At 51.2% G+C, this 53085-nt stretch overlaps 1 protein-coding gene across 1 annotated transcript; it reads right to left on the minus strand.

Moving 5' to 3' along the window:
- Positions 1-16621: 16621 nt before the first annotated feature.
- Positions 16622-35828, minus strand: DPEP1 (dipeptidase 1). The gene is made up of 10 exons (XM_089667419.1): positions 35574-35828; positions 30870-30996; positions 30507-30639; positions 27559-27709; positions 26072-26141; positions 24602-24778; positions 22669-22753; positions 21712-21787; positions 18711-18846; positions 16622-17011 (listed from the first exon to the last, which is right to left on the minus strand). Exons 1-10 carry the CDS (start codon positions 35675-35677, stop codon positions 16841-16843), a joined length of 1230 nt encoding a protein of 409 aa, XP_089523545.1. The 5' UTR covers positions 35678-35828; the 3' UTR covers positions 16622-16840.
- Positions 35829-53085: the final 17257 nt, after the last annotated feature.

Genomic DNA, 53085 nt, shown 5'->3' on the forward strand with positions numbered 1-53085 from the left:
CCTCTTTCTTTCCCTTCCTCCCTCCCTCTTTCTTTCTCCCTCCCTCCCTCCCTTCCTCCCTCCCTCCCTTCCTCCCTCCCTCTTTCTTTCCCTCCCTCCCTCCCTCCCTTCCTCCCTCCCTCCCTCCCTCCCTTCCTCCCTCCCTCCCTCCCTTCCTCCCTCCCTCTTTCTTTCCCTCCCTCCCTCCCACCCTCCCTCCCTCCCTCCCTCCCTCCCTCCCTCCCTCCCTCCCTCCCTCCCTCCCTCTCTCCCTCCCTCCCTCTCTCCCTCCCTCCCTCTCTCCTCCCTCCCTCTCTCCCTCCCTCTTTCTTTCCCTCCCTCCCTCTCTCCCTCCCTCTTTCTTTCCCTCCCTCCCTCCCTCCCTCCCTCCCTCCCTCCCTCTTTCTTTCCCTCCCTCTTTCTTTCCCTCCCTCCCTCCCTCTTTCTTTCCCTCCCACCCTCCCTCCCTCTTTCTTTCCCTCCCTCCCACCCTCCCTCTTTCTTTCCCTCCCTCCCACCCTCCCTCTTTCTTTCCCTCCCTCCCTCCCTCCCTCTTTCTTTCCCTCCCACCCTCCCTCCCTCTTTCTTTCCCTCCCACCCTCCCTCCCTCTTTCTTTCCCTCCCTCCCACCCTCCCTCTTTCTTTCCCTCCCTCCCTCCCTCCCTCTTTCTTTCCCTCCCTCCCTCTTTCTTTCCCTCCCTCCCTCTTTCTTTCCCTCCCTCCCTCCCTCTTTCTTTCCCTCCCTCCCTCCCTCCCTCTTTCTTTCCCTCCCTCCCTCCCTCCCTCTTTCTTTCCCTCCCTCCCTCCCTCCCTCTTTCTTTAACTCCCTCTTTCTAAAATAATGACAGTGCCGTCATCCATCAGCAGAAATGTAAGGGAGATGTACGCTCATCCGTGTGCGCTTCGTATCACTATAATCACGGGTGTCAAACTGGCGGCCCTCCAGCTGCTGCCAAACTACAAGTCCCATGAGGCACTGCAAGATTAACAGTTACAAGCATGACTCCCAAAGGCAGAGGCATGATGGGACTTGTAGTTCCTCAAACAGCTGGAGGGCCGCAGGTTGGACACCCCTGACTTTAATGATGCAAGAATGTGGCTCGGTCACCATGCGCTGGTTCTCACAGTCCTGTAGATGGTCGCCATGCACTGGTTCTCTCCCAGTCGTGCAGATGGTCGCCATGCGCTGGTTCTCTCCCAGTCCTGCAGATGGTCGCCATGCGCTGGTTCTCTCCCAGTCCTGCAGATGGTCGCCATGCGCTGGTTCTCTCCCAGTCCTGCAGATGGTCGCCATGCGCTGGTTCTCTCCCAGTCCTGCAGATGGTCGCCATGCGCTGGTTCTCTCCCAGTCCTGCAGATGGTCGCCATGCGCTGGTTCTCTCCCAGTCCTGCAGATGGTCGCCATGCGCTGGTTCTCTCCCAGTCCTGCAGATGGTCGCCATGCGCTAGTTCTCTCCCAGTCCTGCAGATGGTCGCCATGCGCTAGTTCTCTCCCAGTCCTGCAGATGGTCGCCATGTGCTGGTTCTCTCACAGTCCTGTAGATATCATGAGTGCTGCCCTTTGCCAGAATTGACTCGGTATGTTTTTCTCAGGTGATGGAGGACTCCATGGGCTCCGCCATGACACTGACCACCCCACAGGAACAGGTAGACAGTCTCATCGTGCAGATTGCAGAGGAGAATGGGCTGGAGGTGATGGATCAGCTGAACCAGCTCCCGCAAGGAGCCACCTCGGTAGGAGAGAGCTCCACCCGCACTCAGGAGGACCAGCTGTCCCGCAGGTGAGGAACCGTATCGCCATTTACAGCAACGCTCTGTGCTATGGGGTCCCGTCTGTGCTATGGGGGAGTCCCGCCTGTGTTTGTCTGCTTCTTTGGCAATGCCCCATGTATGCCACGTTTTGTATCAGTGTGCGGTCGATGTTATGGATGTGCTATTTATTATTATTTTAATTTTATTTCAGTTACTTATATAGCGCCACCAATTTACGCAGCACTTCACACATATATTGTACATTCCCATCAGTCCCCGCCCCCGAGGAGCGTACAATCTAAGGTCTCTAACTTACATTCATACATACACATACTAGGGACAATTTAGGCAGGATCCAATTCACCTCCCAGCATGTCTTTGGCTCGTGGGAGGAAACCGGAGTACCCGGAGGAAACCCGCACAGGGAGAACATGCAAACTTCAGGCAGGTGGTGCTGTGGTTGGGATTCAGAACCAGCAACCCGAGTACTGCCAGGCGGAAGTGCTAACCATTTATCCACTGTGCTGCCCATACAGCAGTGTACTGTCTATGTCAGGGGTCCTCAAACAGGGGGCCAGTTCACGGACCTTCACACTGTTGGGGGGCCGGACTATAGTTTGAAAACAATATGAACAAATTCCTGTGCACACCGCACACATCTCATCTGTAGTGCAAAAAAACAGGAAAAAACAATACAATATTTAAAATGCGCGGGACACCACTATGCGCGGGACACCGCAGTGCACGGGACACCACTATGCGCGGGACACCGCAGTGCACGGGACACCACTATGCGCGGGACACCGCAGTGCACGGGACACCACTATGCGCGGGACACCGCAGTGCACGGGACACCACTATGCGCGGGACACCGCAGTGCACGGGACACCACTATGCACGGGACACCGCAGTGCACGGGACACCGCAGTGCACGGGACACCACTATGCACGGGACACCGCAGTGCACGGGACACCGCAGTGCACGGGACACCACTATGCACGGGACACCGCAGTGCACGGGACACCGCAGTGCACGGGACACCGCAGTGCACGGGACACCACTATGCACGGGACACCGCAGTGCACGGGACACCACTATGCACGGGACACCGCAGTGCACGGGATGGGCCCAGGCAGCAGAAGAAAGGAGAAGAGAACCTGGACAGGTTGTCTAAGTCGGGGGTCAGCAACCCGTCGATCGCAGGCAGGTAAGAGGTAGATTGCCTAACTCCCTTGCTGACCCCCCCCCCCCCCCCCCCAAAACCTGGACAGGCGCAGGGGGCGGCATTTACCATTCAGCAGCAGATGGAGAACCTGGACAGTCGGGGTGTCAGGGCCGGCATTTACTGGAACTGATCCCTTGTACTTTCCTCCTGCAGCAGCTGAATGCCAGCGGGGGGGAGAGGAGAAACTGGCTTTCAGGGGATCAGTTGCAGTAAATGATGCCCCCCCCCCCCCCCCCGACCTTCCAGGTTCTCCATCTCCTGCTGAATGATAAATGCCGCCACCTGATCCTGTTAAGGTACTGGGGGGGGCAGCAAGGGAGGAATGCGAACTACCTTTCACCTGCCTGCGATCGACGGGTCTCCCACCCCCGATTTAGAGAACCTTCTGCTGCCTGGACTCCCCCATGTGCGCCCCTAGTTCCCCCCCCCCCCCCCCCCCCCTCACCAGCTCTTCAGATTCAGAATACTTTGCATTCCTCCAGGAAATTGAATAATTTCCCTTTGGGAATAGTAATCTACTGATCACCTGCCTGCCATCGACGGATCGTCCGCACCCGACTTAGAGAACCTGTTCAGGTTCTTCTTTCTTCTGCTGCCTAGACTCCCCTATGTGCGCCCCTGGTCCACCCCCCCCCAATTCCCCCCCCAGCGCTTCAGATTCAGAATATTTTGTTATTCCCAAAGGGAAATGATTCCATTTCCGGGAGGAATTCGATCTACCGGTCACCTGCCTGCGATCGATGGGTTGCTGACCTCCGGCTTGGATTTATTTAGAATATACTGTACATTTGTGCTTCTCGTACACATTCCGGCTTTAGTAGGTTTGATGTTCGGAAGCAGAATTGCGTGTCCTTGGAATGGTGTGTGAGCTTCTGTCGCAGATCCCGGCTGTGTGATGGCAGATCCCGGCTGTGTGATGGCAGATCCCGGCTGTGTGACCGCAGATCCCGGCTGTGTGATGGCAGATCCCGGCTGTGTGATGGCAGATCCCGGCTGTGTGATGGCAGATCCCGGCTGTGTGATGGCAGATCCCGGCTGTGTGATGGCAGATCCCGGCTGTGTGACCGCAGATCCCGGCTGTGTGATGGCAGATCCCGGCTGTGTGTTCGCAGATCCCGGCTGTGTGATGGCAGATCCCGGCTGTGTGATGGCAGATCCCGGCTGTGTGATGGCAGATCCCGGCTGTGTGATGGCAGATCCCGGCTGTGTGATGGCAGATCCCGGCTGTGTGATGGCAGATCCCGGCTGTGTGATGGCAGATCCCGGCTGTGTGATGGCAGATCCCGGCTGTGTGATGGCAGATCCCGGCTGTGTGATGGCAGATCCCGGCTGAGTGATGGCAGATCCCGGCTGAGTGATGGCAGATCCCGGCTGAGTGATGGCAGATCCCGGCTGAGTGATGGCAGATCCCGGCTGAGTGATGGCAGATCCCGGCTGAGTGATGGCAGATCCCGGCTGAGTGATGGCAGATCCCGGCTGAGTGATGGCAGATCCCGGCTGTGTGACGGCAGATCCCGGCTGTGTGACGGCAGATCCCGGCTGTGTGACGGCAGATCCCGGCTGAGTGACGGCAGATCCCGGCTGAGTGACGGCAGATCCCGGCTGAGTGACGGCAGATCCCGGCTGTGTGACGGCAGATCCCGGCTGTGTGACGGCAGATCCCGGCTGTGTGACGGCAGATCCCGGCTGTGTGATGGCAGATCCCGGCTGTGTGATGGCAGATCCCGGCTGTGTGATGGCAGATCCCGGCTGTGTGATGGCAGATCCCGGCTGTGTGATGGCAGATCCCGGCTGTGTGATGGCAGATCCCGGCTGAGTGATGGCAGATCCCGGCTGAGTGATGGCAGATCCCGGCTGAGTGATGGCAGATCCCGGCTGTGTGATGGCAGATCCCGGCTGTGTGATGGCAGATCCCGGCTGTGTGATGGCAGATCCCGGCTGTGTGATGGCAGATCCCGGCTGTGTGATGGCAGATCCCGGCTGTGTGATGGCAGATACTGTTCCTAACTTGGATCCTTTTTGTCTTTCAGACTGGCGGCACTGAGGAACTAACGTCCTGCTTATTCTGCGCCCCCCCTCTCCTGGGCTGGAACGTTCCGGAGTTTTGGGGTACACTGGGGTCACTTTATCACACTGTGGCCTTCACCGATCATTTTGGGAGGATAGCGGCCCCCGGATTACACTGCTGCTTCTCTCCAGATTCTCTGTTTCTTCCAGAGCTTGAAGCTGCTCCGTTTATTGATTCGGATGTCTTGGCGTATGATATAAAGCCTCGGCATTCACAGGAAGGGGAAATGTCATCTCTGAGGGTTTATAGATTCCATATCCTTCCTCCCCAAACAAGACACTATTCTCTGTATGCCTTTCTGCTGGAACTACCCAGAATGCCTCTGGCAGCAGACAAGGGCGTTACAGCATACATGATATTACTCTGTCCATGATCCTATCAGAGTGAAGTCGGCCGTTATCACGTCAAGTGAAAGTCCCTCCAAGGCGAACGGTTACGTTTTGAGCAGATGAAGGCGATTTGAATCCTCAATGGTTCATTATGGAGACTCCCGTTCCCGAGTTCTGCACCTTCTTGGCTCTACCCTCCCGCTGCAGCTGATCAAGTTTTTTTTTTTTTTTTCTCCTGGATTCTCTGTTTTATTTGGTGGTTCTCTATGGCGCCTGTTCACACCGGATCGCGCAAACAGGCACCATAGAGAACAACTAATTTTTTAAGTTTGAGCTTTTTTGGAGCTTCAAGCTACAAAACACTCAAGTGGAGTCTCAGTCCTCCTGTTGCACTCTACCCACCTGCTGCAGCTGATCACATTTCTTTTTTTTCTACTGGATTCTCTGTTTTAGTTGATGGTATGAAGAGTGCAGCAGGAGGACTGAGACTGCTATGGTTTAGGCTGCATTCACACTTGAGTGTTTTGTAGCTTGAAGCACCAAAAAAAGTTCAAACTTAAAAAACATCAACTGTTCTCTATGGTTCCTGTTCACACCTGATTGAGCAAACAGGCACCATGGATAACAAATGTGATGAGCTGCAGCGGGAGGGTAGAGCCAAGAAGGTGCAGAACTCGGGAACGGGAGTCTCCATAATGACCCACTGAGGAGTCAAACCGCCTTCATCTGCTCAAAACGTAACCGTTCGCCTTAGAGGGACTTTCACTTGACGTGATAAAGGGGTGAATGTCGCCTTAAATGGTTGTCATGGGAGACGAGGATTATATCCCGCTTGGATTTGGGGGTTCAATCTGCAAGAATCATTGTCACGTGTTGGTATTGGGCGGAGGGAACATCTCTGGTGAAAATTGAATGGATGCGTTTTCACAAGACGGTCTTCTATGTTTACTTTCCATTTTCGGGTTCATTCACACCACATCGTGTTCAGAATTAATTGCACCCCAACACATAAATCCGTTATAAAGTTCAAGCGCCTTTCGTATTTTACTGCATATTTTAAAATAGCCCAAGACTGATTTTTTTGGGGTTTTTTTTTGTTTTTTTTGTGCATTGAGAGTCATTGGGGCTGATTTACTAAACACAAATAGACTGTGCACTCTGCAAGTGCAGCCGCTCCTGAGCAGAGGCGTTCCTGGGGTTGGTGTCACCCGGTGCGGTAACATGTGGTGTCACTCCTCCAGAGAGGAAGTAGCGGTGCCGGTGTAGCGGTAACATGAGTACCCTGGGAAGATATGTACCCCCTGAAGCGACTGCGCAGGTGCCGGTTTCAGGTGAAGAAGCCGATCTCCGACTTCAGCACAGAGCCGGCGATTGGCTTCTTCGGCCTGAAACCGGCACATGGGCAGTTGCTTCAGGGGGTACATATCTTCCCGGGATACTCATGTTACCGCTACACCGGGGCGGGGGCAGCTGTCACTGTGCCGGAATCCTCCTCCTGCACCCCCTGTGATGGTGTCACCCGCTGCGGCCCGCACCCCCTGTGATGGTGTCACCCGGTGCGGCCCGCACCCCCTGTGATGGTGTCACCCGGTGCGGCCCGCACCCCCTGTGATGGTGTCACCCGGTGCGGCCCGCACCCCCTGTGATGGTGTCACCCGGTGCGGCCCGCACCCCCTGTGATGGTGTCACCCGGTGCGGCCCGCACCCCCCTAGGGACACCACTGCTCCAGCGCTTAGTAAGTAAGGGGAAGCTCTGCTGACTTCCATCATCCAATCATGTACGAGCAAAAATGCGGTTTTTCTTTTTTTCCTTGCATGTGATTGGGTGTTCTTTGTAAAGCGACGCTTCACCTCATCTACTAAGCTCCGGAGCAGCTGCACTCGCAAAGTGCGCAGTCTGTTTGCCTTTATAATCGACCCCACTGACCGCTCCTCCAGAAGGAATGGCTTGCCTACATACAGCCTTAATGTTGAAGCAGTGCATTATGGTGCCACGGAACCCCGAGCGCCTCCCAGCTCCTCCGTCTGCAGGGTGTCATGTTCCCACAACTCCTGTTTTTGTTTACCATCTTCACCGCGGCTTCCAGAAAGAAGACATAAAATCCTCCTCTCTAGTAAGAAGACACATTCTCTGTTCTAACCATGCCTAGTACAATGAAAGGGGAAAGCTGATTGGCTGCCAGGGGCACGACAGACGGTTCATGAGGCTTGTAAACCATTGCCATGTGTACTGGTCAGGTGATGTGGAGTCTTTTCTATTGGTCACTGCCAGCAGTAATAGCCGTCAGCGGTAATCATTGTGTTCTGTCGGTGGGGAAGGCTCCCTGCTGGCGGAACACCATAGTGCTGCTGGAGGGATTCCCCGAGCAACACTGACTGAATCAAGCGATTTTCTTTCCTGCAACTCGTGGCTGCAGGAAAGAAAATTGCTTAAAGCAGGGGTGGGCAACTGTGGCCCTCCAGCTATTGTAGAACTACAAGTCCCAAAACTGACAGTTACAAGCATGACTCCCAAAGGCAGAGGCATGATGGGACTTGTAGTTCACCAACAGCTGGAGGGCCACATTGCCCACCCCTGACTTAGGCTACGTTCACACTAGCCTTGTGTGCAGGCAGCAGAGAGGCGTTTGGGAAGCGTTTTTACCGCTTCCCAAACTCCTCTGCCAACTCTGCACATTACAGCACATGGTGCTGTTCTAACAGGAGCGTTTGCGTCGCGTCGCGTTGCGTCGCGGCAAAACGGACGCCTCTGGTCGAGTCAGGAGGCTTTGAAGCCTCCTATTCTCGTCTATGGTGCCGCTCCGCAAACGCCCGGCCGGCGTTTGCGGTGCGGTTGCGACGCGGTTGCGGGGCGTTTGCGGAGCGGTAACACCACTCAAATGCATTATAGGCGTTTGTGGGGCGTTATTAACGCTAGGCAAACGCCTAGCAACCGCCGCTAAACCGCGCATGCGGCGTTTGCGGAGCGTTTGCCGAGCGTTAAAAACGCTCCGCAAACACCGGACCAACGCTTGCCAAACGCTATACGGGCGTTTGGCAAGCGTTGGCAAAACAGCCTAGTGTGAACGAGCCCTTAGAGTATAGCCTGTGAACACCTACGCTGACTGACCTGTGTAACTAAGGGGCATACACTTACCTGCTTTCATCCCGCTTCAGTCTGGTCACATGATCCCGTGTCAACCAGCGGAGGCTGCAGGGGAGAGGAGGGACCAATGACAACAGATGGGCCATAGGAGCCTATGGGTGACATTACCGCTCCAGGCTTTACTGTCATTGTCAAGGGCTCTCTGCTCTCCCCCGCAGCCGCCGCTGACACAGGATCACGTGAACAGACCACAGCGAGCTGAAAATGAGTATATACAGGCGTACCTCGGTCTACGAATTTAATGCGTTCTCCGGGACGTTTCGTAGTACGAAAAATTCGTAAACCGAAACGCGGTTTCCCATAGGAATGCATTGAAAACCAATTAATCCGTTCCGGAGGTCAGAAAAAGTAAACAAAAAGTCTCTGTCACTATAGGTCAGTGCCGGGTTTTAAATTAATTTTTTTTTTTTTTTCACTATAGCTCAGAGAATCAGCTGTCACTCCCCCCCAGATAAAAGAAACAGTTTCCTTTTAGTTTGAGTTAAAAGAAACAAAGTTTCCTTTTAGTTTATTTCCCGAGTTAAAAGAAACAAAGTTTCCTTTAGCTCCGGGGAAAGTGACAGCTAATTCTGTGAGCTGTAGTGAAAAAAAAAAAAAAAAAGCTGGTAATTCCATTTAAAAATCAGCGCCGACATACACAAAAAAATTAGCAAAACAATCGTAAACCGAGGCGTTATTTTCAATGGATTTTAATTCATAAACCGAATTACGCCTTTCTTACACAGGTTTGTTAGCATAGGTGTTGGGGGGGGGGGGGGGGGAGGGTGTTGGGGGGGGGGGGGGGGGCATTTTTTTAAAACCTAGTGTGGTTTATCCTGGACTCCTAGTTTGTATGAAAATACCTAATTCTATCAAATTTGGGGCGGAGCTGTATGTATCAGAAGCATCGTCTCTTTCGAAGTCATTACGCTCCCAGGGAGAATGGTTCAGTGTTCTCCCCGTCTGGAACGTGCGCTCCCTTTACACTCATATATCGGGCCTGGGGCCAAATTGGGGAACCTGACCTGGCTGGCATGCGATCCGTGTTTATAATGTACTCCGAGGAAATGTGACGTTATGTAATGTGCGGGAAACTTCACCGCAGCCAGATTGTAAAGTGTTATTGTAGCGAGGAGCGGTCCTCCCTTTTCCCTGGAAGTGCGCCGTGTCCTTGGAAAGGATGTTGTGTCCTTAACACTCAGCTTAACCAGAGACAAGTCAGTTCTGTAGAAAATTCCGTCACTCCTTCCCTTCGGATGGCTTGTTCTTTCCGCGGTTACAGACAAGCCGGTGGTAAGACTGATGGCTCTGTTAGGTGGGGATCCCTGTAGGCCCATTCACACTATCCCGTCGCATGGACGCACTTTACATGCAGCGTGGTTCCATTTGGGATTTTAAAGCTGAATTGCAGGTATTCGGCAACTTTTCATGCTGAGTGGAGTCCAGTTTGGGTGCATGTAACCTCCTGGACTGAAATGTGACAGGTTTATTGCACTCAGAAGGATACGCTCCTGCTGTGTGAGAGGAGAGAAACAGCAGCTATGCACCCCCCCTCCCCCTCTGCTGCCCATTTACAGAAGCCTTTGTGTTTTGAGAATGAGTTTGCGTAATACAAGGGCTTCTGTGAATGGGAAGAGGAGGGGGCGTAGCGGTTCCAGCGACTCTGCTCCTGAGAGTTCCATAAGTTACCTTCCCTGAGCACAATAAACCTGTCAGATGTGGACAATAGAGAGAAGTCTAAGGAGGCGCCTCGCAGATCTAACTCATGGCTGCCTGCAGGTTTTACAAAGTAGCTGAATCTGTAAAGTATTTCTAAAAACTATTTTTTTTAAATTAAAAAACAAATATTATACTTACCTGCTCTGTGCAACGATATTACACAGAGCAGTCCCTTACCTCTTCTAGGGCGGTCCCCTGCCCTTCCTGCGTGTGCCTCCCTAGCAAGCCCTGTACTATGGGGGCACCCATGCAGGCTCGCTCCCAAGCCGGGCTGTGTGCGTCCATAGACACACACAGCACAGCTCGGACACACCCTCTGCGCCCTCCTCACAGGATTTGTCTGACAGCAGGCTGCCACTGCGATCAGCGTCTCCTGTGGGACCAGGAAGTGGAGGAGCGATGCTGCAGACAAGACCGTGCTGGAGCAGCGACAGGAGCCAGGGAAGTGTTTAGGGATTGGGGGGGGGGGGGGGGGGGAGACAGTGGGGCGTTTTTTTTTTTTTTTTTTTAAACCTTAAGCCTGGGTTCACATATATTGGGGGGGGGGAGGGAGGCAGGAAGTGAAGGAAAACTCCCCAATGGGGACGTAGAGATCCTAGGCCCTCCCAGTTTTTGCAATACGTTTGCACATCGGAGTGATTTTCTGTCCTGGTGACCCCAGTCGCTGGTGCAGGAAGTACCGATCGTTTCCGACTCCTTTGCACTCTATGAGTCCGGGTTCACATACATGCGGTGCGGTATATCGCATGTGAGTCACACAGGAACCGCACCGCATTCCCTGCAGATCACATGTGATTTGTGTGCGGTGCGATCGGAGTCGTACATTGTGTATGGCTCTAATCACACCAACAAGGTGCAGGTCCCTTTTTTGGGTCCGCACCAGAATCGGATCGCACGGGTATTCACACCTCTGTGACCCGATTCTGCACATGGCACCGCGTTCTGCGCACAGATTTCGGGGTGTTGTTAACATTTACACCCACAGCGGTTCGCATGAACGAGGTGCGATTCTGCGGAAGTCGCACAGAAAACGCTGCACCGCATCAGTGTGAACCCGGGCTAAAGTGCTTATAAAGGTTCCTTTTTTTGTAATGGTTTTGTACGGAGCAGCCCGATCCTCCTCTTCTTGGGCCCCCCGCTGGTGCTTCTGGCCCCTCCCCCCTGCTGAGCGCCTTCGGAGCAAGCTGCTTGCTCTGGGGCACTTGTGCATGCTCACTCCCGAGCCGCCTCTGTGTATCTATGGGGCACACACAATGTGGCCCAGTCCCTCCCCCTCCTCACTGGCTGTGATTGAGAGCAGCCATTGGCTGTGTCAATGAGGGAAGAGAGACCCGGGGGAGCCGAGGCTCTCATGCCCATCGCTGGATCAAAAAAAAAACAGATTTAGAAGCACTTTCATTTGGATTGGCGCCCCCAATGCACGTAGGCAGCGCAGTATGATGCAGCTCATTGACCCGTAGTGATATCAGTTTTTCCGTGCGTTGTGACGCGCTGCCGGCTCGTCGTGTGTATGGGCCGCCGTAATGTACGACAACGCATGGTGTAAACGCACGCGCCTTCTGGCAGCGCACGGTGTGAATACGGCCTGCAGATTATTGTCGCAATATTGTGATTGTAAGTTTTGTCGTCTTTCTGCTTTCACCTCCTGCGGCTGACGGGTTGCGTGTCGCTTTGATGTGCCTCTAGCATGTTGGCCGGCAGCGGCAGAATCGCTGTAATAGAGCACCAATGAGGCCTTCGGGAAATGCGGCGACTTCGGGAAATGGGGCGACTTTGGGAAATGCGACGACTTCAGGAAATGGGGCGACGACTTCAGGAAATGGGGCGACTTCTGGAAATGTGACCACTGAACTCAAGACAAGTTGGCCAAATGTTATCGGGGGGGCTGGCTAAGTCGGGGCTTTCTAACGTCGGGATTTAAAGCAGAACTCTGGCCAAGCAATTATTTGTTTTACATAGTATGGGGGAGGGTACAACAGGCTGTGGTGACTTCCTCTATTGGGGGGAAACAGGAAGTGAAGGAAAACTCCCCAATGGGGACACTGAAGTCCTAGGCCCTCCCACTTTCTGCAATACATTTTGATTTTCTGTCCTGGTGACCCCAGTCGCTAGCGCAGGAAGTACCAATCGTTTCTGACTCCTTTGCACTCTATGAGCCCGTGTTCACATACGTGTGGTGCGGTATATCGCATGTGAGTCACACAGGAACCGCACCGCATTCCTGTGCAGATCACGTGATTTGTGGGCGGTGCGATCGGAGTCGTACGTTTTTGTATGGCTCTAATCGCACCAAAAATGCGCAGGACCCTTTTTTTGGGGTCTGCACTAGAATCGGATCACACGGGTATCCACACCTCTGCGATTCTGCACATCGCACCGCGTTTGGCTGACTGATTTCGTGGTGTTAACATTCACACCTGCAGCGGTTCGCATGCGATTGTGATGCTGTGCAGAAAACGCTGCGAATTCCGCACCGCACCAGTGTGCACCGGGGCTCAAAAACAAAAGAGTAATGTTTGGGCCGGAGTTCTTCTTGACGATCCGCAGACAGGCCACAACTTTAGGGTCCTTTCGTTTCTTCAATGAGCTAAACTTTATTTAAAGCCCAACACCAGACAGGTTTGTTGTTTTTTTTTTTTTTTTTTTAACGGGGCGCCAAAGAAGTAATAAAAACTGCATTATGGGTGGAGCCACCAGAGTCCCAGCCGGTGGATTGAGACGCCCGGGTTTCCTGGTGACCCCCCCGCCCCCCCTGCCTTCCTGTGTGACACGTGCCACCATTTACTCCATGCTGTTGCTGATTTCTCTTGTGCTGTAGTTCTCAGAGCATCCAATATAAATCAATTGTATTTTTTTATTCAAATTTGCCTTTTTTTTTCTGCTTCGTCTTTTTTTTTGGGTGTAATTTATCTGTAAAGAGATGTTTGTATTTACGTTTCAAATAAATTCTGATAATTCCTAAGTGCAGCGTTTGTGTCGCAGAGTATATGAGGATCTTCACAATGTGGTTTACTATTGTACAGGATTTATGTGGCGCCAACAGTGTGCGCAGCGCTGTACAACATGACGGCAGACAGGACCGGTACAAAAGGAAATGGAGGGCCCTGATCCTGGGAGCTTACAATCTAATGTCTACTGGCTTCAGGGTGTGATACATGTTTAGGGCCCCTTCATACCCAGCTATTATGTAGTAGGGGGCCATTCACGTGTCATTGTTATGTTGGGGTGCGTTATTGAACGCGTGTCACCCGGCGTGCGTTGTGTTTAAAGAATAAGTTCACCTTTCATAACATCCCCCATGGAAGAAAAATATTAAAACCATTCTTCCCAAATATATTGAAATTTTACAATTTTGGCCGCATTCAATATATAATATATATATACAGACACTGCATGTTGAAATGCATTTTTTATATATTACAAAATATCTGAAAAATATTTTTAAATAATAGATTTTTTAAAATATATTCTTCAGATTTTTTTTAACATATAAAAAAGTAATTTTAACATTTGTAAATGCATTCCAAAAATGTAGATTAAATGTATTTTAATACATCCGCTCTCCCCGGACCCCGCGTTCGCTGCATCCGCTCTCCCCGGACCCCGCGTTCGCTGCATCCGCTCTCCCCGGACCCCGCGTTCGCTGCATCCGCTCTCCCCGGACCCCGCGTTCGCTGCATCCGCTCTCCCCGGACCCCGCGTTCCCTGCATCCGCTCTCCCCGCATTCACCGTACCCGCTTCCCCCGGACCCCACATTCACCATACCCGCTCTCCCCCGGACCCCGCATTCACCATACCCGCTCTCCCCGGACCCCGCATTCACCATACCCGCTCTCCCCGGACCCCGCATTCCCTGTATCCCCTCTCTCCCCGGACCCCGCATTCCCTGTATCCCCTCTCTCCCCGGACCCCGCATTCCCTGTATCCCCTCTCCCCGGACCCCGCACTCACTGTATCCCCTCTCCCCGGACCCCGCACTCACTGTATCCCCTCTCCCCGGACCCCGCATTCACTGTATCCCCTCTCCCCGGACCCCGCATTCCACTGTATCCGCTCTCCCCGGACCCCGCATTCCCTATATCCGTTCTCCCCGGACCCCGCATTCACTATATCCGCTCTCCCCGCACTCACTATATCCGCTCTCCCCGGACCCCGCATTCACTATATCCGCTCTCCCCGGACCCCGCACTCACTGTATCCCCTCTCCCCGGACCCCGCACTCACTATATCCGCTCTCCCCGGACCCCGCACTCACTGTATCCCCTCTCCCCGGACCCCGCACTCACTGTATCCCCTCTCCCCGGACCCCGCACTCACTGTATCCCCTCTCCCCGGACCCCGCACTCACTGTATCCCCTCTCCCCCGGACCCCGCACTCACTGTATCCCCTCTCCCCGGACCCCACATTCACTATATCCGCTCTCCCCGGACCCCGCATTCACTATATCCACTTTCCAGATTCCAACTCGAATGAAGACTCAGTGTAGTGCCAGACAAGGTCATGCAAGAAAAAACATGCCTCTCATAGTGCAATACGTATCAAAAGATTCTTTATTTGTGCAAATAGGACCCTACATACAAGCTGTAGAACAATTAAAAGCATTCATGTGAACCGTATCGAAGATGGCCGACAGCGCGATGACGTCAGATGGAGGCTCCACTCAACATGTTTCGTCATCAAAAGACGCCCATTTGAATTAGCCTTTTAAGACAGGATATCCTCTTATGTACTTGCAGCTTTGTGACTTTAGTTGATTGGGGATTTGAACGGTTTGATTTTACATCCAGGATTTATATGGCGCAGCTCTGTACAACATGAAGGCAGACAGTCCAGTTACAATACGATTGAACACAGGAGGGATCGGTGGGCCCAGATCGTTGAAGCTTACATTCAGCAAAACAACATGGGAAGAGGCAGGTAAAAGTCTATACACAGCTCCCAAGCCCTTCACATTGGGGCCCCGGGCCCCCCCCCCTCCCTAGGCTGACCAGGTGCCAACGCTTGGCCTTGTCTCAAACTGTCAGCAAATCCAGTAGAAAAGGAGCTGGTGAAAAACAGCGAAATCCAAAGTGAGCTTTATTGGTCTGGACAAGTAACACAAAGCTCCTCCAGGGACCTCCTCTGATGTGTTTCATTAAGCCCTGGTTCACACTGATGCGGGGCAGAATTCACAGTGTTTTCAGTGCAAATTCTGCCCCAGGGAGATCGGATATAGTGAATGCGGGGTCCGGGGAGAGCGGATGTAGTGAATGTGGGGTCCGGGGAGAGCAGATGTAGTGAACGCGGGGTCCGGGGAGAGCAGATGTAGTGAACGCGGGGTCCGGGGAGAGCGGGTATGGTGAATGTGGGGTCCGGGGAGAGCGGGTGTAGTGAACGCGGGGTCCGGGGAGAGCGGGTATGGTGAATGCGGGGTCCGGGGAGAGCGGGTATGGTGAATGCGGGGTCCGGGGAGAGCGGGTATGGTGAACGCGGGGTCCGGGGAGAGCGGGTATGGTGAACGCGGGGTCCGGGGAGAGCGGATGTAGTGAACGCGGGGTCCGGGGAGAGCGGATGTAGTGAACGCGGGGTCCGGGGAGAGCGGATAGAGGGAACGCGGGGTCCGGGGAGAGCGGATAGAGGGAACGCGGGGTCCGGGGAGAGCGGATAGAGTGAACGCGGGGTCCGGGGAGAGCGGATAGAGTGAACGCGGGGTCCGGGGAGAGCGGATAGAGTGAACGCGGGGTCCGGGGAGAGCGGATAGAGTGAACGCGGGGTCCGGGGAGAGCGGATGTAGCGAAGGCGGGGCTCGGGGGAGAGCGGATGTAGGGAAGGCGGGGTCTGGGGAGAGCTTGGAATCCTATAATGTACAAAGTCCACCAGTTTGCATGCGCTGCAATACCCAAACATTTCCAGCAGGTGTAATCTGAAATATCTGCCCCCTGGTCTGCACAGACCCTTTCCTCCAATCAGATGTTTGTGTTCAAAATTGAAAAAAATGACAAGTGAAGTCCTGGTGGGTTACCCAACACCACCTCCAGCTTCCTCTTGTGTTTCTAGAACAACCCTGCAGTCTAACCCACTTCTTGATCCAGAAGGACTTTAACAACTATATTTGAGCCCAACCTTTAAACAAAAAAATCTGGAGTTAGGGGAAAAGAAAAAAAAAAAAAATTGGAAGTGGTACAATGATCCAATGGTGGGACGATGGTCCAATGGTGGGACGATGGTCCAATGGTGGGACGATGGTCCAATGGTGGGACGATGGTCCAATGGTGGGACGATGGTCCAATGGTGGGACGATGGTCCAATGGTGGGACGATGATCCGATGGTCCAATGGTGGTACAATGATCCGATGATCCAATGGTGGGACGATGGTCCAATGGTGGGACGATGGTCCAATGGTGGGACGATGGTCCAATGGTGGGACAATGATCCAATGGTCCAATGGTGGTACAATGATCCGATGATCCAATGGTGGGACGATGGTCCAATGGTGGGACGATGGTCCAATGGTGGGACGATGGTCCAATGGTGGGACGATGGTCCAATGGTGGTACAACGATCTCAGCTTCCTTATTCGGTTCCTTTTTTGCATTGCTTTGAGCCGGTTGTCCTCGCCATGTCACTCTTTTTGCGCACTGAGATGAGGGAAGAACACTCATCACAGAAATAGTGCGAACAGCAGGCAGAGAAGAAGGATTCCTTGTCCCAAGAGCTGTCGGTCAGCAGAGTCAGGGACATCATAGCCCCAGGCAGTGTGACAGCTACTCTTAATCTCCTCGTAGGCAATGGGCTCATCTTTAGGGATGTCTGTACTCATTCTATTACTTGTCTAAAAAAAAAAAAAACAAGAAAAACCCTAGTGATTGGATTCAGACATTTCTGCATGAATGGGTAAATAATTACTTAGTGATACTAAAGCTGTTTTCGTTATATTAAAACAACAAACACGTCTATACTTTCCTGCTCTGTAATGGTTTTGCGCAGAGCAGCCCCAATCCTCCTCTTCAGCCCCTGCCGCTGCTTCTGGCCCCTCCCTGCTGCCGTTTGGCATGGGGGGGCACTGGTGTGTGCTCACCCCTGAACCCCACTCTCTGCATCCATAAAACACAGCAGAGTGGGACTTGGCTCTCCCCTGCTCCCTCCCATGCTGTGTTTGAAAACAGCAGGGGCCAATGAAGGGGGGGGAGGGACCTGGGACTTCTGTGCACATCTCTGGACCAAGATTGGGCTCAGGTGAGTATGGGGGAGGGGGCGCTGCACACACGTAAGGTAACCTGCATTAGCCCTCACCCACACGGGACGTTATTACAGCGGCTGTTTTTGGCTTTTGATGTTTTTTTCCTACAGCCAGTAAACCCCCCCCAGCATGTTCTCCTATGTGTCCGTACACACAGACCGGAATCAACGCGTGTTCTCCTATGTGTCCGTACACACAGACCGGAATCAACGCGTGTTCTCCTATGTGTCCGTACACACAGACTGGAATCAACGCGTGTTCTCCTATGTGTCCGTACACACAGACTGGAATCCACGCGTGTTCTCCTATGTGTCCGTACACACAGACTGGAATCCACGCGTGTTCTCCTCGGTGTCCGTACACACAGACTGGAATCCACGCGTGTTCTCCTCGGTGTCCGTACACACAGACTGGAATCAACGCGTGTTCTCCTATGTGTCCGTACACACACTGACTGGAATCAACGCGTGTTCTCCTATGTGTCCGTACACACAGACCGGAATCGACGCATGTTCTCCTATGTGTCCGTACACACAGACCGGAATCGACGCATGTTCTCCTATGTGTCCGTACACACAGACTGGAATCAACGCGTGTTCTATGTGTCCGTACACACACGGACTGGAATCAACGCATGTTCTCCTATGTGTCCGTACACACAGACTGGAATCAACGCATGTTCTCCTATGTGTCCGTACACACAGACTGGAATCAACGCATGTTCTCCTATGTGTCCGTACACACAGACTGGAATCAACGCATGTTCTCCTGTGTCCGTACACACAGACTGGAATCGACGCATGTTCTCCTATGTGTCCTAACACACAGACTGGAATCGACGCATGTTCTATGTCTCCGTACACACAGACTGGAACCAACGCATGTTCTCCTATGTGTCCGTACACACAGACTGGAATCCATGCATGTTCTCCTATGTGTCCGTACACACAGACTGGAATCAACGCATGTTCTCCTATGTGTCCGTACACACAGACTGGAATCACCGCATGTTCTCCTATGTGTCCGTACACACAGACTGGAACCAACGCATGTTCTATGTCTCCGTACACACAGACTGGAACCAACGCATGTTCTATGTCTCCGTACACACAGACTGGAACCAACGCATGTTCTCCTATGTGTCCGTACACACAGACTGGAATCAACGCATGTTCTCCTGTGTCCGTACACACAGACTGGAATCCACGCATGTTCTCCTCGGTGTCCGTACACACAGACTGGAATCACCGTTACGTGGCTGGAGTGGTGATGTGACATTTTAGACACTGACCTGTTCCACCTCTTGGAATACTCTTAGAAAGTTGTTGGCCAGAGTGGCCTTCATTTCCTCCTCAGTCCATCCTCTTCTTAGCAGTTCAGCTACAAGATCCGGGTATTTGGATACGTCTTCCAGGCCATCAGGCACTCTGCGGAGGAGAACATTCTTGGGTTACCCATGGACTGAACGCTCCATGTTGGCGCATTGTATTTCATACAAGTACATCGATCTCCTGCTAGTGATCAGAGTTTTGTTTCCCATTAACTTTTTTGTAGGTCGCAGAGCAGAGCAAGAATGGAAGAAGTAGAACTTCCTCCACTTTCCATCCAATGATGATACTGAAAACTGAGTAAAGAGGATGCAGATCTGCTCAACGTGCGTGAAATTTGCATTACTAACTTTATTTTCAACTCCATTCTGGAAATACTAGTAGCCTGGCTGTCATGTGAATCCTTTTAGCTTTAGCACTGGCCTGGAACAGGTATGAGAACTGGGTGAGTTCTGCCTACGTGTTCCACATAAGTAACTGGGCTGTCGCCTCTTCAGGAGGCCGAGTGCATTAAGAAGTGTGCCTTTGTGATACAAATAAAGATGAAATGATATTTGGCTCCTCTGTATTCCAGGGGTCTTCAAACAAAGGGCCAATTTATTGTCCATCAGACTTTAGGGGGGCCCGACTTGGTGTCAGTGGAAGGAATAGTGTCCCATCGTTGGTGTCAGTGGGAGGAATAGTGCCCCATCGTTGGTGTCAGTGGGAGGAATAGTGCCCCATCGTTGGTGTCAGTGGGAGGAATAGTGCCCCATCGTTGGTGTCAGTGGGAGGAATAGTGCCCCATCGTCGGTGTCAGTGGGAGGAATAGTGCCCCATCGTCGGTGTCAGTGGGAGGAATAGTGCCCCATCGTCGGTGTCAGTGGGAGGAATAGTGCCCCATCGTCGGTGTCAGTGGGAGGAATAGTGCCCCATCGTCGGTGTCAGTGGGAGGAATAGTGCCCCATCGTCGGTGTCAGTGGGAGGAATAGTGCCCCATCGTCGGTGTCAGTGGGAGGAATAGTGCCCCATCGTCGGTGTCAGTGGGAGGAATAGTGCCCCATCGTCGGTGTCAATGGGAGGAATAGTGCCCCATCGTCGGTGTCAGTGGAAGGAATAGTGCCCCATCGTCGGTGTCAGTGGAAGGAATAGTGCCCCATCGTCGGTGTCAGTGGAAGGAATAGTGCCCCATCGTCGGTGTCAGTGGGAGGAATAGTGCCCCATCGTCGGTGTCAGTGGGAGGAATAGTGCCCCATCGTCGGTGTCAGTGGGAGGAATAGTGCCCCATCGTCGGTGTCAGTGGGAGGAATAGTGCCCCATCGTCGGTGTCAGTGGGAGGAATAGTGCCCCATTGTTGGTGTCAGTGGAAGGAATAGTGCCCCATTATTGGTGTCATTGGGAGAAATGGTGTTCTAGCGTTGGTGCCAGGTGACATAATAGTGTCTCAGTAAGAGGAATATAGTGCCCCAAGGGCCGAATAAAGGCAAGCAAAGGGCCGCATCTGGCTCCAGGGCCACAGTTTGGAGACCCCTGGTGTATTCCATACCTTTGCTACCGGGAGCCATGAAATGATGACACACATGTCAACGGTGAGTAAGATGTTAGAAGCACGCCCATCAAAAGGGATACCGAGAGGCCTTCACCGATCATCCACAGACTGCCTTTTCATACGGATCAAAGCAATTGGAGGAAATTTACAAGTAGGACCACTGACTGCAGACTGGTGAGGGGTTGGAACCCATTCAGATTTTTACAGCTATATCGCTGCTGAGGAGAAATCTTCTGATGATGACAAGTTGGCTTGATTTTCAGCCAGTCTTGCTGAATGTGCTAAGACTTGAGCCATAGGTGGCCCTGTCAGCACCTCCACTCGACTCAGCAAATGTTGACTAGAAAATCAGTGAAGGTTAGAGGAAAATTGTCATTGAATAGTGGCTGCATCCAGGCACAGGGGAATCAACACAGAGCCTTACTTACCCTAATAAGCGTTCCCGTGTTTTTTTTCTCACCACTGGTTCCAGTTGTGGTCCCCCACAGTCACCCTCCTTACTGGTCTCCAGAGCCAGGACAAGGGGTGGACAGGAGGAGCAGCTGCCCTGGATGAAGAGAAGCAAGGGGGCGAAGAATAGATGCAGAGTGGTACACTCATTCTACTGCATGTATTAACAATGGGGGGGGGGGGTGCTGGTCAGGATCCTTGCCCTGGGTGTTGGATGACCCTGTCCTGGTACTGCTGGCCTCCAACCAATGTCAACACCTACAAGCCACCGCTTGTCTTGAATTGTACGCCAGCATGTAGAGGGCCCCCCCTTTTATGATGCAGAACAGGGTAGGCAACCTTAACACTTCAGTTGTCATGGAACTACCAATACCAAGAGCCATTGCAAGAGGCATGATGGGATTTGTAGTTTCAGCACAGCTGGTGTGCCAAGGTTGCCTACCGTTGTAGAGGATTAGAGATCATCCCCCACCCCAAGACCCCATGCTGGGGGAGAAAATGTTTTGGTTTTTGGGCCAGCCTGCAGGTATGCTTTTAGAGTTGCTATCAACATACAGGTTCAATTTCACACAATTATCATCGTTCGGAGACAGAATCTGCAATCAAAATATACATTTTCAGGTCGGGTTGTCACCGTCATGGTTAAGTATCTAATTTTTTTTAGATATTGCTGTCCAAAAGCTTCCTCCAAGGACTGCAATGTTCCAGCACACTGTGTACAGTGCAATCATCTTTCTGAGTGATCTGGGGAACTCTGATATCATCCCTCTGAATCTCTCTTGGCAATTAAACAGCATAACGTTCCTGTCTGAGCCCTGATGTTTGAGGTCCCAGCCCCGATGTTTGAGGTCCCAGCCCCGATGTTTGAGGTCCCAGCCCCGATGTTTGAGGTCCCAGCCCCGATGTTTGAGGTCCCAGCCCCGATGTTTGAGGTCCCAGCCTCGATGTTTGAGGTCCGAGCCCTGATGTTTGAGGTCAGCACTTACCTGGGCACACCATCGTAATCCCCTCCAAATCCGACCAACTCGTAACCAGCAATGTTCTTAATGTGATCAAAATGATCTGCAAACATCAGAAAAGACAAATCACCGCTCCACGTTATATCGACGACATTTCAGAAAATGCAATATTCCAATGTTGTAACACGTTACATTATTATTATTATTATTATACAGGATTTATGGTGCCAACAGTTTGCTCAGCACTTTACAATATAAAGGGAGACAATACAACAACAATACAGTTCAATACAAGAGGGATAGGAGGGCCCTGATCCTGGGAGCTTACAATCTAAGAGGGAGGGGCTGGTGGTACAAAAAGGTAATAATTGTGGAGGATGGACTGGTAGGAGGAATAGAAGATTCCATTATTAGCTGAAGGTGGGATAGGCTTCCCTGAAGAGATCAGTTTTCAGAGATCGCTTAAAAGTGGGCAGAGTAGGCGATATACTGTATGTTGAAATGCATTTTTTTATATATTACAAAATACATGAAAAATATTTTCACAAATACATTTTCAAATATACTGTATGTCTTTAAAAATACATTTAATCTACATTTTTAGAATGCATGTACAAATGTATGTAAAAATATATGTTAAAATTACTTTTTTATATGTTAAAAAAAAATCTGAATATATTTTAAAAAAGATATTTATCATATATTTTGTAATATATAAAAAATGCATTTCAACATACAGTATGTGTGTGTATATATATATATAATTTTTTTTAAAAATATATTGAATAAGGCCAAAATTGTAGTATTTCAAATATATGTCAATATATTTGAGAAGAATATTTTAAAAATATATTTAAAATTTATTTTTCTTCCATGTGGGATGACACTGCCAAGGAGGCACAAAACACATCCAAAGTCGAGGAGCTGGGGTGCTGAGCCCTGCATGGGGGATTTTCTTTTGCCCCAAATACACCTCTTACTTACCAGCAACATTTGATATATTGGCCTTCTGGCTACATGTGACGTAGTTATTGTAGAAATTCACCATCACCAAACCCCTTTTCTGTTTCTGATTTAAAAAAACAAAAAAAAAAAAAAAATCAAATCATTGAAACTTTTTGCCATTTAGTCTGATTTGGGAATTAAATTACTAATTTCAAAAATGCAAAGTGATCTTAAAGGATAGCTCCACTTTTACAATGTGTACAGGCTCATCATTTATTTACACCATACTTATGAGCACACAAAGGCTGCTTTTAGAACCCAAAAACCTTTAAAGGCACATTTAGTGGACATTATGGGGATGTTTGATGACTTGTTCAGGCTTTAGAAATGCTTCCCTACCTTGTTACAAGTAGGAGGGTGCATCCTTAAAGTAAGGCCTGGCATTGAACATTCAAGTATTTATATATTTTAAACAAACAACAAAAACAAAAAACAACAACAAGCCGTCAGTGACCTCTGCAGCTGCAGGCACTGTGGAGAAATTCATGCTCAAATTTCACAGCAGGAGCACTGAGGTCAAGGTATTCTCTCAGCAACTCGGCTTCCTCAGCTCCCCATCCCAGCAGTGACTTAGCAACCTTCTAATCTCAAGAATGCAAACAGTGAATAAGGGATTTTGGAGGAAGGAGCAGGGGGAGCTGCTGAGAGAATTACTTGAATTTGACCATCATACCTTTATGAGTGTGTCTGACATCCAAAAACCATGGGCATCAGAATGGAGTTGCCCCATCATGCCCTGCGATAACATCCTCCAGTTTTCTGGGAAAGCTTTCTGTAAGGTTTAGGAGTGTGTCTATGGGAATGTGTATCCATTGTGAGGTTCGGGCATAGGATCCTTTGAGGGGAGGTCCCGTCCTTTTGGCTTGTCATTCTAGGCCCCTGAGGATAGGATGCCAATAGACGGGTGGGTGGAGCTAAGAAAAGGAGAAGTGTGAACTGCAAAGCGAGTGGGAGGTGGGATCCCCAATAATGGGCAGAAGTATGGAAAACTAACCTAACTGGGGTCCACCCAATGGAAGTGGATGTTCTCTGTGATAAAGAGACTACTAGGAGCAGCAGACCCGTTACGAGAAAGCAGGTTCGGGCTACAGGTTTGTACTCCCTTGGAAGCAGCTGAGCACCAGAGTTACCCATTAAAGAAGACAACACTCACCATATTGGATGGACCTTGCACCACAGAGCTAGAAATGTTTCTGTTTGACTCTGGAAAGACTTTTCTTTTGAAGATAAGTTTTAATTTTTTTAACCAAACCCAATTGGACATTCTTCTGTTTATGGACTGGCAGATTAAGATGGGAAATATGGGGACCAACATGGGGTTACAGAGGATGAAGTGAACTCTGTCTAAGCAGAGAGTCCTTCTTTTGCTAGGAATCTGCCTTTTATTTCAGGAAAAGGTATGTGGGTGTTGGCTCACACCCATGAGCTCTGACCTGGGATCTAGGTTCCCTTGGAGTTTTCCCTTTTGAGGGAACCAGAAGAAGCCAGCCTAAGGACCGTTGGGTTTCTCCTAGTGGAATGAGCTCCCCTCCAGTGACTGTGCCTGTTCTGAGGAGCAAGCTAGGTCTTTCGACCACTTGAAACTGAGACAAGCCCTGAAGTCTTTGGAAATGCAACTACCAGCCCTATGGGAAGCAGACCTTTCACTGTACCAATGTTGGACAAGAAGACCCGGCTCACAATCATCATCCCAATTCATCCCACAGATGTTCACTAGGGTTGAGGTCAGGGTCCTATGCAGTCCACTGAAGTTCCTCTGCACCAAACTCATCAAACCATGTCTTTATGAAGCTGGCTTTGTACACAACCATGTGGAACAGAAAAGGGTTCTTTTTACTTGATGTTACATATGGACCACTCAAGGAAGTTCTCATGAGATATTGGATCAATCAGCATCTCTGCTCCTACTTACCACAATCCTGAGCACATCGTCCGGCACGTTCCTTCTGTGTTTGCACACCTCATAGGCGGACGAGTGGCTGAATATCAAAGGAGCCTTTGAGACCTCCAGAGCATCTTTCATAGTCTTCACCGAGACGTGGGCCAAGTCTATGATCATTCCCAGGCGGTTCATCTCCAGTACTACACTCTGCAGGGAGGAAAGAAATCTATGAAGAGCATAAAATGGATACCAAACCATGGTTTCTGTGCCCAGGCAAATGAGGTCATACATCCCAGGAGTCTTTAGGAGGGGAGGAGGTGCTTTCTCAGCTAAGCACACCCTCCTGCCTGAGATAAGGGTAGATGGCTTCCAGATTCCAGGAAGTAAATTCATCTGCCCTTACTTAAGATGGCCATGGCCAGAAATGCTAGGGGGGGGGTGACTTCTCAGCAAAATAAAGCATGGAGACATGAATGGATGAGGGAGTTTGCTTGGAATTTTAAAAATGAATGAAATAGTGTCTTTAGTTTGTGCTGCTCAGATACAGTGTAGGTCTCCTTTAATGACGGGCTGTACGCTGTGCCTGGGCTGACCGGGCGGAGGAAATACACCAGGCATTACGCTGAATGGGTTCAGGAGACCTTTGTGCAAGAACCGTAAAACTGAAAGTTCAATTGGGCATTAAAATGTAAAAATGCGTTGAGAGGAGGACTGGGATAAACCAAAGCATAGCATCTTCCTTTTCAGTGAAAGATGGGAAATTGCTATGTATGAAGGTTGGTGGGCCAGATGTTTCATCTATGACATCATGACACAGTTGGAATTGTCCAGAAGGTCAGCAAACATTTCATATCTCTACAGACGTGATCCCTGGAGGAGCCAGAATTACATATTAGGACGCATTATTCCACAAGATCATTTGGGTTCCAACATAAACACCAGGACTGCCAGATTCTTACTAAACCTCTGATAAAGAAAAAAAAAACAATTAATTTTAATGAAAGAACAAATTTTTTTGGCCAGGCATAGCTAAATGTTCTTTCAACACCTCCATCTTAGAAACGGCTTATTAAGTCCTCTACTGGTGGTATTGGGTCTCTTCTGGATCGCTCAAGCCAACCCTAATTACCCTGATAGATATTTTGGAGGTTTCAGTTTATGTGGAGACACAACCCATGGTGGTTCTCTCCTAAAATCACCACCTTCTGGTTCAGAATTTTTGGCCTACTCTAAAACCCATTTCATTGTTCCCAAGGCAGCACAGACGGTCCTTCTCCATCGACCGATCCCACTTTTCTCTTACCAGCAGAAACCAGCAACATATCTATTCATGGTGACAAAACAAGTGATAACCAGGGCATGGAAAAAATCCTTGGCGCTGAATGCTCCTGGATCTCAACCATGGGGACATCTTTATATCTTACTACAGGGAAGACAAAGGACATTCCCATATCTGCTAGGAGAACCCTTTGATATATTTTGTAATGTCTTCATTCTCACCTTTCCAAAGTCAGAGAGTCCGTTACTTTTTGCTGGATCTTTGTCATCATCCACAAGCCAGTTATCCACCCTGAGAAGACAGTAGAGTGAAGACGGGTTCGTTAATAATCAACAATTCAGACATAAACTCCCCCTTAGGCCAGTCTTGTGTTCATTCAAAAACTGCTAGGGCTCCATCCAGGGCCGTGGATAAGGGGGTACCACCAGTCCTCCTGTATGGGTCCCAGGCCAGCAGGGGGGCCCAGGCAGCTGGGTGAATCGGATGTGGGTAAGGAGGGTTATCGGCATGGTGGTGGTGGGGGGGCAATTACTGGAACCGGTCCCCTGTATGGCTCTCTCTGCAGCAGCTGAAAGCTGACTTATCCTCTCCCTCCTGCTGGCTTTCAGCTGCTGCAGACAGAGCCACACAGGGGATTGTTTCGAGTGATTGCCCCCCCCCCCCCGCGTCGCACCCATCACCCCCCCGTGTATCATATGAATCAACACAGTTAGTTATAGGTACTGATCACTGTGTTCATTCATAACTGAAGTATAGTAAACTTTTTTTTCTTTGGGGGCCTTCTCAGGTTGGCTGTATGGGGCCCCGTGGTTTCTAAAAGCAGCCCTGGCTTCATCTCATCTTAGCTTTGTGTTAGTGCAGCATGTTCCTGTGCGTTGTTTCATGTGCATCATGCACTAGCATGCCATTCATTTTCAATGGGCTGCCAACACACCAAGACGCAATAAAAAAAATGGGCTGGTCATTGGGCGCCCTTCCCATATTGGCACACCCTTAGCACTTCAAAATCGTTCAAAGATTATTCGTAAGATTATCTGTAATTGTTGGACCAACATTTCATTATCTCCATCACTTTTGGAGGATCTGCTGTCCTTCAAGTATAGAGAAGCTGGGAGCTCCCAACTTGCTCTGCCCACGGGTGTATTTACCACAAGGCAAACAAGGCATTTACCTAGGGTGGCATTTTTCAGGGGGCAGCACTGTCCCCTGGAAGAAGAGACAGAAGAAAGGACACACGTGGCATGGGGACCGGGTGGGATCCAAGAGAGGCTGCGGGCTCCTTGATGGTGTATGAAGAACCTGACTCTCATTCCAGGGGATGTCTGGAGCTGGGGGGGGGTATGGTGTATGGAGGGTGGTGGTAGTGAAAGGCTCTCTTCGGTTTGGGGGGAGGGGGGGTTGGTTGGTGTCAGGCTCTCTCCATGGGGGGGGGGGGGGGGGGAAGCGTCCCATGTTTGTGTTTCCTAGGGCAGCACAATCCCTAAATACACCACTGGCTCTGCCAGTCACACAACACTGCTTATCCTTTCATTACCCCCATATTGCTGGTTGAATAGTTGTTATAGTTGCGGCAGAAAGATGTGATACGGCACAGGTTACCCACGCATGGATGGAAAAATGTGCAACAAACATTTTATCAAGACCAAAAGCCAAGAGGTGTCCCCCCCTGGGTGGGACCATCACCCCCATATTTCATCAGGGATCTTACCACGGTGCGTTACAGCTGTGTGTTAGGGTCATATAACGCACCCCCAGGTTGTAAAAGGTCCGTAGAACCCCCAAGCTGCTGTCAATTGAATGTCCTCCTTCCACACCAATCAGACTGGCCACCTTCTTAGCTTGGAAGGCCTCAAGGATCCCTACAAAAGAAACATCAGTGAGTGTTCTATTGAAGTCCGAAGACTTTTAGATAAATAGGCAGTTGCATAATAACAGCAGAAAAAGTGATTTGTATTTCCATCGCAGATCGTTTGACTCTGAGACAACGAACCTTCTGTTCTATGGACAACCCTCCACCATCATTATGGGGTATCATTAGATTGCTCCTCAGATGGACACAATGTAGATCTGAAGCTAGACAACTGAATCATCCACTGGACAGCACTGATGACAAAGGAGAGCTGTGGTCGTGAGCATGAACAGATGACTCTCATACAACAGTGGTCTCCAAACTGCAGCTCAGGGGCCCTTTGCATGCCTGTATCTGGCCCTCGGGGCACTGTTTTTTCAAATGACACCAATGATGGACCACCGTTCCTCCCACTAACACCAATAATGGACCACCGTTCCTCCCACTAACACCAATAATGGACCACCGTTCCTCCCACTAACACCAATAATGGACCACCGTTCCTCCCACTAACACCAATAATGGACCACCGTTCCTCCCACTAACACCATTGATGGACCACCGTTCCTCCCACTAACACCATTGATGGACCACCGTTCCTCCCACTAACACCATTGATGGACCACCGTTCCTCCCACTAACACCATTGATGGACCACCGTTCCTCCCACTAACACCATTGATGGACCACCGTTCCTCCCACTAACACCATTGATGGACCACCGTTCCTCCCACTAACACCACTGATGGACCACCGTTCCTCCCACTAACACCACTGATGGACCACCGTTCCTCCCACTAACACCACTGATGGACCACCGTTCCTCCCACTAACACCACTGATGGACCACCGTTCCTCCCACTAACACCACTGATGGACCACCGTTCCTCCCACTAACACCACTGATGGACCACCGTTCCTCCCACTAACACCACTGATGGACCACCGTTCCTCCCACTAACACCACTGATGGACCACCGTTCCTCCCACTAACACCACTGATGGACCACCGTTCCTCCCACTAACACCACTGATGGACCACCGTTCCTCCCACTAACACCATTGATGGACCACCGTTCCTCCCACTAACACCATTGATGGACCACCGTTCCTCCCACTAACACCACTGATGGACCACTGTTCCTCCCACTAACACCATTGATGGACCACCGTTCCTCCCACTAACACCATTGATGGACCACTGTTCCTCCCACTAATACCAATAATGCACCACCGTTCCTCCCACTAACACCATTGATGGGACACTATTCCTCCGACTGACACCAAGATTAGGGTACAATTCCTCCCATTAAAACCAATGATGGGGCATGGTTTCCTCTCACTGGCCACAGTCCGGTCCCCTTAAAGCCTGAAGATCCATAAACTGGCCCTTTGCTTAGGAAGTTTGGGGGCCCCTGCTATAAGGCAATACCCTTTATATCAGGAAGTAAAACCTTTTGTGGCCCAGACAACAAACTACCCATTACACCCAATGCAGCACAGCCCTGCAATTAATTCCCCATATCAGTGGCCATGATCCAGCAATTGTCAAGCAATTTCATCCACTTTCAACAAACTTTTGTCCACTAATACAATTCTACGTTATTGCAGAATGAAGGCAACCTTCCATTAATAAAATCGATTGACCGGAAAACGATTGAAATGGATTTAAAGCCAGTTTAGGAAAAAAATGTTTTGAAAGAATCAGCACAAGGGACTTCATATATCCAAAGTCTCCATTGTGCTGTAATAGTGGAGATTCGTAGTCCCCCTCCCATACCTCTCCTGGTCCTGCAGGGGTTAATACTGGCACTGGACCTGTGACAGGCACTCTTCAAGGGTGCCGATTATGCCCGCCCTTTTCGCCCAACTCCTCCATTCATAGAAGCTTTACTGTAGCTTCCACGAGTGACAAGCGAGCTCTGGATCTATGGTGGACCTTTCATTCATCCACCCGTCCTCCATTCATAGGGTGCTTTTCATTCATGGAAGGTATAGTACAGCTTCATCAAATATTTCCTAAACTTCAGCTTCAAAGCGGATTTCCAGGTCTGGGAATTTTTACATAGTTCCAGCTTGGACCAATGTAGGTCTTGTACAGGACATCAGGGTTGGGTCCAGGGGGGCAGGTAGATTTCCCCATTATGTGGGGGGGGGGGTGATAAACATTTTGTATACTTAGGGGTTCTCACCCATGCAAGGCAAAGGGTTCATGAGTAGTTCGGTTGGAGAGGAGAGTTTGGCAAGTTCTCATTTGGGACCCGGAATACAGAGGCTCAGAGAGACTTTTGGTGGGAAAGAGCCTCCAAACCTGGATTACAGGGACTTTGGTGCCAAAAGGGTTAACCCCGCCTGCAAGGGAGGCCTGAAAAGGAGCAGGAGGGAGTCGGCACCTGTCGGTGAGGGGGAGTGGAGGAGTTATTGAAAGAGCAGTAATGGGTGTGGCCGGTGATCCCGGGTTCTCCATGTTACAGTATGTATGTCTGCGGGCATTCCGCGGAAGATGCAAATCGTTGTAGCAGTTTGACATGCGTTGCTGCCTGGCATAAGCTGCAGCCCCACTTATAAAAAACGCTGTATTCCTGCTGCAGCATGTGTACAGCCTTGGGTGGGTGACTGGAGGGTGATAAAACCACGGCGAAACTGCCAGTTTTTAACATCCCCTGGGGGGGGGGGGGATAATTTTTATATCTGTTTGAAAAGTGCAACAAATACCTGTCAGTCCTACCAGAAATCTTATAACAGGTTCACTTTATTATCAATGACCCGTTAGGAGCCGCTGTCACTCCTTTCCTGGGCGCCCTCACCTGCCGCGCTGCCGACACACATGAAATCCTCCGGATATTTCAGACACATGCCATGGATGACGTCAATCTGCTCCAACGTCCTTCTCACGGCGTCCTTGCCCTGCGTGTCACAGGGGACAAACGCTGCCCAAAACTGCAAAACAAAAAGAAACCGCGGAACATCAACGCAGAACCGGAGACTTCGGAAAAGTTCAGCCCCCGCCGAATCTTAGAAAAAGTCTTAGAACCCCCCAAACATTTGTATAGATTTTGTTTTATAACCCCCAAACATTCCTTTCCTTATGAAGACATTGAACCCGTGTCATAGCCTGAAAAAATCCCCCCTCCCGGCCCCTTCCACCATCACCCCCGGCACGCCCTCACCTGTCCGCCCACCCGCCCCTCTCGCAGTTTGGGGATGTTGGTGTGGGTGCTGTTCAGGGTGTTCAGGTTGACTTTACTCAGCTGGTTGTTGAATTTCTCCAGGAGCTGCCAGGGGAGGTCGTTGTGTCTGTGGAGAGAAAGGAAGACATACGGCTGTGAGACTCAGGAGGCGGAGCCAGATCTATATGGGGGCAAAACGTCCCCCCCACATACAAAAATAATATAAAACAATATAAACAAATATATAAAATAACAAAAAAGAAAAGAAAATATGATAGTGACAGTTCAGTATAATCACTGTATTGGTGTCACTGGTGATATCAGTGGCAGTTAGTCAGTTCCCACCCCCATTGTCAGTTAATGTCAAATTGCCCACCGCACTATCACAGTCCCGCTACGAGTCTCTGATCACCGCCATTCCCAGTATAAATTGAAATAAAAATTCCAGTATGTATCCCGTAGTTTGTAGGCGCTATAACTTTCACACAAACCAATCAATATACATTTACAGGCGCACCTCGATGTACGAACGCCGCAGTTAACGGAATTTTCAGTTTGCGAATGAAAATCCATTGAAAATAACGACTACTGTATACCGTGCCGGGACTATACCGTGCCAGGACTACTGTATACCGTGCCTACTGTATACCGTGCCGGGACTATACCGCGACGGACTATACCGCGACAGGACTACTGTATACCGTGCCGGGACTATACCGTGCTGGGACTATACCGCGACGGGACTATACCGTGCTGGGACTATACTGTGCTGGGACTATACCGTGCCCATAATGTACCTATACTTCATGTATGTTAACTAGGACTGTCGACTGTCATTAAAGCAGAGTTCCAGCTGAAAGAAAAAAAAATAAAAGTCAGCAGCTACAAAAACTGTATCTGCTGACTTTTACAACACAGTCACTTACCTGTCCCTCGGTCCAGCGATGTCCTCACCACCGATCCCTTACCTGTCCCTCGGTCCAGCGATGTCCTCACCACCGATCACTTACCTGTCCCTCGGTCCAGCGATGTCCTCACCACCGATCCCTTACCTGTCCCTCGGTCCAGCGATGTCCTCACCACCGATCCCTTACCTGTCCCTCGGTCCAGCGATGTCCTCACCACCGCTGGTGTCACCGGCCGACTTCTCTCCCCGGTGCCGGCATCTTCAGTGTGGGAACCCGGCTGTGACAGCTTGTGGCTTCCCAGCCAGGTGCCTACTGCGCATGTGCGAGAAGCGCTGTGCTTTGTGAATGGCCCCGTCTTCTTCTGGGATCTGTCACGTGTCTCAGAAGGCTACGGGGGGGCAGGGGGAAGGACAACTTCCACTTCTGATCTCCTTAGGCAATCGCAGCCGAAGTGGGAACGGGTACCCGAATTTGAATCCCCCCCCCCCCACTCTCAAAAGGTGCCAATCCTTAATGGGGAGCGGGGGACAAAGACTTAAAGTGGAACTTCCCCTTTAAGTTCACCATCTCTCTTAAAGGGCCCCAACATTAGCCGGCAGAAGAACTAATAATTATTCTGCAAGCCCGCTTTGTTCCCTGCCCCCTCCTCTCTCATCCTCCTTTTCTTTTGCAGAGTGCATACCCCGTTGTTGTAGGACTCGGATCGCCGCCATAAATGCGCTCTGGCAGTATAGTTCCAGCACTCACTACTTTACTACTGCTGCGATTGCGGTGGCCTCGCTGCTGTCTATGCTGATCTGGATGCCAAATGTCATCTTCTGCCCAATCCTCACTTTGTATACTGGATTGTTTTATCTCCATTGTTAGTCCATTTTCTGCTCACCTAGTCACCAGCCCCATTGGGGGCCAATATATGACGTTTTCCCGGCTCAGTGCCCGCTTTCTGTGATATCGCACTGCCGCTCGGCACGAAGTATTCCTTTCATTCATTTCCTGTGATATTGTATGTTTTTGTCGGGGGAGGCTGAAGTTCTGAAGAAAGTCGAGGCAAAGAACAGAGGACCCCTCCTATCCAGCGGCTCCTACAGGGGTAGCGCTACAAATGTGAACATTTCTAACCCGGGGTGACTAAATTAACGGGTATCTTTTTTTTTCTTCTTTTTTTAAGTTGAACTTCAGGAAAATAAAATTGGAATTAGCGATGTAAGAATGAATTCCTGAGCCACATATCGCTGAAAACAGCCCCCCCCCCCCCGGAGGACATAGCTGTGCGCCTCGTGCAGCAGAGGACGGGGGAAGGAGGTTCAATACGCTGGAAATTGTGGAAAATGACTCAGTGACATTCCCGTTGAGGTTTAGACCAGAGAAATGTGCTGGCGATCGGCTGAGCACACGTAGTCCTGCTGGCCACCCGCCACGTCGTCCCACACATGACCACTAAGAATGAGTGCAGACAGATGTGACACCATAGGATTGTGGCTGGACTGGTCCTCCACCCTCCGCTGTGTATAGCGATGACTCGGACCCCGCTGCCTCATGGGGACCGTTCATATCTCTGAGGCACATCACTCATTTAAACTGAACGTCAGACGGGCATGAAAGCCACATGGGAACCGGGAGGCACCGTGGCTCAGAGTCAGCAGCTCCATCTCGCAGATTCACTGTTCAAATCCCAACCAGGACACGACCTACGTGAAGTCATACATGTTCTCCCTGCGCTTGTGTGGGCCGAGTCTGCTGGGGGAAATATTCTCATTTCCTAATTTTCCTTTCTAATTCACAATTTATTAATAAGCGATACATTCACTATGGAGGTGGTTGGCCAATTATGTGCCGTATCCTGTCCATCCTGTCCTGAGGGCTTCTGGGTCCATTTACGTCAATCCCAGTCCCTGAAAGAGCCTCCAGACCACTGTGCCCATCACATCCAGGGCCAGGACAATGGGTGGGCCTAAGGGGCGGCTGTAGGGATGGATCCGTATTCCTTGTATTGCAAGGGACAGGAGAAGTGACAGTTGCAGGGGATTGCCCCTAAACCTGCACAGAATGAACCTGGGGGTTCAATCTGAGTCCCTGAAAGAGCCTCCAGACCACTGTGCCCATCACATCCAGGGCCAGGACAAGGGGTGGGCGGAAGGGATGGCTGTAGGGATGGGGGGCCACATTCCTTCTATTGCAAGGGACAGGAGAAGTGACAGTTGCAGGGGATTGCCCCTAAACCTGCACAGAATGAACCTGTGGGTTCAATCTGAGTCCCTGAAAGAGCCTCCAGACCACTGTGCCCATCACATCCAGGCGTATCTAGATCCAGGGCCAGGACAAGGGGTGGGTGGAAGGGGCGGCTGTAGGGATGGATCCGCATTCCTTCTATTGCAAGGGACAGGAGAAGTGACAGTTGCAGGGGATTGCCCCTAAACATGCACAGAATGAACCTGGGGGTTCAATCTGAGTCCCTGAAAGAGCCTCCAGACCACCGTTCCCATCACATCCAGGCGTATCTAGATCCAGGGCCAGGACAAGGGGTGGGTGGAAGGGACGGCTGTAGGGATGGGGACCGCATTCCTTCTATTGCAAGGGACAGGAGAAGTGACAGTTGCAGTGGATTGCCCCTAAACCTGCACAGAATGAACCTGGGGGTTCAATCTGAGTCCCTGAAAGAGCCTCCAGACCACTGTGCCCATTACATTCAGGCGTATCTAGATCCAGGGCCAGGACAAGAGGCAGGTCTAAGGGGTGGCTGCCCAGTGGTTTGCTGTAGGGATGGGTCCCTTCCTTCTTTTGCAAAAGACAGGAAAAGTGACAGTTGCAGGAATTGCCCCGAAGCCTGCACATAATGATCTGGGGGGGGATTGGGTCTCAGCTTGGCACCTTTGCCGTGGGCCCTGCGGTCCTTGTCCCGGCACGTTCTACACTCGTATGCGATGGCACACATTGCCGGGTTGGTTCCTGCCTGTAGTGTCACACCAGCATGATCCTACCACAGTGGGGGATGGGTTCTACACCGGCTGAAGCAGGGCAGCCTGCAGAGAGGTCTGGCTGAGGACCTGGTTGATCTATCTGTCGGGGGTTCTTGGATCACAAGTCTGGCCGAGCAGAACTGCAAATCCTAGAAATAATTCTGTGTGTATGTCAGCTGTGTACACGGAGCTCGTAGGTAAGTTCCTTCAAGGTACATTCTATATCTAGGGTGCTAGCATGGGTGCTCAACCTGTGGCCCTCTAGCTGTTGGTGAACTACAAGTCCCATCATGCCTCTGCCTTTGGCAGTCAGCCTTGCAATGCCTCATGGTACTTGTAGTTCCGCAACTGCTGGAGGGCCACCCATGGTCTAGGGCAGCAGCCACTAAATGGTGAACCTCCGTCCAAGAACGGCCACCAGGCCGCCAGACTAGAATGACAGATCCGCTGCTCAGCAGGGTGGTCGTCCCGGCAACCGATGACATCACAAGTGCACCCCGCCCCTTGCGGCTCACTGTCTCTCCGGTTCTTGCCCCCTGCCTGTACACCAGCGTGCCCCTAATAGTACAAAATAAATAAAAAGTAAAAATTATACAAAAATTAATAAATACATTTAAAAAATTTATAAAAATTATTTTTAAAAAATGTAAACATAAATAAAAAAAAAAGTTATAATTAAACAAAAAATCCTCAACATTTAAAAAAATGAAAAATGTTAAAAAATTATAGAAAACATTAAAAAAGTACTAAATAAATAAAGCAAAAAGTGTCTTTAGATTTTGTGTTTTATCATATTATGGTTATTGTTTTCCCGATGTATTCCCGGTGGCAGCACTCACCCATCTATGACCGGAACCTGGTCCATTATGTTCAAGGCCTGAGCTCGGTGTGAATGTGCCCCCGACACCCACCAACACAGGGCCAGAATCCTGAGGAGCGCCATGGGGATGTTTGTGGTGCCAGGCGTGTCCGGTCTACTGTGGGTCCAAATCTTCCCGAGGTTCCTTCCAAGATTCCAGGAGTCAGGTCCAGGTCCGTATCCAGTGCCCCCGGGTCCACCAACGCCAGGCAGACGATCGCTCCGAGCAGCTCGGCACGCTATATATCCCGGACAGGAAAATTAATCAATAACACGAACCAATAAAAAGATAAGATTGTCGGAGATTTGTGATCATCTCATCTCAGGTACTCGGCTACAGAAACACCGAAGAGAAAACTTGGAACTCCATTAGAGGACGGCGGCACCGATCACACCAATTGTTCCGATCACACAGATCACACTGATATTACCGATCACACAGATCACACTGATATCACCGATCACACAGAGCACACAGATCCCACCGATCACACACATTGATCACACCAATTGTTCCGATCACACAGATCACACCGATATCACCGATCACACCGATATCACCGATCACGCAGATCATACAGATCACACCAATCACACCGATCACACACACTGATCACACAGATCTCACTGATCACACACACCGATCCACCAATCACATTGATTATACACACTGATCACACCGATCCACTGATCACACAAGAGGATTGAATTCTGATAACTTAAAGCAGAACTTCCCGTACATCCCATATACCCCGTACATCCCGTACATCCCACACATCCCATACACCCCGTACATCCCACACATCCCATACACCCCGTACATCCCGTACATCCCACACACCCCGTACATCCCACACACCCCGTACATCCCATACATCCAGTACACCCCATACACCCCATACATCCTATACACCCCGTACATCCCATACACCCCGTACATCCCATACACCCCGTACATCCCCATACATCCTATACACCCCATACATCCCCATACATCCCATACACCCTGTACATCCCCATACATCCTATACACCCCATACATCCCATACACCCCGTACATCCCATACACCCCGTACATCCCATACACCCCGTACATCCCATACACCCCGTACATCCCCATACATCCTATACACCCCATACATCCCATACACCCCGTACATCCCCATACATCCTATACACCCCATACATCCCATACACCCCATACACCCTGTACATCCTATACACCCCATACATCCCATACACCCCATACATCCCATACACCCCGTACAACCCATACACCCCATACATCTCATACAGACATTGGGACAGATCTGCAGGAGACCTGCATGGCATCAGAGACCTACTGATCGCTGGTGCAATGCTTTCCAGGCTCCTTTGGACACATTTTTTTACCCACATTTATTATTTTTGTCCAAAAGGTGAACTTCCCCGCCTCACCTCCAGAATACATGGGGCCAGTAGAAGTGTTTGTACTCCATCATATCCCATGTATCCCGAGGTAGACAACAACGCTGATAAAACAAAGGAGGTGTCAAGGATCTGTCAAAGATCACCCTGTCACATGTCCACCACACGCCACGCCCACAGCGACTAGCTAACCGAGACGCGCACGTGCGGCCGCGACAGGGTGGTAAAGAGGGGGAATAAAGGGGACTTACACTTGAATATCTCAAACCGTATATAAGATCAGCCGTGATACCTTTTCACAGCCCGCACTACCTCTGGCCACCACCAGATGGAGACTCCAATCCAGCTGGTCGACCACACACTGGCAGATACGATCTTACATACAACCTGGTGCCCTGATTAGAGTTGAGGACCAGCTTAGTAATCACACCCTTCTAAAGGTCCCTTCAGCTATCCTAGCTTGAACCCCGGTGTTGATAACCCTTCCACTGTCCACACCCCCCCACACCAGACGCACCACAAAGGTAGCCTGCCACCACCCAACAGTTTATCCGCAGAATGGTCTGTTGAGACAGCCCACACACACAGATCTCCGTCTGGCCGATCTGTTACCTTGTACAATCCGCACGCAATCTGCCCACACACAGAGCAATTGCATACAGATTGGCAATGACCTTAACCGAGTGTTTTAAAGGCACTAAAATACAATACAATCTAATCTCCCCGATCTAATCTCTCTGATCTAGTCTCTCCGAAGATATGAGCCCGAGCTTAAAATACACAGAAGTTCACTAATTAATTTTAAGATTTAATTTCCCAAAGTGGGCGGAGCATAAAATATGTACAAATATAAAAAGTTACAGAAATACAAAAGATATAAGAAGACACACAAATGACTAATTACTATAAAATAAAAAGGGAATAAAACTTTACCCTGCGGCTGGAGCAAGCCAGAAAATCAGCAATCCGCTAGTCGATCGACCAACTCCGTACGGATCACAAATGTCCAAATGTCCGTGTACCCAATTTATTGGGATTAGGAGATGGGCGGGACATTAGTCCTTGGCCAACCGACCATGGGGGAGGTGGTCCTGACCTGCCCACAAGAGGTACTGTGTATGGACCTGCCCAAGTTCAACTGGGCCAAGACTGGCCTAAACACCAAGTCGGGGATTGGATTTCTGGCACCAGCACGTCAGCCCGATCGCAACAGTCCCAAACACCATCCGACTGTCGCACCCCCACGTCATCTAATCATTGCATGCATTTTCCTGGCTTCCTCTCCAAGCCACAAATATGATTCTTATATGCAAATGCAGCGCACAGAATGGCCTACAAGAAGGAAGTTTGTTCATCTCTCTGCAACTAATATTTTGGCTTTTATAAGAGATGAAACATACTTCTTTTTTGTGAATATTACCTGTAGAGCTTTCCACATCAGGCAGTCTGTCGCTGTCACTTGGCTCCAAACTGGCTTTCCCAGAAAGTGATAACCTGATTGACACACAAAAGGTGTCACCTCCAGGAGGCGGGGCTTTAGACTAATTAATGCTAATTGATGATTGGGTCTGTAAGGCCTATTGAGTCATTGTGTATACATACACATCTGTATCCCAGATCAATTGATGACCCCTTGTTTGTACCATCTATTCATTTCCCTACTGCCCAGGGGCTCAATATACATCCTTAATGACCAGACTGTTCCTGAACACACCTTTGTAATGAGAGGGCGTGGCCTCATCTACTCAACCTGTCATGGCTATGATTCCATATTTCCATTCAAATCTTACATGTCTGTTACAATAAATTTTACATGTCCGTTACAGGAGGCCAAACCCAATCATCAGACGAGAGATCCGAACCGTCCAATACAACGATTATGGGCTGACACACTTTAAAATTGCTTGAAAGTCCTTTTCCCAAGTGTGCTCAGAGCTGGATCCTCAGCTGGCCATTGGTGGATAGAATGTAACAGTCATTAGTTGGATATAGTGAATGTGGGGTCCGGGGAGAGCGGATATAGTGAATGCGGGGTCCGGGGAGAGCGGATATAGTGAATGCGGGGTCCGGGGAGAGCGGATATAGTGAATGCGGGGTCCGGGGAGAGCGGATATAGTGAATGCGGGGTCCGGGGAGAGCGGATATAGTGAATGCGGGGTCCGGGGAGAGCGGATGTAGTGAATGCGGGGTCCGGGGAGAGCGGATGTAGTGAATGCGGGGTCCGGGGAGAGCGGATATAGTGAATGCGGGGTCCGGGGAGAGCGGATATAGTGAATGCGGGGTCCGGGGAGAGCGGATATAGTGAATGCGGGGTCCGGGGAGAGCGGATGTAGTAAATGCGGGGTCCGGGGAGAGCGGATGTAGTGAATGCGGGGTCCGGGGAGAGGGGATGTAGTGAATGCGGGGTCCGGGGAGAGCGGATATAGTGAATGCGGGGTCCGGGGAGAGCGGATATAGTGAATGCGGGGTCCGGGGAGAGCGGATATAGTGAATGCGGGGTCCGGGGAGAGCGGATGTAGTAAATGCGGGGTCCGGGGAGAGCGGATGTAGTGAATGCGGGGTCCGGGGAGAGGGGATGTAGTGAATGCGGGGTCCGGGGAGAGCGGATATAGTGAATGCGGGGTCCGGGGAGAGCGGATATAGTGAATGCGGGGTCCGGGGAGAGCGGATATAGTGAATGCGGGGTCCGGGGAGAGCGGATATAGTGAATGCGGGGTCCGGGGAGAGCGGATATAGTGAATGCGGGGTCCGGGGAGAGCGGATATAGTGAATGCGGGGTCCGGGGAGAGCGGATATAGTGAATGCGGGGTCAGGGGAGAGCGGATATAGTGAATGCGGGGTCAGGGGAGAGCGGATATAGTGAATGCGGGGTCCGGGGAGAGCGGATGTAGTGAATGCGGGGTCCGGGGAGAGGGGATGTAGTGAATGCGGGGTCCGGGGAGAGCGGATATAGTGAATGCGGGGTCCGGGGAGAGCGGATATAGTGAATGCGGGGTCAGGGGAGAGCGGATATAGTGAATGCGGGGTCAGGGGAGAGCGGATATAGTGAATGCGGGGTCCGGGGAGAGCGGATGTAGTGAATGCGGGGTCCGGGGAGAGCGGATGTAGTGATTGCGGGGTCCGGGGAGAGGGGATATAGTGAATGCGGGGTCCGGGGAGAGGGGATATAGTGAATGCGGGGTCCGGGGAGAGCGGATATAGTGAATGCGGGGTCCGGGGAGAGCGGATACAGTGAATGCGGGGTCCGGGGAGAGCGGATACAGTGAATGCGGGGTCCGGGGAGAGCGGATACAGTGAATGCGGGGTCCGGGGAGAGCGGATACAGTGAATGCGGGGTCCGGGGAGAGCGGATATAGTGAATGCGGGGTCTGGGGAGAGCGGATATAGTGAATGCGGGGTCCGGGGAGAGCGGATGTAGTAAATGCGGGGTCCGGGGAGAGCGGATATAGTGAATGCGGGGTCCAGGGAGAGCGGATATAGTGAATGCGGGGTCCGGGGAGAGGGGATATAGTGAATGCGGGGTCCGGGGAGAGCGGATATAGTGAATGCGGGGTCCGGGGAGAGCCAGAGTACTGTCAGATTCATATGGCATCAGCCAATTGGAAGGAGTAGAGGGGAGTGCTGGCAGGGTAAGTACAAGTCGGATTGGGGGGGGAGATTTGTAGAGATTCTGTCACTTTGCCCTGAATGGCTAAATGCTGATTGATTATAATACCCAACACAGTTCATCCACTCTTCGAGATATCGGTTGTCCTCCATACTTTTTCCTCCTCAGCGACTTTGATGTTCAGCAACGATAAGGCAGATAAAACGATGTTTTGCTCCCGTCACATAAGACCGTCATTAGTTGCCATCGTTAGTTATAATTATGACTTGGATGAAGATTAGAGCAAAGTTTAGGCGCCATTCATGTAGAAATGAAGGGTCCATATATTGTGAGTGAAGAATGCCGTTTATGGACGCCATTTGACGACTTATCTACTGATTAGCTGTAATAAAAGCTCATCCATGAAATCTTCGTTTGGAGAACACAAATGCCGTCATAAATCGAGGTTCTATTCAAGTCGTAATAATGAAGCACGTGGAGGTCACATGGCGTCTGAATGGTTGAAGGAAACGTTTTCTGGTTCTCTTACAGAACCCCAAGGAGACCATCGGTGAAGATCAGTCCTATCAGTATACAATACGGCCATATCCTGATTATAGAGGCAATTAAAACAAAGTACAAAGGTTGTGGTGATAGAGGAAGTGTTTGTATCTTATCACTGATACAGAGAACTTCATGGTGAGAAGAACGGGATGACCCAACTAGGCTCTTCCATGCAAGTTTCTACTGCATGTCCAAATTAGCCTTACCTAAAGTGTTACTCCACCCAACTCTGGAATTTTTCTTTAGATGGTCCCCAGTTGGGTTGCAATACTCACCTCTTCTCCAGAACTGTCCTCCCAGGTAGTCCTTTTCGCTACAAGACATCCTCAGTTTTCCACATTGAATGATGCTCAATGTCATGCAACCTGGAAGACAGGACATGCTATGTTCTCCATCTTCCATAGGACACATCATGTTAGCACCACTCTGTGCTAATACCACCAACTGCCAGGATTAGAGGGGAAAAAAGAAGAGAACCCTTCAGGACCAGCCAAGTGCTTGTAAAACCTTCCATATACCAGTGCAGTGATACACATGTAGGCAGGTGCAGTCTACTTTCTCCACTGCAGGTGGCGCTCAACACAACAGCATTGCAGAGGGACAGGAAGTCAAGAGGAACAGGCTCCTCTATGGTTTCCTGGGTCTCCAGGAAGCGATCCAGTTGGATGCTGCCGCCCCATGTGGCTCTGGTGGCCATCTTGGGTCAAGCAAGGTCTATTTAGGACCCTGACTCCTGGGCTTGGTGTGCATTTTACGAGTGGTTGGTGTATTGCAGCTCACCTGTCAATCAGGGAAAGTGAACATCAGTGGGGAGAGGTTCCAGACAAACAGAGACAGGTTAGGGACACACCATCATTTTGCAATCCTCCCATTTGGGTGCAGACCGGTCAGGCCGCATTCCACCATCGAGGACAGACTCTGCCAGCACATCCGAGACTTGCTGCACTCCATTCTGAGGTCACAACCTGTGAATGTTCCCGGGTGGGTGTCATCCTGCTGGGCTGTTTTCAAAGTTGACCTTTGACTTTATTACAAGTTCTGTTTCCTGCAACCGGACTCTATGTATTTCTTGCTGCACCACGCTGCACCTCCCCATCACACACAGAGATGAAACAAATCCTTCTCCATATGTTGTACCTGTTTATCTATAGCCATTTCTCCTCCACATCCTCCTAAAACACGCATTTTACACAGCTTCTCTGAGCTTCCAGAAGAATCTGATGTCACACATTGCACAGGATAGAGCAGGGAGCTGAGTGTAATCTGAGACCTGAATGGATGGACTTCTACACAGTCTCATAGGGAAACATGCACAGATAAGGCTCTATGTGTTATATCACAAACATGAAATGTACAGGGAGACCTAGAAGGTGAATTACAATGATGGGTACAAATAAAACTGGAAACAAGAAGTGTATTGTAGTTGGTATACACACTATATTGCAAAAAGTATTGGCCCCACCCTCCAAATCATGTGATTCAGGTGTTCCAATCCCCTCCATATCATGTAATTCAGGTGTTCCAATCCCCTCCCAATCATATGATGCAGGTGTTCCAATCCCCTCCATATCATGTGATTCAGGTGTTCCAATCCCCTCCATATCATGTGATTCAGGTGTTCCAATCCCCTCCATATCATGTAATTCAGGTGTTCCAATCCCCTCCATATCATGTGATTCAGGTGTTCCAATCCCCTCCCAATCATATGATGCAGGTGTTCCAATCCCCTCCATATCATGTGATTCAGGTGTTCCAATCCCCTCCATATCATGTGATTCAAGTGTTCCAATCCCCTCCCAATCATATGATGCAGGTGTTCCAATCCCCTCCATATCATGTGATTCAGGTGTTCCAATCCCCTCCATATCATGTGATTCAGGTGTCCCAATCCCCTCCCAATCATGTGATTCAGGTGTTCCAATCCCCTCCCAATCATGTGATTCAGGTGTTCCAATCCCCTCCCAATCATGTGATTCAGGTGTTCCAATCCCCTCCATATCATGTGATTCAGGTGTTTCCAATCCCCTCCATATCATGTGCTTTAGGTGTTCCAATCCCCTCCCAATCATGTGATTCGGGTGTTCCAATCCCCTCCATATCATGTGATTCAGGTGTTCCAATCCTCTCCATGGACACAGGTGTATACAATCATCCCCTAGGCATGCAGACGGCTTCTACAAACATTGGTGAAAGAATGGGTCGCTCTCAGGAGCTCAGTGACTCCAAGCGTGGTCCCGTGATAGGTGGCCACCTGGGCAATAAGTCCATCCGTGACATTTCCTGGCTACTAAATATTCCACGCTCAACTGTTAGTGGGATTATAACAAAATGGAAGCCACTGGGAACAACAGCCACTCAGCCACCAAGTGGTAGGCCACGTCACATGACAGGGCGGGGTCAGCGCATGCTGAAGCGCACAGTGCGCAGAAGTCACCAACTGTCTGCAGAGTCAATAGCTAAAGACCTCCAAACTTGGTGTGGCCTTCAGATGAGCCCAACAACAGTGCGTAGAGAGCTTCATGGAATGGGTTTCCATGGCCGAGCAGCTGCATCCAAGCCTTCCATCACCAAGTGCAATGCAAAGCGTCAGATGCCGTGGTGTAAAGCACGCTGCCACTGGACTCTAGAGCAGAAGAGACGTGTTCTCTGGAGTGACCAATCACGCTTTTCTGTCTGGCAATCCGATGGACATGTCTGGGTTTGGCGGTTGCCAGGAGAACGGTACTTGCCTGACTGCATTGTGCCAAGTGTAAAGTTTGGTGGAGGGGGGATTATGGTGTGGGGTTGTCTCTCAGGGGGGTGGGCTTGGCCCACTAGTTCCAGTGAAGGGAACTCTTAAGGTGACATTTTGGACAATTTCATGCTCCCAACTTTGTGGGAGGAGTTTGGGGATGGTCCCTTCCTGTTCCAACATGACTGCCCACCAGTGCACAAAGCAAGGTCCATAAAGACATGGAGGAGCCAGTTTGGGGTGGAGGAACTTGACTGTCCTGCACAGAGTCCTGACCTCAACCCCATAGAACACCTTTGGGATGAATTAGGGCGGAGACTGCGAGCCAGGCCCCCTCCCCTGACATCAGTGCCTGACCTGACAAATGTGCTTCTGGAAGAATGGTCCAACCTTCCCATAGACACCCTCCTAAACCTTGTGGACGGCCTTCCCAGAAGAGTTGAAGCTGTTATAGCTGCAAAGGGCGGGGCCAACTCAATATTGAACCCTACGGACTAAGACTGGGGGCCATTAAAGGTCATGTGTGTGGAAAGGGCGGGGCCAACTCAATACTGAACCCTACGGACTAAGACTGGGAGGCCATTAAAGGTCATGTGCGTGGAAAGGGCGGGGCCAACTCAATACTGAACCCTACGGACTAAGACTGGGAGGCCATTAAAGGTCATGTGCGTGGAAAGGGCGGGGCTAACTCAATATTGAACCCTACGGACTAAGACTGGGGGGTCATTAAAGGTCATGTGTGTGGAAAGGGCGGGGCCAACTCAATATTGAACCCTACGGACTAAGACTGGGGGGGTCATTAAAGGTCATGTGCGTGGAAAGGGCGGGGCCAACTCAATATTGAACCCTATGGACTAAAACTGGGGGGCCATTAAAGGTCATGTGCGTGGAAAGGGTGGGGCAACTCAATATTGAACCCTATGGACTAAGACTGGGGGGCATTAAAGGTCATGTGCGTGGGAAGGCCGGCGGCCCAATACTTGGGGCAATATAGTGTATATATGGGGGGGGGGCAGAGACAATACTTGGGGCAATATAGTGTAATTCCATGTTATATATAGAAATTGATATACAGATTTAGAACATGAACAATGTTTGGAATGTATACAATGTAACAGGTAGAAGGAACTATTACTTCTCAGTGAAGCTCGGTGATAATAGTCCAACCGTCAGGTTTTTTTTTTTTTGCACATTTAGAAAACACAATTTGGTGTATTTATAGATCATTTGCAGAACTGTGGCGTGGGGAGTGCATGTCGCGTGTTCTGTGCTGGGGGGCGGGATAGAAGCTTTACTGCAGAAGAAACATTGGGGTCTCCTCTGCATTGAATATTCTGTCCACCATTTCCCCCCCAAAGTATAAGAAGAATCTCCGGCAATGACAGAAAACACTCACTCTGAATCCTCTGAATCCTCGCGGAGTTGGGTGCTGATGTTCCGGACTTGGTTGCTCAGAACCCCTCCCTGCTTTCCTAAGTACCTGCTTGCCCAGTTTGTGTCTGGTGGTTGGACCAATGAGGATGGGTGGGGAGTCATTTCAACTCAATATTCTGTTATTCAAGCAAAATGTAAAAGTCAAGCTGACCCAACCTTCCGGCCTAATAAAGGGCCCGGCGTCTCCGAGGATCTACTCCTTCTACTAGGAGGTGCAGAGTGAGAGTCTCCTCCGGGGTGCTGGATGGTTAACTATACAGGTGAAGGCTGGAAAATGTTGGCAAATGTGAAATGACTTCATTGTATTTCATGTTGGTAATTAGTGGTTATGGTGCCAGCACTGGGATGAGTCCTGTTAACCATTCGTGTGGCTTCAAGGTCTACAGGGTTGTGCAGCTCCCATCTGAGTGTGTGTAGGGAACCCAGTCATCCATAGTGCTTGGTATAGACCTGGCTCCTCCCAACTACGGCCCATGGGCCAAATCTGGCTGACTGCAAGACTTTATCAGAGACTCTAATGGGGACCTTGACCTAAGGGGGAGACTCTGATGGGGACCATGATGTAACGGGGGGAGACACAGATGGGGACCCTGATGTAAGGGGAGGAACTCTGATGAGGATCCTGATGTAAGAGGGTGATTCTGATGGGGACCCTGACGTAAGGGGAGACTCTGATGGGGACCATGATGTAAGGGGGAACACTGATGGGGACCCTGATGAAGGGGGAACACTGATGGGGACCCTGATGTAAGAGGGCGATTCTGATGGGGACCCTGATGTAAGGGGAAGAACTCTGATGGGGACCCTGATGTAAGGGGGGGAGACACAGATGGGGACCCTGATGTAAGGGGAGGAACTCTGATGAGGATCCTGATGTAAGAGGGTGATTCTGATGGGGACCCTGATGTAAGGGGAGACTCTGATGGGGACCATGATGTAAGGGGGGAGACACAGATGGGGACCCTGATGTAAGAGGGTGATTCTGATGGGGACCCTGATGTAAGGGGAAGAACTCTGATGGGGACCCTGATGTAAGGGGTGGGAGACACAGATGGGGACCCTGATGTAAGGGGAGGAACTCTGATGGGGACCCTGATGTAAGGGGGAACACTGATGGAGACCTTGATGAAGGGGGAACACTGAAGGGGACCATGATGTAAGAGGGCGATTCTGATGGGGACCCTGATGTAAGGGAAGAACTCTGATGGGGACCCTGATGTAAGGGGGGGAGACACAGATGGGGACCCTGATGTAAGGGGAGGAACTCTGATGAGGATCCTGATGTAAGAGGGCGATTCTGATGGGGACCCTGATGTAAGGGGAGACTCTGATGGGGACCATGATGTAAGGGGGGGAGACACAGATGGGGACCCTGATGTAAGGGGAGGAACTCTGATGAGGATCCTGATGTAAGAGGGCGATTCTGATGGGGACCCTGATGTAAGGGGAAGAACTCTGATGGGGACCCTGATGTAAGGGGGGGAGACACAGATGGGGACCCTGATGTAAGGGGAGGAACTCTGATGAGGATCCTGATGTAAGAGGGCGATTCTGATGGGGACCCTGATGTAAGGGGAGACTCTGATGGGGACCATGATGTAAGGGGGGGAGACACAGATGGGGACCCTGATGTAAGGGGAGGAACTCTGATGAGGATCCTGATGTAAGAGGGCGATTCTGATGGGGACCCTGATGTAAGGGGGAACACTGATGGGGACCCTGATGTAAGGGTGGGGGGATTCTATTAGGGACGCTGATGTAAGGGAGGACTCTGATGGGGACCCTGATGTAAGGGAGGACTCTGATGGGGACCATGATGTAGGGGAAAAAAAAAATTCTATATATATATATATACAGGCATGTCTCCGTTAACGTAATTTTTGGTTTACGAATGAAAATCCATTGAAAATAACGGCTCGGTTTACGATTTTTTTTTCGCAATATGAACGAATTAATTGGTTTTCAGTGCATTTACAAATTTTTTTTAATCACGTCCCTGGACAGTATTTATACCTTTAAAGTGCACTTTATAAAGAGTTTTGAACAGATAAAATATTTTATTTTTAACTTTTTTCTGACCTCCGGAATGGATTAATTGGTTTTCAATGCATTCCTATGGGAAACCGTGTCTCAGTTTACAAATTTTTCGCAATACAAAAAGTCCCGCAGAACGCATTAAATTCGTAAACCGAGGTGCGCCTGTATATATATATATGTGCATAATACACAGGGAGTATACATCTGTAGCCAGTTATATGGCAGCTTCAGGTATCCCAACACTTTCTAGTCACCGACCTGCACCGTGCCGCAGAAATAGAGATCTGAGGGTTCAGGTCCCAAATATACACAACATATATACAAGATGGATCGCAATATATACCAAATGTTTGCTCTAGGAAAGGGTTAATGAGCCGCAATCCCTCCTCAGTGTCTCAGGTGTTGTATATAGGAAGATATTTGGGACCCGAACACTCCGATCTCCAGTTCTGCTGCATGGTGCAGGTTGGTGGCTAGAAAGGGCCGGGATGCCTGAAGTTGCTGTGTTACTGGCTGTACACTTTATGCCGCTTTGTATTATATATTGAGTAGTTTGTGTGTATGATGTACATTTTATTTTGTAGTTCAGTCAGTGTAAGTATCTGAATGTTTACTCTGAATAAGGAGAGAGAGAGAGAGAGAGAGAGAGGGAGGGGGGAGGAGAGGGAGGGGGGAGGAGAGAGAGAGATGGAGGGGGAGGGGAGAGAGAGAGGGGGGGGGGAGAGAGATGGAGATGGGAGGGGAGAGAGAGAGAGGGGGGGAGAGAGAGAGATGGAGGGGGAGGGGAGAGAGAGAGAGAGGGGGGAAGGAGAGAGAGGGGGGAAGGAGAGAGAGAGGGGGGAGAGGGAGAGGGGGGAGAGGGAGGGGGGGGAGAGGGAGAGAGGGGGGGAGAGAGGGGGGGGAGAGGGAGAGGGGGGAGAGGGAGGGGGGGGAGAGGGAGAGAGGGGGGGAGAGAGGGGGGGGAGAGGGAGAGGGAGGGGGGGGAGAGGGAGAGAGGGGGGGGAGAGGGAGAGAGGGGGGGGGAGAGGGGGGGAGAGGGAGAGAGAGGGGGGGAAGGAGAGAGAGGGGGGGAGAGAGGGGGGGGAGAGGGAGGGAGAGGGAGAGAGAGAGGGGGGAGAGAGGGGGGGAGAGGGAGAGAGGGGGGGGGAGAGGGGGGGAGAGGGAGAGAGAGGGGGGAAGGAGAGAGAGGGGGGGGAGAGGGAGGGAGAGGGGAGAGAGAGAGGGGGGAGAGGGAGGGAGAGGGGAGAGAGAGAGGGGGGAGAGAGGGGGGGGAGAGGGAGAGAGGGGGGGGAGAGGGGAGGGAGAGGGGAGAGAGAGAGGGGGGAGAGAGGGGGGGAGAGGGAGAGAGAGGGGGGAGAGAGAGGGGGAAGAGGGGGGGGAGAGAGAGGGGGAAGAGGGGGGGGAGAGAGAGGAGGAAGAGGGGGGGGAGAGGGAGAGAGGGGGGGGAGAGGGGGGGAGAGAGGGGGGGAGAGGGAGAGAGGGGGGGGAGAGGGAGAGAGGGGGGGGAAGAGGGGAGAGAGGGGGGAGAGGGAGAGAGGGGGGGGGAAGAGGGGAGAGAGGGGGGAGAGGGAGAGGGGGGGGGAAGAGGGGAAGAGGGGAGAGAGGGGGAGAGGGAGAGAGGGGGGGAGAGGGAGGGGGGGAGAGGGGGGGGAGAGGGAGAGAGGGGGGAGAGAGAGGGGGGAGGGAGAGAGAGAGGGGGGGGAAAGAGGGGGGAGAGGGGGGGAGAGGGAGAGAGGGAGGGAGAGAGAGAGGGGGGAGGGAGAGAGAGAGGGGGAGGGAGAGAGAGAGGGGGGGGAGAGGGGGGAGAGGGAGGGAGGGGAGAGAGAGGGGGGGGAGAGAGGGAGGGAGGGGGGGGGAGAGAGGGAGGGGGAGAGGGAGGGGGAGAGAGAGGGGGGAGGGGGGAGAGAGGAGGGAGGGGGGGAGAGAGAGGGGGAGGGGAGAGGGAGGGAGAGAGGGAGGGAGGGGAGGAGAGAGAGGGGGGAGGGGAGGAGAGAGAGGGGGAGAGAGGAGGAGGGGGAGGGGAGGAGAGGGGAGGGGAGGAGGGAGGGGGAGACGGAGGGGAGGGGAGGAGGGAGGAGGGAGGAGGGAGGGAGGGGGGGAGGGGGAGGGGAGGGGAGGAGAGAGAGGGAGGGGGAGGGGAGAGGGAGGGGAGGAGGGAGAGGGAGGGGAGGAGAGAGAGGGAGGGGGAGGGGAGGAGAGAGAGGGAGGGGGAGGGGAGGGGGAGGAGAGAGAGGGAGGGGGAGGGAGGGAGAGGGAGGGGAGGAGAGGGGGAGGGGAGGGAGGGAGAGGGGGGAGGAGAGGGGAGGGGGGAGGAGAGAGGGAGAGAGGGAGGGGAGGAGAGGGGAGGGGGAGGGAGGGGAGAGAGGGGGGAGGAGAGGGGAGGGGGAGGAGAGAGGGAGAGAGGGAGGGGAGGAGAGGGGGAGGGGAGGGGAGGGGGGAGGAGAGAGGGAGAGAGGGAGGGGGAGGGGGGGAGGAGAGAGAGAGAGGGAGGGGGAGGAGAGAGAGAGAGAGAGAGATGCTGCAGTGCAAAGGCATGCTGCTAGGAGGAGAGAGCAGAGTGAGAGATGAGCTGATCGTGTGCTGCTTTTCTTTTACTGGCCAGGCTGGGGTAGACAGGTGTGAAAGTGAAACTGCAGCAGAGAAAGATCCCCTGCCCAGACATGGCTGTGCTGTGTAGGAGGTAAAATCTCAGGACTGGACGGACAGAAATCCAAAACTCTTTAAAACAATCTTCTTCATGTCATTCTTCTGGATATTCAGCCGTGTTGGCTCCAGCAATGGCCTTTCTCTTCGATCAGCTTGTCAATCGATGGCAGAAGATGCTGACGATGGCCGTCTGATAGGGACCTCTCCTTTCCTCTTTGCTGATCTCTCCCTTGGCCCTATGGGAGGAGCAGGGGGCGGGACCACACTTGACTTTTAGAAAAGTCACAATTTGTAAAGGACTCCAGCTGTCTGTCTGTGTAGTTTTCACTGAAGACAACCTCTGCTGATGATTTGTTCCTCATCAGTTCAGGAGGAATCGCTAATATTTGAGAAAGTTTCTTGTGTTTCTTTTCTCCTTCGCTTTTTTTTTTTTGTTTTTATAAATTCAGAAATCCGTTTCTTCTGGATCCTCAGAGCTCCGATTATTTCCCGGCAGCGATATCTTTGTTTTCTGTTTGTTCAGCGATTTAGGTGGAGAGCTCAGAGATGAATAAGTCAATGCTGCAGTGTGGAGACGATTGTCCTGACTTGGTTTTCTGAATGCTGTTCTGACATTTAAAATCCCCCCAAAGTAACAAAGAGCCATTATACCAACAAGTGAAAAGTAAAAGTGTTATTCTTAAAGTGACCCTGTCACTACAAGGTGGTCCTCTATAGACCCAGTCATCCAGGAAGCATGGTCACCTGCTGATTTGGCACCATCCACAGGCAGCGTAACTCTTCATTAAGACATGGCTGAAGTACGGTTGTATTGGATGCAGCTTCTATTTGCGGTGCTGAGGGTGCTTTCCAGTCCCTTGTGTGTAAATAAGTCAATAACTGAGCCCTGTCTATGGGATGTACTAACACTGACTGAGGGAATATGGAAGAAACGGGGAGGGTCTAGCTAGGCCTGAACTACCTAGCACTAAGCAGGAGGTGGATACCAAATCACATAAGTAAACCAGTTGTATGTATTGGAGCCAGTTGTAAGCCAATCACAATCCCTGTTACAAGGAGGTAGAATTCTGCCCATCAAGAGGTGCAGTGTTGGGATCCTGTGCACAGAGCCTTGATGCCGGGAGTTCACCGTCACTGGGTTCAATGACTGTGGACACCATTCACAAGGAATTAAGTGAAACCCCGGCTCTGAGGAGGCGCCCTTCCTTCTGGGCTCTGAGGAAGCCCCCTTCCTTCTGGGCTCTGAGGAGGCCCCCTTCCTTCTGGGCTCTGAGGAGGCCCCCTTCCTTCTGGGCTCTGAGGAGGCCCCCTTCCTTCTGGGCTCTGAGGAGGCCCCCTTCCTTCTGGGTTCTGAGGAAGCCCCCTTCCTTCCTGGGCTCTGAGGAAGCCCCCTTCCTTCCTGGGCTCTGAGGAAGCCCCCTTCCTTCCTGGGCTCTGAGGAAGCCCCCTTCCTTCCTGGGCTCTGAGGAAGCCCCCTTCCTTCCTGGGCTCTGAGGAAGTCCCCTTCCTTCCTGGGCTCTGAGGAAGTCCCCTTCCTTCTGGGCTCTGAGGAAGTCCCCTTCCTTCCTGGGCTCTGAGGAAGTCCCCTTCCTTCCTGGGCTCTGAGGAAGTCCCCTTCCTTCCGGGCTCTGAGGAAGTCCCCTTCCTTCCGGGCTCTGAGGAGATCCCTTTCCTTCCGGGCTCTGAGGAAGTCCCCTTCCCCTGCCTGATTCATGGAGGGAGTTGTGCTCCCATTCCAGCCTGATTCATTTATTAAGAAGACCGGATTGATTGGCCCAAATAGATTGTCATCCTGCAGCAGAAATCCACTCGCTGCGATTCGATCTGCCAGGAGCCATTCGCAGTCTAGACACACTGATCCCTTCATTCTGCACTTTCCCAGATTCCCTCCTATTCCTGCATCTTTCCTGCACCCTTGCTGCGTCTTTCCCCCTTCCTGCGTCTTTCCTGAACCCTTCCTGCGTCTTTCGCCCTTGCTGCGTCTTTCCTGTGTCTTTCCTGCGCCTTCTGCGCCTTTTCTGCGTCTTTCCTGAACCCTTCCTGCGTCTTTCGCCCTTCCTGCGTCTTTCCTGTGTCTTTCCTGCGCCCTTCCTGTGTCCTTCCTGCGCCTTTTCTGCGTCTTTCCTGAACCCTTCCTGCGTCTTTCGCCCTTCCTGCGTCTTTCCTGTGTCTTTCCTGTGTCTTTCCTGCGCCTTTTCTGCGTCTTTCCTGAGCCCTTCCTGCGCCCTTCCTGCGCCTTTTCTGCGTCTTTCCTGAACCCTTCCTGCGTCTTTCGCCCTTCCTGCGTCTTTCCTGTGTCTTTCCTGTGTCTTTCCTGCGCCCTTCCTGTGTCCTTCCTGCGCCCTTCCTGTGTCCTTCCTGCGCCTTTTCTGCGTCTTTCCTGAACCCTTCCTGCGTCTTTCGCCCTTCCTGCGTCTTTCCTGTGTCTTTCCTGCGCCCTTCCTGCGCCTTTTCTGCGTCTTTCCTGAGCCCTTCCTGCGCCCTTCCTGTGTCCTTCCTGCGTCTTTCCTGCAACCGTCTGCTGTGGATCGGTGGGGGAGGATTCCCCTCCATTGTAGATCGGTGGGGGAGGATTCCCCTCCACTGTGGATCGGTGGGGGAGGATTCCCCTCTGCTGCAGCACATTAGTGTATGAGCACTAATGCCGACTGAGGAACACAGCGCCGTCTGTAGGCCAGTATGGGGTATTGCATATATATATATATTAAAAAAAAAAAAAAAAGCTTGGATTTGACTCCAGCATGTCCCACCATTTGTGATCCCTCTACCAGAATACAGACCAGGGGCGGACTGACAACTCATGGGGCCCCTGGGCAATAGGGGATCATGGGGCCCCTGTGTCCTTGCCCAAACTCAAAAAAGCCTTTGAAAAAGGTACCAGGGGCATTTCTTGGGGCCCCCTACTGACCCCGGGCCCTTGGGCAGTGCCGAGTTTCCAAATGGTCAGTCCGCCCCTGATACAGACACATCAATGTTTGACTTCGGCACTCCTTTCTGGTTCCCTTCCAGCATGCCGAGGGAATCCCTAGCTTAAAGGCCGTGTGAACATGGCCGCCCATGAATGAGTCCTTTGTGCCATTCTGTAGT

The sequence above is a fragment of the Staurois parvus genome, unplaced genomic scaffold (genome assembly GCF_062004578.1).
Source record: "Staurois parvus isolate SC_StPar_1 unplaced genomic scaffold, SC_StPar_1.0 ptg003248l, whole genome shotgun sequence".
Classification (NCBI taxonomy): Eukaryota; Metazoa; Chordata; class Amphibia; order Anura; family Ranidae; genus Staurois; species Staurois parvus.

Bases quoted from the DNA above. Each gene is read 5' to 3' on its own strand.
- DPEP1 (XM_089667419.1), bottom strand. From the start codon at position 35,677: ATGGCGCTCCTCAGGATTCTGGCCCTGTGTTGGTGGGTGTCGGGGGCA. The intron at 26,142-27,558 runs GTAAGATCCCTG...CTGTCTTCTCAG, and splicing joins CACAGCTGTAACGCACCGTG to GGTGGATAACTGGCTTGTGG. The intron at 18,847-21,711 runs GTAAGTGCTGAC...TCTCCTCCGCAG, and splicing joins GATTACGATGGTGTGCCCAG to AGTGCCTGATGGCCTGGAAG.